The sequence below is a fragment of the Onychomys torridus genome, chromosome 17 (genome assembly GCF_903995425.1).
Source record: "Onychomys torridus chromosome 17, mOncTor1.1, whole genome shotgun sequence".
Classification (NCBI taxonomy): Eukaryota; Metazoa; Chordata; class Mammalia; order Rodentia; family Cricetidae; genus Onychomys; species Onychomys torridus.
The window spans coordinates 28661158-28733246 of NC_050459.1; the positions used below are offsets into that span (position 1 = coordinate 28661158).

Genomic DNA, 72089 nt, shown 5'->3' on the forward strand with positions numbered 1-72089 from the left:
TTAAAATTAAATGTTAGAAGTGACTAAGAACTCAATAGAAATATGAGTGGATGGTTTTGTGAGAAATTATTGAAATGGATATTAAACACTTAAGTTTAAGAAAAGATACTCAATTTGAGAATAAATATATATATATATTTAAAGAAATGCATCAGTAGTCCTGATCAATTTCATATCACTGGTGAACATTTCAGCAGTCATGAGTTAATCATTTCCATTAATAGTTAGACCATCTTGAATTGCTTTTTCAGTTACTTGCAAATAATGCCATCATAACTGGTGTGTTATTGTTTCTCATGGGTCAGTGGTGTTATGTGACACTATTCCTGTGAAGGTGTGAATAAATGTCTATACAACTTCCCTGACAACAAACCAAATTAATATCACCAAAGTCCAGCTTGGTAAACCAATGAGTCTAGTGGGGTGATTTACTATAGTATGAGTGAGGGGTTACTCACCCGAACATAGATGACTAAAAGGCAGCTGAATCATGAAAAGCCCACCCTAGCATGGGTGATATCTCATGAAAGCTGGAACTCTAGAGCTCCCTATATGACTTGCAGGCAGCTGGACAGGTCCCGGAGTCTCTTCTCCTTGGTAGTCTTTATTATTCTCTTTGAGGATGGAGAGGCCTTGAGACTCTTGTAAGTTTCAGGGACTTCCTGAGATGTGTGTGTTTACTTCCCAGTCTTACTTAATGAGTCTCCCTTTAGAATTTCCTTAGTGTTAACAGGCTTCCCTCTTGGATGTAATATTTTAATTTGGAGTAACTTGCTTCATAGCAGGTGGAAAACTGTAACTCTGATTATTTGCCAGAAATATCAGCTAGTAAATACATCAATATTTTAGGCTCACATCCAATGTTAGTTCTATCATGAAAATTGCCATTCTTACCCCATCTTTGCCTCATCTTACTAGTAGAATGTGCCTTGTTTCCTTAGGGGGAAAAATGCACTCTTGTTTTAGGGAGACCTCCCCTTTACCAGCCCCTCAATGCTAGCAAGGGACCCTCAGCATCACAATTTATATTTCCCGCACATCAGCATCTAGTACCATCCTATGTTATAACTGAAATTCAACACAATCTGCATCTATTGAAAATAACTTTCCCTTTCTACAGCTCTCCCCCAAAGGTCACAGTGCAACCAGCCATTTCCACTTAGGAAGAACATGAGGGTAAGCAGGCGCAGCAAGCCAGTCTCCAGCCTTGAGAGAAACCGTGGGGTCAGATACTGAGTCAACAAAAGGAAAAGCACAGAGATAAATGAGAAGGAGCCTGGAGTTAAGCAAGAAAATGTCCCATCCATCAGTGTCAAGACACCCCACCCCTGCTGGGCTGGTGTCTGAGACAAAATCAAGTAATCAAGTACAAGTTCCTTCCTGACCTGGGAAGGCAATATTATTAGTAAATTAACAAACACATCCATCAACCGGCAAAGAAAGTCAATGGATTTGAGAGTTCTACAAAACCGGGGGAGGGCTAGAACTAACTGCCACGTGTCTCTTGCCTGTCAAGAGTTTGGTGTCTCTTCCAGATAGATTACAGCACAGTGTGGCTTTGCCCTGCCCCCATCTTCCTCCAACTTCTTCCCTAGGGGAAGGGGCCTCACCCTTTGTCCACACCTGGCAGTCTTTCTGCCCTCCTGTCCCGAGAGAGCCGAGCTGAGAGCTATTTCACAATTGCACAACCTCTACCAGAACACCAGACCCCACACACTGGAAAAGGGGTCCTTTGGGGACAACCCTTTGAAGTCCTTCTGGGATCTGCGTGTGGTTTAAGAAGGGAAAGTGTTGACTGAAGGCCCTCAGTGATTTCTTCTTACTTCATTCTTTCCCCAGCAATGAAGAGACACGGAGCCAAGAAATGGCCTACAAGGGACTGGAGCATCCGGAGGGGGTTATACTGTTTCCGGCTACTGAAGAAGTGGATAGGACATGTGGGTTGTACAGAGAATGGTGACAGAGGGCACGCTGAGCAAGGAGTGTCCTCACCCAGTGCCAGAGTATAGATCAGCTGCTAGGGTGTGGGTAATGTCATATTATCCTATTTCTCATCTTTTCTGTTTCTTTCCTTAAGGAATCTGGTAAAATCAATCAATCAATCAATCAACAAAAAAATTATAGGCTTGATCCAAAAAGAAAAAAAGGAGAGGGTTGTTTTCTGGGGATTTACACACACACACACACACATACACACACACACACACACACACACACACACACACACACACACACACATTGGGGCTCACAAATTCCCAAAGAACCCCTTAAGGAGAAATCACCAAATCACTATGTTCTGAAGACAGAGTCACCTGGCATTCTCCACCCATATGTGGCTAAAGGCATGAACCTGGCACTTTTTATCATATGGCAGCCATCACTTTGAACTACCACAGGGGACTTAAATCACAGGCTGGAGGATAGCTGCCTTCTGACATCTGGAATTTTAATGAGCTGAGATCAGCAATGGAGGACCACATGGTGCTTTAAGACCCATAGGGAAAGGTCTTTACAAATAAATACACTATTTTTTATGGGTGCAGTTGGCACTCAATACAAACGGTTACCTTGTTGGCCAGAGTATATACTAGTAATGGCCTTTGAGAAAGTGCTCTACCTCTGGGGACCTGATCACCTGCCAACACCAACTTGCCCTCCACACTGCTCATCATATTATCTCTGTTGATCTAGGCCTGGATTAAGCCTTGGGTGACTCTCAGAGGCCGAAAGCACTTTCATTTCCTGAGATTGCTCATGCAGCTAGATAGGCAGATGGATCAAAGAATTTACAGTCACCCACTCACCTCCATCTAATCCACCTTCAGGGATCTCATTCTGACAGCAGGATGTTTCCTCTGGGCCTTTGTACATGCTCTGTTCTGAAATCTCAGTTGGGAACATTCTTTTTCATACGTCTTGATAGTTTTGGTAACTTAGGACCCTTATAGGCCCTGCCCTGTGATGGGGACCCCACTACAAACTGTGCCCCGTTCCAATGGCAGGTACTGTTTGTAACAAAACCAAACTTTGAGCCTGAAATTAACTCTGGAGGTTTTATCCCTTGGTGTCCTTATTTGATAGAGGAGGAAACAGAGCAGAAGTCTTAGGGGAAGATAATTTGTTTGCAAAGTGTGCTGTTACCATTCACTTGGCACTCAAACGTTTTTCAACTCAGTTGCTGCACGTGGGCTTTGCAAACAGTTTAGAACCATTTGTGATGAGGTGTTCTAGGACAGCAGTATCAGGTCTACAGAACAGTGGGGAAAAAATCACCAAGCACAGATGAGAGACTGGCCAGGAAGGAGGCAAGATTCCTTTCTACACTCTAGATAGAACACAGTGGACAAAGGCAGGTCTCCGCTGGGAGCCCGTTTGTAGTCCAGCTAATTCCTGCTCAGACACTGTCTGTCCCTGGAGTTCATCATACTGTAAATATAGATATTTTTCAAATGAAAATGGTGACTCCATTCACGTGAACAAGAAGCAAGTGAGCAGAGAAACTGGTCCATCCCAAGAAAGATCACGCAGCTTGCTGTGGCTTTGGGGGAAAATTCATAAATGTTTAGAATAATAAATGGTTTGTATCTCTAATGTACCAGCTAAGAATTCAACATAAACTCTATGGAAATACACACTAAATAGTCAAGGGATAAAGCAATCTAAGCAAAATCACTGAAGTCTCCTAATGTACCATCTCTTCCCAAAGATCCATCCTTCCTTCTACAGGCTACCCAACATCTCAGGCACAGTGCATTCTCCCTGTTCCCCAATCTTTTTCTTTCTAGCCACAGATGTTTGTGTGGCTCCAGACATGCCTCATAACTTCTCATTTAGATCTGCAGCTCTTCTCAGGGTGAAGATTTTCACCCAAGATAAATGGTTGGAACCACAAGGAAAGTTGGTTCTCGTTGTTCATCTATCCCTTGAGAACGCAACTTGGTACGAGGGTGGGGTACTTTTACCTGTAAGAAGGATGCTAGCACTAAGATTTGCTGAGTGCAAGACTTTGGATCCCCATCCTTCATCAGGTTGAGAATGAAGGGAAGCACACCTGGGATGGTCCAGAACTTATGGATGGAAGTCCCATGCCCACACTGCTTAGGACCATCCATGCCCCTGACTAGTTTTATTTCCTCAGTCTCTAGAAAGTAACTGTAGAGTTTTCCACTACATTGTTCTGTTCTTGGGACCTTTAGGAACCACTACCAGGTGATAGGCCCAATGAGCAGGCTCTCACTCAAGATACATTCTCTCAGTCTTAATTTTGTTCAAGTGATCCAGACATATTTAAACAAAACAAATAAACAAGATACTGTGAGTTGACTTCTCAGTCTCCTCCTACTTACTGAGGACATTGGAGTCACATGTTTGAAGGCTAGAGAAGTGACCTCGTTTGCAATAGAACCTTCTGCTGTATTAGTTTGTAAACCAAGTCATGGGTTGAAGAGATAGTCAGTAAATGGCTTTCCTAATTGCATGAAGACCAAAATTCAATGCCCAGAATGCATGAAAAAAAAATGCTAAGCATAGTAATGCATGTCTGTAATCCCTGTGCTGGGGAGGCAGAGGAGAAAGCCTACTCGGGGATTTCCAGGCCAGGATGAGTCCCTGTCAAAGAAACAAGATAGGCAGTACCCAAGGAATGATATCCAAGGTTGACCTCTGGTCTCCATAGGCACATTCACACAAATGTACATTCACACAACACTGGCAAATAGACAAAAAGCACTTGTTGAGTGAAAAGCATGTGCAGATTTCATGAAATTAAGGTGCCAGTTCTGTTTGTAAATGGAGAAATGCAAAGGGATGCTTCCAGAATATGGGATAAAGGTTAGAGTATGATGTCACTAGGACTCAAGACTAGCAAGAATCCAGGTAAATTTAGATGACATTTGATATCTTCTTCCCCTTAAAATTACAGACCCATGACTCATGTAAGCATACTGTCAATAAAAGCAGAGCATTCCTTAAGTAGTAGCACAGGACTTAGACTATCTCTATAAAGGGAGGTTTGTTTCATGCCAAATGAAAGATAACATAATCTCATAGACAGATACACATCTATCTGTAGGGAAATGGCTCCCTGATAGAGCTTTCAATGACTGGCTGAGAACACTGGGAACAAGGGGGAACTGTGAGAAATTGTCAGTATGTCCACAGAGTGGGTAAGGACAGAGCACCTCATGCTTTCTAGGGAACAACTCCCACCCGGTTACAACAGGTAAGACTCTCAACCTTATCCTGAGCATGTGACTTCTTTATTGGACCCCACATTCATTATTAATTAATAGCATTCTGATACAGATTGGGTGTACCCAATCAACTTCCATATCGGAAAGAGAAGCTGCCCACCTCCCAAAAAGTAATTTTTATGTATCTTCTTCAGAAACCTCTTTCTCAATGAAAATTCATGATTTGCCTTTTTTGTTTAGTATAATATCTTACACATTGGCCATGAACGAGTCAGGCCTCCATGAGCAAATGAACTATCCCTTGGTAAGCTGACAAAGCTTTCTAAATCCCATGTCTATCTCTCAAGGTATCCTGGGAAGCTGATCTTGACCGGCTCTCTTACTACAATCCAAGCTCTCAGCATCCAGAGGATAAATACACCTTGGCAGGTACACACTGAATTTTCTCTGAGAGGAGATACATCATCTAGAGCATTGTCCAAAGGTATGATTGAGGAAAGAGCCAATTCCTTATGGATAGGGAAGACAATACACACTCTGAGTCATGGTCTGAACACTAGCAATGGAGGCCTGAACCACAAGAATGACTGTGGAAATTATTCAACAGTTATTTCTGCAATACCTACTTTGCCTGAAGTAGGGCAGGGGACACAATGCTAAACATCCACAGAGACTTTCACTCTAAGAAAGAAGAGGTGACCATTTGTGTAATAGAAAGTAGAAAATAATATGCATGATAGGAGACTGGGTTATGTGGCTTTAATAGTTTAGACAAGGATATGTTTCTTCTGAACAAATTATTATGTGCTAGCTTAGTTAGTAACATTAGTAACTAGAAAGTATATACTGTTATCATCCATTTTATGGATAATGACTAGTAGAAAATGAGAAAATTGTCCATAGTTCTAGTAGCTAAGTGTCTGAACTGTGGCAGTTCCAGAATCCTTGCTGTCTGTCACAACCTTGCCATCTTGTGATTGGCAGGTAGAAGCCACACAAGCTTTCAGGGAGGTGGGGATGTTTACACAGAGCCTGGAGGAGGGTGAGTGGCATTTGGATCCATAAACATAGAAAAAAGCACATTGTTGGCTAAGTCAACAGTGTGAGGTGAAGCAGGGAGCCTGGCGCGCTTAGGCCAGGTGTTTCCATAGGAGCCAACAACAGTCCTGCAACTTTGGCAGAAGGGCAAGTTCAGAAAGGATAACTTAGCTACACAAAGAGCCAGAAGGAAAGGTCAAGTATGAGGGCCAATGGTTGACTCCAGCCTTTGGAACTGTAATTTCCACAATATGTAGGATGCCTCTCTATCCCAATCTTTAGGTGAATAGTTGACCTTAAAAGGAGCCATAAATTGTATCAAGGCAAATCTCTTTCTGGGTAGTTCAAACCATACCCCAAAGCTAAGACTGTAGCTTTAGGTAGAGTGCTTGCTTAGTGTGTGTAAGACCCTGAGATAATGTCTGTCTATCTATCTGCCTATCTATCTGCCTATCTATCTATCTATCTATCTATCTATCTATCTATCATCTATCTTCTAGCTAACTAGCTATCACATGTATGTATACCGATCATCTATATCTACATCTATCATCTAGCTATCTATCATATATACCTATCATATCTATCTATCTACCTACCTACCTACCTACCTACCTACCTACCTACCTATCTGTCTATCATATATCTCCTTTGTGTGGTGCTAGGGATCAAAGCCAGGGTCTAATACATGCCAGCCAAGCACACGTCCACCAAGTTCCAGCTCAAGCCCTTGTCTATAGCATGAATCTTAAAAGGTCTTATTAACAAAAACAAACCTGAGAGTCAGGTATTGGGGTGAACACTGGAAGATCAGAAAAGCAGAACAAGCCACAATTTCCTCACCTTGCTAATTCCTCAGCTGATCCTGTTTTGTCAGACTGGAAGCCTCTGAGTCCTCATCCAAATGGATCTCAGCTGAACTGCTTCTCAAAAGCCTGAAAGCTTAACCATCCTATAGTTCCTCATCCTCACACCTTAAGTACCTTTCTGCCTCCTGCCATTACTTCCTGGGATTAAAGGCGTGAGTCATCATGCTTGGTTGTTTCCAGTGTGGCCTTGAACTCACAGAGATCCAGGCAGATCTCTGCCTCTGGAATGCTAGAATTAAAGGTGTGTGCTACCACTGCCTAACATCTATGTTTAATATTGTAGCTGTTCTGTTCTCTGACCCCAGATAAATTTATTAGAGTGTACAATATTTTGGGGAACACAATACCATCACACTTATCTCATTAGGAGATCTCTGTAAATTATTCAGGCTGACCTTGGACTCCTCCGTACTCCAGGCAGGCCTTGAATATGAGATTCTTCAGCTTCAGTGTCCAGAGTGGCTAAGATGGTGGTCATGTACCTCTAGATCTGGCCAAAGAATAAGATGTTTTCTATCACTACAAACTTATCTCCCAAGATTTTAAGAGAGCAACCTGATCGCAATGGTAGCAATCTTTACGAGCTATCTCATTGCTCATGAGTAATGGCACTGAGAATTAAGCTTTAAAGAAATATTACAAGTAAACGCATGCTGTTTCCTTTCACTGGTTACTGATTTGCTTCATATCTCACTCCTGAATTAGAACCATGACTAAAAAACCAGGAGAACTAAAGAACCAAGTATGTGATCCATCAAAGCTGAGGTGGGAGAGGTAAATAAGGATGCAGGTGCTCTGAAGCCTTCTATTCCAGGGTGATATGGGCGGGGACTGTAGCTTCTCCAGATAATAAGAACCATCCTGGACTCATGTCCCCAGAATCTAGAAGAAGGTGAGAAGTTAGTGTGGAGGTGATACAAGAAGTTCACATTCAAAGCAAATGTGATCCAGATGTTAGATGGGCTGCCATCCCATCCCTAGGGCCTACTAGATAAAGAAGGCGGATCTAAGAACTTGGCTCCATAGAGACTTTTGGTACAGATTCTCACAATGCTGTCTCCTATCTGTGCAGTCTGCAGGAAGTTACTCACTTCAGTGAATAGCCTAATTGTTTACCCAGTAAGTCAAGATTATAATACATTGCTGAAAGGTCATTGGCAATGACCAAGGGGGATGGTGTGAGCACTTAGCGTGGTGCCTGTACATCATAGCAGCCCAAGAAGACTCTCCACTCCCTTCCCTTGCCTTGCCCCTCTTCCTTCTGAAGTCAACCACACCCTCACCACACACATCCTGAACATGTGCTGCTATTACCTTAACCTAGTTGATCATGGAGACCACTCTGAAAACCAGAGACTCAACCCTTCCCAAGGAAAAATCAACTAGATTAAGTTTTAAAAGTAGAATTGCCTTTGTGGCCCCTTAGAGGCTTTAATGAGAAATGATGCTAAGAAAAGGGAAATAAAACTGAAGGGCATCATGATGTCAAAAGAGAAAAGCCTTCAGGCCTCCTGAAATAATATTTTGAGTAACAGTTATCTGTTGAAGTAGCTACTTCGGCCTCTGACCAACACAGACTCAACAAAGTCTTCAGATAAAGATTCTTTACTAGATCTTCTTCATCTAGAGTGTTTAGTTACTGTCTATTGCTATGATAAAACATCATGGCTCAAACAACTTATAAAGAAAAGCATTTATGTTAGGACTGCCTTGGAGGGTTAGAGTCCAACTTGTATTTACTCTTCATTAGTTATTGAAGTAATCTAGAAATGATTTGCACTGAATAGGAAGATATGTATAGTTTATATATAAATATTGTATTATCGTGTGAGGGATTTACACACCTGAAGATTTGGTTATGACAAGGGTCCTGGAACTATTTCTTGTTGGCTACCAAGGGATGACAACATCACACTTAGGGAAAAGGATATGATTGGAATTAGCAGACAATTTGAGCAATTGTCTCTGCATTTGGTAATTTTTATGTTAATTTTTTTTACATCATACCATAAATAGAAATAAGTAGTGTCTATATTAAATATAAATGCACTAAAGGTAAAAAGAAAAACTGTAGGAATAATTAGAAAAAATTCTAGGGATTTCTTTTTCTTAAAAATTCAAGAAAGAATCAATAATCAGAATACATATTATTATAAATCATTACCTGAAAGATAAACAATCTAAGAACAAAATGTACAAAGGATATGAACACAAGTTTCCTAGAAGAAGTGTCTAATAAATACAGGTAGAAGTATGTAGTATTATCTGTTATCAGAGGCATGAAAGTTAAACTACATAAAGATGTAGTTGTCTCTCTGTCAAACCAGTCAAACATCAGGTTGATAATATGATTCTGTCTTGACAAGAGGATAGAAAATGAAATTTCTGCTCAGTATGAGTTGGGAAGTAAGTGAGTGTCATCTTTATGACAGACAGTTTGGTAGAAGTCATCAATATTTAATATGAATGCATTCTTTCAGAGATCAAATTCGCTTGAAAACATTTATGCAGAGATAGGCACAATATTTATAAAGAACCAAGCAGAATGTTCACTGCAGCATTACAACAGCTGATGGCTGAAGACTAGACCCAGATTAAACTCCTATCATCTGGGGAAGATAAAATAAGCCAGAATACATCCATCCTTGGATACAAACATGTTATAGACTATAGTGCAGTAGGTAGAGGGGGTGAAATGAGCATCTGCTCTGGTGCAGAAGGGGCTTGAACATGCATTGTTTAGTGAAAAATAAGAATTGCAGACTAGGCTGGGTGGTGGCAGTACACACCTTTAATCCAGGCACTTGGGAGGCAGAGGCAGGTGGAACTCTGTGAATTCGAGGCCAGCCTGGGCTACAGAGTGAGTTCCAGGAAAGGTGCCAAAGCTGGACAGAGAAATTCTGTCTCGGGGGTGGGGGTGGGGGGGTGAGGGGGGTGGGGGTTGAGGGGGGTGGGGGGGTGGAAATTGCAGACTAACAGACATGGACTAGTTCTAGTTTGGTTTTATTTGAAGAACACATGCGAATACAATTGTGTCTCTGTGTGGTAGTACTCTTAAAGATGTAGAAAAATACAAGCAAAACTAAAAATAAGGACTGTGTCTGGGAAGAAAGGTCAAAGTAATGATGAGTAGGGGAGAGACTGTCTCCTGCATCTAAACAACTGGCCGGTGATGGAGGTTTGAGTTCTTCACCTCGCTGTATTTTTATACACTTGTTAGTATTTTTCAGATAAATGCTTGAGGTGAAATTGTTGTATGTTTCAGTGGTAAGAAGAGAATTTCTTAATTCCAAAAATATAACCAACAACAGATTCATTCTCTCTCTCTCTCTCTCTCTCTCTCTCTCTCTCTCTCTCTCTCTCTCTCTTCAGTACCTTGGGCTCTCACCTAGGCTCCCAAGGAGTCTTGCATTTGTCTCCTTTGGAAGGGAAGTAGCAATTTTATTAGTCACTGTAAGAGCAGTGGCAGGAATGATGACATGGCCCAGCATATGGGGTTGCCCTTTAGCGGGATTTCAATGCCAAGATACAAATAAACCGTCATTCCACTAGATCTCTAGCAAGTTAATGAAATTCAAACATCTCTTTGCACCTGCATCAAATTATTAAATGACTGTATCATGTCTTTTCTCCTACTGTTTTCTTTTTATTTCACGTTATTTTAATTGACAATGCTATATATTATGATGCTATATGGCAGTATTTACCTATGATTTTGGAGCTACAGGTTTGACTGATTTAGAAAAATCTCTTAGTGGTGAAAAGAAGAAACAAACTTCCTGGCAAGCTGATTTTTGCTTGGCTGGACCATGCTTTCAAAGAACAACTTTGTAAGGACCGACACATGAACATCAAAACATTGATGCAGACCCACCATGTGTCATTCACCATCTTAACTGCTCATTAAATATCAATTGATTAAATCCCCAATGACAACCCAAAGAGATCTATGTAGTCCATTGATACAAAGTGAGACAGAGAGATAGATGAACTGCCCCGCGTCACTCAGCAGGCATACAATGGAACAAAATTAGAAACTGAAGTCTGGCATGAAATCCTTTGCACTGACCACCACTATCCTGTTTTTTGACATTAAAAAATCAAGGATGAGGATGCAATATTTTAAAATTTTTACACAATGTTACCAACAAACCCACTGGAACGACTCGGTTTGAAGACAAAGGAAGCCTGCATAGAAACGCCCATTTTCTCATTCCGTAGAGTGCTGCTGCAATCCATCTTCACCCTTGCCAATCTGATACGCTGAAAAGGAAGGCATCTCATGCTTATCAGCATCTGTTTGGTTTAAACAAGCAAATTTTAAAAGGCTTGCTTACTTCCTTTTTGTCTCTAAGACCATCTTTTCATATATCCTGTCAAAATTTAAATTAAATGAGTCATTGGGAGGAGGGATTTTTGTTTTGTTTTGTTTTCTGAGACAGGGTCTCTCTGGGTCTGTCCCAGAACTCGCTCCATAGCCCAGGCTGGCCTCAAACTCAGAGATCTGCCTGCCTCTGCCTCCCAAGTGCTGAGATTAAAGGTGTGTGGCACCACTGTCCGCTGGCTTTTTCTTCCTAACATTTAAAATCCATTATTACAGATATAAATTTCACAGAAGCGGCCACACCTTTCTCACATTGTCACTGAAGTGCAGTCCTGTCTAAAGCCTTACATCACTTCCTGTGAAGTTGCTGGGTAGCAGTTTTGATCCTACTGTGTTCATTTTCTTCTCTATTATTATGACTTCATGTTTTCCTACTTACAACTTGAGCTACCTAAAATTCATCTTGATGTGTGAAATAAAGCAGAGAAGCCCCTTTATTCTAAAATGGCAAGCTAGTTAATGTATACATACATGTATATACGCAAATAAGCTCATATGCAGCTATATAAGAGATAATTATAAAGAGGGGAATTTGTTGTGGAATTTCAGCTTAACTATGTAAATGTGAGCTGCATTTGTTTAATTATGTAAAGATGTATTACTGTTTTACCTTGTCTGCCTAAGGCACCTGATTGAGCTAATAAAAAACTAAACAGCCAATAGTGAGGGAGGAGGTATAGGCAGGACTTCTGGGCAGACAGAGTAAGTAAGAGGAAGAATTTAGGCTTGAGAAGAAAGAGAGGGAGACACCAGAGAGACAAGGGCCAGCCAGTCAGATACAGAGAAAGCAAGAAAGTAGGACATACAGAATGAAGGAAAGGAAAAAGCCCCAAGGCAAAACATAGATGAGTAGAAACAGGTTAGATTAAGTTATAAGAGTTAGTGGGACATGCCTAAGCTAAGGTCAAGCACTCATAATTAATAAGAAGTCTCCATGTCATTGTTTAGAAGATGACGGCCCAAAGAAAATTCTAACTATAGGAATTTACATAGTACAGAAAGTAATAAGGAATCACAGATGACTTCTTATTCTTATTTGAAACTATGTGACTAAACAGAAGGTGGTGGCCCACACCTTCAATCCCAGGAAGGCAGAGGCAGGCTGATCTCCAGGTTTGAGGCCATACAGTAAGTTCCAGGATAGCCAGGTCTACGGAGAGAAACCCTGTCTCAAAAAAACAAAAGAAGAAGGAGAAGGAGGAGGAGGAGGAGGGAGAGGAGGAGGAGGAGGAGGAGGAGGAGGAGGAGGAGTATTGGTTTAAATATTAAGGCAACTCCACGTAGTTAAAAGGGAGGTTTGTTTTGTGGGGTAACTTAAAAGTGAAGGGATAGGTTACAGGTCTGGGAAAGGTGTAGCACAGTCCAAAGGTGTTCTCTGGAGAACTCTGCTCAGTCTACCTCCAGCATCCAGGGTCCAGGAACCAAGAGAGCCGGTGCATCCAGATCTCGGGTCTTTAGGGTCCTCTCTCAGCCCCGCATTGTAGGTGAGACAGTTACCAAAGCCTCAATAGGGGTTGGAACTTCCAGATCAAAGCAGGAATGGCTACCCACTACAAAGAAGAACTATGTGATTCCAAAGGCAATAGAAGACATGTTCAAATACTGAAAGAGAAAAAAATATATAGTTATCTGGAATATTATAGTTAGCAAAACCCATTCTGAAAAAAAATGGAGGTTGAACTTACTTTTCTACTGTTGTGAAGAGACACCCTGACCAAGGCAAATTATATATATATATATATATATATATATATATATATATATATATATATGGCAGTTAATTGGCAGCTTGCTTACTATTTCAGAGAATGAGTTCATGACCATCATAGCCAGGAATATGGTGGCAGCAGGCAGATGTGACATAGAGAAGCAGCTGAGAACTGATATCTTGATCCACAAGTTGGAGGCAGAGAGAGAGCCTGAGACTAGGCCTGGCTTTGACATTTTGAGACCGCAGAGCCCACCCTGAGTGGCACACTCCTCCCACAAGACCACACCTCTCAATCCTTCCTAAACAGTTCCACCAACTGGAAACCAAGCATTCAAATACATGAGTCTATGGGGGCCATTCTCATTCAAACTTCCACACTGAACAATTGCTCACTGCTAACAGGTGCACATTGCAAGAAATGTTAAAGGAAGGTATTTGGGCAGAAAAAGTAATACCATGTAGTAAGTCAGATGTGCACAAAGAAATAGGATTCTAGAGATGGTCAGAATGAAAGCAAATATAAAGTACATTTTCCTTATTTTTAATTCCTCTGGAAGAGAATTCGTTTTGATTTTAGCCAAAACAGAAGTAATACGTCGTGGAGCTTTTAGAATACATGCTACATATTTATGACAATGCATTGGAAGTGGACACTTTCAGATTCTCCCACAATGAAAGAAACCTTAGAATGTTATTGAAAGTTAGGCAGATAACAGATGAGTCCTTAAGGCAATAAGAAAGACAATCATAACACACACAAAAATTAAAGAAATATAACCAATAAGCCATGAGGGATAAAATGTAATAATAAAAAATTCCCATTTAATGAAAAAGGAAAAAACCAAACAGGCATAAAGGAACAAAAAAAAAAAAAAAAAAAAACAAAAAAACAAAAACAAAACCCAGAGGAACAAATATCACTATTGTAAATTTAAATTCAGTCCTGCCAATGATTAAATTATTTTCAAAGACACTAAACATACAAATTAAAAAAGATCAATCAGAAAAACAAGATCTAAACAGAATATTTCCAAGGAAATGAATCTTAGGATGAAAGAGGAAGGTTACAAGAAAAAGGTTACACTGAGCATTGAACAAAAACATCTGGAATGATGGTATCAATCCCACACAAGCTTCATAAAATAAAAGATATAACTGGAGATAAAATAGGCCATTGCCTAAAGGTAAGGCTCCTAGTTAGTGAGGAAAATACAACTCTAGCCAGTGATCTACTCATCAGGCAGACAGAACAGTCCTCAAGCAATCCCGTGGATGTATGTGCTGACGGTGGAACTTCAAAACGTGTGGTACATGCATATATAGAAGTATGGTAGCTCTGACGGGAGAAAGAAACACCTCCACAGTTCTCTCTCTGAAAACAACATTCCTTTCTCAATGACCACTAGAGAATACACAGAAAGTCAGCAAAGATACCAAAGACTTGAGCCCTTTTGTCTAGGTAATGTCTATAGACTATTTTATCCAGCAAGAGCAGTGAGCGTGGAATTTTCAGATGCGTAGAGAGCATTCAGATTGATCATCTTCCGGACTATGAAATAAGCCTGAATAATAAACTGAAAATAAGTGAAGTCATACGAATTATGCTTTTGACTACAATGGAATTTCTCAAAATCAGAAAGATATCTGGGAAATGACCCCAAATCTGGAAATTATTAATGTTAATTCTGAGAACAAAATATCATATCATTTACTTGGGCATTCTTCTGTGTCCCTAGGATAGGCTTTGACTAGTCTCTTTGTCGATCAAACACATACTTTTAAAGTTTATGGCAAGTGCTTATTTACTTACCTTGCTGTGCTTGCTGTTGTAAAGGGGATACTATAGTTTGCCTGAGCCATGTCCCCCATGGACTCAAGTATTTGTATACTTGGCCCTCAGTTGGTGGTGCTAATGGGGAGGTTACAGAACTTTTAGGATGCTCAGCCTTGCTGGAGGAAGGACATCGCTGGGGACAGGCTTTGAGAGTTCCGATCCTCTCCCTATGTCCTGTTTGCTCTTTCTGCTTCCTGTGTGTGCAGTTGGAGATCCAATCTGTCAGCTTCCCACCCCTGTCCCCAAGCTTGATGCCGGAGGCCACGCCTCCCTGCCATGACTGACGCTTATCCCTCAGGAACCTTAAGGCAAAACACTTGTACCTGTAAGTTGCTTTTGGCCATGGTATCTCATCACAGAAACAGGAAAGGAACTGATACAGATACTTAAATTGTTTTACATTTTATTTACATATTCATTCATATTATTTATTTATTGTGTGTGTATGTGTGTGTTTATGTGTGTATGTTTATGTGTGTGTATGTGTGTGTTAGGCATGTACTACAGCGTGCATGTAGAGGTCAGAGGGCAACTTACAAGAGGGAGCCACCTCTGTCTCATCAATGGGACATTTTAATACATGCCATTTTATAATTGATTCGTATTTGCATGTAAGGATTTGTCACTTTGAAGATATGACCAGCTTATTAAATCCAATTTTTCTGAACACTGTTTTGAATGTTTTAAGTATTAAGGTCAGGTCACAAGTTAAAAGAAGTTTCCTCATTTTAAAAATTGTTTTTAGCTGGGCGGTGGTGACGCACGCCTTTAATCCCAGCACTCGGGAGGCAGAGGCAGGTGGATCTTTATGAGTTCTAGGCCAGCCTGGTCTATTGAGTGAGATCCAGGAAAGGCGCAAAGCTACACAGAGAAACCCTGTCTCGAGAAACCCTGTCTCGAAAAACAAAAACAAAAACAAAAACAAAACAAAACAAAAAATTTATTATGTGCAACACTTTGGGAATAATTTGTGTGTGTGTGTGTGTGGCGCTGAGGATCGAACCCAGGGCCTTGTGCTTGCTAGGCAAGCACTCTACCACTTAGCTAAATCCCCAACCTAAATAAACTTTTAAAAATGATGTCTGGAGCATCGTTTTTCATTTGTGTTTTGGTTTATTCGTGTTTTGGTTCCTTTTGTGCAATTTTGAGGGGGAAGTTGGTGGGCTTTTTTGTTGTCCTGTTTTCTTTTATCCTTTTCATTTTTTTTTTTCAAGATAATTTCCCTGTGCAGCCCTAGCTGTCCTGGAACTCACTCTGCAGACCAGGCTGGCCTCGAACTCAGAGATCTGCCTGACTCTGCCTCCTGAGTGCTGGGATTAAAGACGTGCGCCACCACCACCAAGTCTGTGCTTCTTTCTTTAGTTGATCAGTTAGTTTCTCTTTGTGAAGTGCTGGGAATTAAACACAGGAGAGTATGAAGTACTCTGTCATTTGGCACATCTCCAGCCCACAGGCATTGTTTTGTTCCTTACATGAACTGACAGACTTCTGCGGCTTCATCAGGCCTCAGGAATGATTTCCATTATATATATATATAATCAGTGGGTTATTGAAACAAAAAATAGCTCATGAAGTTGGGAAGGAGCGAGGAGGTGGGAATGGATCTGAGAGGAATAAGGATGAATGGGCGTGAGCATGATCAATATATTGTATATATGTGTGTGTGTGATATAATATATACAAATATACATATAATAAAATATGTACATAGAAATATATATGTATACATACAATACTTTGATCAACCATCAACAGCTCTTCAGCAATGGGGGCGCCTGAGCCTCTTCCTGCTCCATGCTGGGATGTTGAATGGCTTGATCTTATGCAGACCTTGCACAGGCAACCACTGGTGCCATGAATCCATGAGTATAGCTGTCCCATCTTGTCCAGGAGATGCTATCTCGTTCTAGTCCTCCCCGATCTCTGCCTCTTATTCTTTCCACACCCTCTTCCTGATGGTCCCTAGGCATTGGAGAGGGGATGTGATAGAGGTCTACTATTTGTGACTGAGCATCCCATAGTCATGTAGTCTCTACACTTTGACCAGTTGCGAGTTTCTTCATTTATCACCATCCACTGCACAACGAAACTTGTCTGATGAGGTCTGAAAGCTGTGTTGTAGAACATGATTTCTTTTTTTTCGTTTTTACTTTTGTTTGTTTGGGGGTTTTGTTTTCTTTTGTTTTGGTTTTTTGTTTGTTTGTTTGTTTGTTTGTTTGTTTTGAGACAGGGTTTCTCTATTTAGCTCTGGCTATCCTGGAACTTGCTCTGTAGAGTGAGCTGGCCTCAAAGTCACAGAGATCCTGCTGCCTCTGCCTCCCCAGGGCTGGGATTAAAGGCGTGCGCCACCACCACCTGGCTTAGAGTGTGATTTCTCAAGGCTGGAATGTCAGGGTCAGTAGATCTAACATGGCTGCCCTTTGCTAAGGGAAGTAGAGAGCCTCACCCCATGCAACAGCACAGCCTGTGGGGGAACTGCTTAAACTGGGCACCTCAGGCTTCTTCAGAGAACCAGGTGTGATCAGTCACACAAGTAACCCCCATAGCTGCAGTGCACAGAAAGTCTTTTGTGGCCTTTTGAAGACACGGGATTGAGGATGTAACTCCAGGGGCATGTGGACACTGCCTCTCTTGGAACCTGAGATCCTTCACTTTGGGATCTGAGCATTCTCCTTTGGATGTCCTGCAGACAAGTTAACATGGAGTCGATCTGGCTTTCAAGGAGAATTGACTCTGGGCATCAGAGGAGTAACCACACTTGCTGGTGTCAGGAGTTGAGAAGAATCATGCACAAAGCTCTGTCTTTCCCAGCTCCACCCAGGGACCTCAGACACTGTCCAAGCAGGGTGAAGAAAGTTCACGCCTCTGACCATCTGCTGAGCAGCTTGATAAAGGAGCCCCAAAATCTATGTCAGAAAGTCCTGATCAGTTCTTCTGGGTGTGAATTTGGAGAGACACAGCTCTCCATGGAGACCGTAGCATCCCACTCACAAGGAAGGGGTGAACATGGGCTGTGACGTAGCTCAGCTGGTACAGCGCTTCCCTAACGAACACAAAGCCTTGGATCTGATCAACAGAACAACATAAACTTAGGAGTTGAAGGTCATTTGAGACTAGCCTGTGAAACCTGTCTCAGAAAGAGGTTGGGGGACGGGGTAGATTCCTAGCCCCAGACTAGGCAGGGAGAGGCCTGTGGCCTTGCCTTCCCTGGGTGTATTGCGTTTTGTCATACAGAATTCTTTGATGACTGAGGGTCACTGTGGGTTTTGTGGACATGTACAATTTTTCCCTTGGAGTTTCTAACATTTTGAACTGTAGTGGTTAGGCTGGCACAAGTCTAGGGTAATTTCTACAATAATGAAGAATTTTTAAAAAATCTCATTTTTGTCCTGTTCCATTGTTACCTAATATAATAATAATGGGCCATTCGTAGTGAACAGGACACTGTGGGCCACTCACGTGTCTGAGGAGGTGGTAAGATACTAAATCCTCCCTCTTGCTTCCTTCTGAGTGCACCATCCTGCCTATCAGACATTTTTGTCTCTTCCATTCTAACACTAGAACTCAGTGGCTGATTGTTAAGAAAACCTCTCAGGCAGGCTTTTCTGTGCCACACCTTAGCCTAACCACCTTGATGATGGTGGCACTGAGTGTTCTCAGATTCGACAGTCGTCATACCACCCTGGATGGGATGACACAAAGTGGCGAAGAACCACCGACGTCACCACCTTCTTTCTAAGTGACATTTTTACTCCTAGGGAAGCTTTTAACTCAAAGCCTGGGGTCAAAGGACAACAGCACCTGGGGTACTGAATACAATTGGAGATATAACTGTCCTATTTTGGGGTTCCAGTCATGTAATTCCAGTCCCCGAAGTCAGAGGTCCCTTTAGTGACCTTCTTGTCCTGTGATTAATGCAGCAGAGAAGGGGCCTTGAAGGAAGGATGACCTCCATGAAGAGGAGGGGACATCAATGAGTGACAGCCAGAGGCAAGGCTGTCCTGATCAATATCACTGGGAACTGAAGGACAGAGATGGTGTGGTCACAGAGATACTTCCGGAGGAGAGATGAGGAAGGACTACAAGGTCCTTCATTTTGAAGGAGACATCTCAGGGACCTGGGGCTCTGTATCCCTGTATCCCTGATATGGCCTGAGCCAAAGCCAGACCTTGGCATCCCTTTAGGCCTCCTGTTTTCTTGGTGTGACCCACCCTCTTCAACCTGTTGATGATCAGGTTTCTCTAACTGAGCAACCTCTGTATGACCCAGGAAAGCCTCCTAATTCCCCCCCCCCCTCTCTCTCTCTCTCTCTCTCTCTCTCTCTCTCTCTCTCTCTCTCTCTCGCTCTCTTTCTGCTGCCTCTTCTCATGGCTAATGGCTATGCAGAGGGGAGAGAGGGAGGTATTTAAGATCATCAAAGTGTTTTTCCTACAGGCAAGACCATGGTAGAGATGAACCCAGAACTCTCTCCTGCCACAGTGTTTTATGAGCCTCCTGTATCCCGTTCCTGTTAGCGTCCTGGCCCAACAGAACAAAAGTGTCCTTGTCGAGGGAAGTCTCATGACCTGAGATGTCAGTGGGAAGACATTCTCCCTCTGGTGGAACCGGTTCAGTGGACAGGGTGATGGAGCTGAAACAGGAGATCGTTGAGTCAGGAACCCTGGATATCAGAGCTCTCCTTCATCATTTGTTGTATGGTTTGGATCAAATCTGCCAAACTGGTTGGCTTAATTTCTAAATCTGGAGAAATTATTTTCCCTCTGTTGCACTGTTGAGAGGAGGCTGGGGGACAGTTTTCAATGTGCTTTTGGAAGTCAAAACTCCCTGCGTGCACAGTGTTGCCCTTGCAGGTTATGCTATCAGTTCTTATTCACACTGCGCTGAGATGTGCAAAATAAATACAGCGTTTTATTTTTGATAACTGACCCAGTCCTCCCTGGGGATTCTCATTCCTCTGGAAGTGACACCAACAACAGCCCCAGCAACACTGATGACAACACACTGGTTGAGATTCAAAATGTTTTGTTACTTACTCACGCCTCATCTTATGACGTGGGCGGCAACAGAACCTCCCATTTATAAGAGTAAAAGCAGACTTGAAATATGCTAGCTAGCAATTTCCCGGTCTCTGACTACTCCAACCGTTTCACTTCAGTTTAAAGCAGGTTTCCCCACCCCTCTAGAAAAGCTTTAGATTTTTCTCCCTCCAGATGTCCAAGATGAGCTATGGATATATGGGGGGAGGACACTCAGATAATCCATGTCTGTGACCTTGCAGAGGTAGTCTTCCCAGAGGACCATTAGGATGTGGTGGCCCCTGTCTATTGAACCTTGCAGGTGTGTATCAGAGAGGCTGTTGGGGCTCATAGCCGGGTACTCTCAGTCCCCCTGGACTGACTCAGCCTCACCAGCTTCTCACTGGTACTCCATGGCCCCCTGCGACTGCAGCCTTCACTGTGGTGATATCTAACACAAGATCACCATCCAGCTCCACTCTTGGATACCTTCCAAACGATGTGAGAGGACTCTGCCCAAAGCTGGCATCCCATCCAGTCTGGCCCTGTACTCCTATTGTATACATATAACGAGTCTCTGTCCTGCCAGCCAGCTCCCGAATAATCCCATGGAGACTTACTACTAATTATGAATGCTCAGCTGTTAGCTTAGGCTTGTTTCTAACTTAAATTAGCCCATTTCTATTAATCTAGGTGCTGCCACATGGATCATGGCTTGTTACCCTATCTCCTACATGCCATGCTTCCTCTGCATCTCCTCAAAACTTCACCTTCTTCTTCTTTTCTTCTTCTTCTTCTTCTTGGCATTCTCTCCTTCCCAAAAATCCTGCCTAGCTATTGGTCATTTAGCTTTTTATTAAGCCAGTCACAGTGACAGGTCTTCATACAGTGTAAAGGAATATTCCACAACATACACAAGTTATAGTTTAGGATGTTTGGGATCAGAAAATAAAGCACAGACCCTGCTGGAATGGAGTTGACATTCCAAAAACTCTGTGACAATGGAGGGGTACCCTTTAAGGGGGTCCCCTCCCAAGGTCCTCTTGTCATATCTGTCATCTCTCTCTCTCTCTCTCTCTCTCTCTCTCTCTCTCTCTCTCTCTCTCTCTCTCTCAATCTGGTGTGTATCCTCCCCTGGAGAAGGACATCCACGGGAGTTATTTGTGATGGAAAATGTCCTCTCTTGTCACCAAGCCTGTCCTGTAAGCTACTGTTCTGATAAAGAGGTAAAGAAAGAAAACTTTGAGACTCCAAATCAAACAGGAAAGCAGCGATTGACCTTTTGTTCTTGAGGTCCTGCCCTGGCTCCATTTAGTCCCAGAGTTCTGTGCTGGAGTTATAACATTAACAGAGACGAAAAGATTTAAGAAAACAGTGGAATTATCCCTTAACTCTGTGCAACTAATCAGGACAGAAACCAATCAGACGATGGAGCTCCCTCCTCCAGCATATCCGAAAGGACCATCACAGTTAATGTGTTCTGGTAGCTTTCACTGTGCTTGTTCATAGTAAGGATGCTGTTACAGCTTGAAATGTCTTCCACAGGCTCATATATCAGGGACTTGACTGCAAGCTGATGCACTCTGGGGTGGCAATTAGATCATGAGGAATTGGACCTAATGGATGGATTAACTACTACACCAGTGGATCCATAATATGATGGGATTATTGAGAGGTGGTGGACAGTAGGAAGTGGGATCTGGTCAGAGAAAGTAGGCCACTAGGGCCACATCCTTGGAAGCTATGTCTTGTCCTACCCCCTTCCTGTACTCCCTAGCTCTGTTTCCTGCCACACACCCCTGCTGATCTGTTTGGAGCCAAAATGAACAGAAGGACTGTAGAGTGAACTGTCTACAACTATGAGCTAAAATAAGTAACCCTCCCTTCACATTGTTCTCGCTGGTGATTTGCTTACGGGAATGGAAATCTCACTAACACAGACACCCTGTGAGCCTTTTATTTAATAAGCAAATTTTCTCTTAGCGAATGCACCCCACATGACTCATACCAAAGAATACAGTCTGCAGGCCCCAGATAACAACCTACCCACACATCCACAAAACTGTCTTCAGCCTGTATTTTGTACCCAGCACAGAGGAGTATGCCTAGGGGATCCTCTTGCTTTGGAGGGCAGCGAGGAGTGCCTCAAATCAAGTCTTGTGGGAGCCCGTTTTCGGGTTCCTTGTGGCTTTACCCAGCAGGTCAGCATAGAGGATGATTAGGACCACGGGCCTGAGTGCAGGTGTCTGAGCTGGTCTGCACTTGGCTGTGCTGGGGGAGGAGGTCTTTTGCTCCACCCCTTGGCCTCTCTATAGGCAGAGACAGTCAGGGCCAATGGAATAGGTTCCAGGTCTTCTCCAGGCTATCCTGTGTTTTCTATCTGTATGTCTCCACACTATAAATCCTTCTATCTAACATTTCCTGCTGCTCTCACTCAAGAAAACTCGGGGGAGCTGTGGGGTTGGTGGGTAAACACCCTGCAAAGACTGACCTGTCAGTTCCTGCGCTGCAGAGAGGAGCGTGAAGTCAAACTCTCTGGGGTTCTTCCTGGAAGAGCTGCAGATTGAGGTATGCAGAGCCAAAGAAGGCAGAGGGCAGGAGAAGCAGCGGGCATGGGCAGGAAGGCAGGAATGGGCATGCTCAGGGCTCACAGAGAGGCCAGGATAACCCAGGTAGAACCACAGGACACGAAGCCAAGTAGGAAAGAGGCATACAAGAAAGAAAGGCCTGAGGAGCCAAACGCAAGAGCTCGGCTTTGAACTGAGTTTCGTTCTGTTCAAGTTAGAGTCAAATATTGTCAAATACAAGTTCATTTCCTCCCTTTGTTGGTAGACGGCTAACTTCACTGGTGGGCAGCTTTCCTCCTCACGGTAATTCAAGAACCCAGGAACGTTTAGCTCCAAGGCTGACACCTCAGTTTTGTTGTCTGCCTGTAGCTGCTGATCTTCTTTACACCCTACTGCCTGGAACTCAAGTGATCTGCTACAGCTCAATGCACAGACAACGAGAAAATGTTGGTCGGCCACGTGACAAGGGAGGAGAGAGAAAATCTCAGAGCACCAGGAGCATGTCCGCTCCCATGAAAACCTCTGCCGAGCTGCTGTGGCAGGCCCTCAGCACTCACCCTGAAACCTCAGAAAAGTGTGGGCAGGATGAATACCAGCTGCAGATAGACAGTGTGGACGGAGATCACGTGGCACGCTGTTGACCACCAACAGCAGCTGACGCAGCAGAATGTAGAAGAAAAATGTTGCGAAAAGAATGGTAGAGTTGGAGGAAAGGACCAGTCTTAGGAAAAGAACAGAAAAGATGCTCAGGCCATTTCCCAGATGCAAGGGCATTGCAGGGTCTGTGAAGGAGGCATTGACAGCCAGCACTAGACTGAGGGAGCCAGTCTCACAGAAGGAAGAAAGCAGGGTACCACCTTTGTCTTGCGAAACAGAAAGGATGCATCTCTTTGAAAGAGACTCACTCACTCTAAGTGATGCCAACTCTCTTAGAGCGACTGTGACTCAATCTGTAGGACCATGCCCCACTGTGCTCGGATGATAAATTGAGAAGTCATCAGTCCACAGCTCTTGGAGGTCTACACAAAATAAACTAGTGCCATCCTAACCTCAGATTGGCCTTGACCATTTCGGATACCAGGGAACCAATGCTATATTTCTATGAAACTTTCAGAGACTCCACTCCTTCTTTGACCATGAAATCTAATGCAGCTTCTTCCACCTGCATTTAGCACAGAGTCTCCACTTGGTAGGTATCCGCAGCAAATGTCGATGGTCTTTCGTGAATCTAAATGCTCCATGTTTCACTCTTGAACGTCATAAATGGCCCCACTGAGTGAGTGGTAGGTCTTGGTGCTCCCGGGTCTCTTGTCCCTAAGAGGATGGCTGCCCATAGCCCTGCGCACACACAACCCCTCCCAGAGAGGGTATTTCTCTCCCCTGGGTTCAGTGACTAATGTTTGATTCAGATGTACTCTTCTGTTTGTCATTTTTTCCTAACAGCACATGCACTCATTCTTATTTTTCTCCCCACGTCAACCTGGGGAGATGATGACTCATCTGCTGTTAGCTATGGCCCAGCTCTCTCACCTCCTCATCCCAGCAACACCCTCCCCCCCAAGATTGTCTGATCTGGAATGAGCAATAGAGAGCCCATCTCAAGAATGATGAAGCTCCAAGCCAAATATCTAGGGAAGAGAGACTCGGTCTTGAGGCAGGATGAGGGGAGGGGAGGTGGGGGTCTGTGAGGAGGAAAGGTCAATGAGGAGGGAAGTATGAGAAATGCCAAACCCAAGAAAGCTACCGCAACCTGGCTAAACCCGAGTCCATGATGTACTCTGGACCTCCCTGAATCCTCGCTAGGGCCTCTCCATGATACCCGCAACTCTCTAGTAGGCTCAGCTCCGTGATTCATCAAGTGTATTCCCACGGTGGCTCTGAGAACTAGAACAAAGGGCAAGCCAAAGGGAGACTGAGTGCAGTCCTGTAGGATGACTTGGCTGCAGAAATCACACAAAGGTGACTTAGGAGCCACAGTTACAGGAGAGATTTACAGGCTGCCAGGGATCTGGTATGACCTGCCCTACAGAAGCGCTCACTGCCTGAGGGTACATCAGCTCACCAAGCTAAAAGGTGGAAGTGCAGCTCACCAGCCTGGCCCTTGCCAGGCTTCTTCATGGAACAAATCTTGTACTTTGAAATGGAGGGACCAAAGATTTTCTTCAGCAGAGGAAATAATTGAGCAAGTTTGAGCTGAATGACACATCAGACCAGTGTTAGGAGAACACACACACACACACACACACACACACACACACACACACACACACACACACAACCATACACTCCAGAGCTGGAAGGAATGTTAGAGATAAGAGAACAGGCTTAAGACTAATTGGAAGTGACGGGTCTGTAAACACAGCTTCTACTTCCAGTTTCTCTTCCTGATCCCCTGGACCCCACCTTCTGCCAGAGAATTAAAAAAGGGACATATTGGCCAGGGAACTTCTAACCTGAGAATAGGAAAAAGAAATGGTAAATACTGTCTTGTGGATCCCAGGCCTGTGCAGGTGACCACTGGCTGGCAGGAAGGTGGGCTGTCCTTCTTTCTCATTGGACACAAGCAAACCTACCCGAGTCCATATTTTCTCTCAAGCACACCTCCTATTCAGATTCCTTCACATCCCCAGCACCAAGCAGCCTGCCTTCGTGGTGTCACCTAAACACGAACAACCACTGAGATGTCCACAGAGGGAGGAAACCCAGTGGAACCCTTCCCCCGTGACTAACTTCCTCCCGGCTACTCCTTGGAAGTGCCTCATCTGTTCCTCGGCGACTTTCACTGTTAGTGGAAATGCTGTGAATGAACTACTGGTATCACACAGACATCATTTGAATCTAACACATGTCACCACTGGCTGCTCCACGTGATCAAGTTAGTTAATCTCTGACTCAGTATCTCCCTTTACAAATTGAAAGGGATAGTGTCGATCTTCCCTCCGGCCGGCCGGCATCTCTCACCGTGAAGGTCGAGCTGTGCAGTTTCAGTGGGTACAAGATCTACCCAGGACACGGGCGGCGCTACGCCAGGACCGACGGGAAGGTTTTCCAGTTTCTTAATGCAAAATGCGAGTCCGCATTCCTTTCCAAAAGGAATCCTCGGCAGATAAACTGGACTGTCCTCTACAGAAGAAAACACAAAATGGGACAGTCGGAAGAAATTCAAAAGAAAAGAACCCGCTGTGCAGTCAAATTCCAGTGAGCTATCACTGGTGCATCTCTTGCTGATATAATGGCCAAGAGGAATCAGAAACCAGAAGTTAGGAAAGCCCATCGAGAACAGGCTATCAGGGCTGCCAAGGAAGCAAAAAAAGGCTAAGCAGGCATCCAAGAAGACAGCAATGGCTGCTGCCAAGGCCCCCACCAAAGCAGCACCTAAACAAAAGATTGTGAAGCCTGTGAAGGTCTCTGTGCCCCGAGTTGGTGGAAAACGCTAACTTGGTAGATCAGAGTTTTGAATAAAGATCAATCTCTTAAAAAAAAAAAAAAAAAGAAAGAAAGAAAGGGATAGTGTCCATCTCTCGGAACCTTTATGAAAATGACATGAAATAGCACATAAATGGTACAGAAACTGTAAACATAGAAAGAAGCTCAATAGATACCCATTCTTCTGTCTGACTGCTTACACTACATCTATTCTGGGTTTTTGTTTTGTTTTGTTTTCGAGACAGGGTTTCTCTGTGTAGCTTTTCTTGGAACTCCCTCTGCAGCCCAGGCTGACCTCAAACTCACAGAGATCAGCCTGTCTCTGCCTCCTGAGTGCTGGGATTAAAGGCGTGCGCCACCACCGCCTGGCCTATTCTGGTTTTTAACCACAGTGTCAGAATTGATTGTGACTTTCCAAGTCTCACTGTTTTAGCTCCCAGACATCACACCACAGACATTCACCATATGGATCTGTGCACCCTATGTATCAACCCCTGGCCAGCCTCATTTCAAAAGTCCCAGGGACTCACAGCTTTCACGTTTCTCTCCAAAATGGCAAGGACCCAAACAAGATCACCCTAAATCACCATTTCTACCTCTGGATTCCTTTATTTACAAGGCCTAATGGAGAAAGGGTAGGGGAGGTGGCCTTGCCTGAATCCTACACTCAGTCTCAAATAGCAGCAATGTCCCTAAGAACAGTCAGAAAGACTCTGGACTTACCTGGGGACCCAAGGGAACAGGTTAGTCTCTCTAATAATGTACTAATATGATTTCTAAGGATGGCTGCAACAAGGTCTCCCATCCTACCCACTCTTCCTATGAAGTAAATCCTTCATCCAGAGATGACCTGTTCTCTGTGGGGAATGAGCAAGACAAGTTGATACCAAGATAAGAGCGGTAAGAAAGACATTAGTCGGAGGCGAACAGATCCCTGGGATCTTGCTCCTCTGTTTCTTGGTGGTCTTTCACATTTAAGAGGCCAGCAAGAAGGATAAAGTGCTTGACCCTGGGGATATAATGGAGTTAGAGTAGGCAGCAGTCTAATCAAGAAAAATGGGGACATGGGCAGACTTGCTTGTGTTCTACAGTAGGCTTGTGACGACGGCAGCCATGATGCTCTGTGACTTCCAAGGTGAAGTCAGCAAAGGTGCCACAGGTTCTACCCAGTTGTCTTTTATAACTGTCACCTTTACTGTCCCAGCACGAGAAGCTCTGGATCTCACAGTCCAAGAAAGCTGGAGGTACCATGGCAGTGTCCCTGAGAGAAGAGGTTGGGCCTCCCCTTGCTCACTCTCACCTTATGCAGTCTAGCCCCTTCCCTACTAGCAGTGTGGTCAACCTCCAGGTCACTTGACCACAGTCTCCATGAGAAACAATACTGAATGAGTGAGAAGTGAACCACACACTTGGACAATGCTCCTGTCTTTGCTAACCTTAGTGACAGTTGCCTGCAGCAGGGAGAATGTTGTCCTGACGCCAGGAACTCCCACCTATACTCCCAAGAATCCGGCTTGCCTGGGAGCTGGTAAGGAAGCTCTACCCTTGATCTGACCTATATTCACACCATAGACATCTGTCCCCGAGGAAAGGGGTGAGAGAGTATGGCTCTTCATGGTGGACTAGCTTTTATGTCTCAGCAGAACCCTGTGGCATTCCAATCCAGAGAGGCAGAGGCTGAGATGTGACAGAGGCAGAAATGAGCTCACTAGACCAGCATCTGCTGCTGGGCTATTCTGAGCTCTGCACTGAGAAGACCAGGGGACCCTAGCCTACCCATGGGACACACACAATAAAGTCAAAACTACATGGTGGGTATACTCCTTCCATCTAAACCACCACTGAGAAAAACAAGGTAGAAAGAGATGTGGCTTACTGAGGACCCACTACTAGAAAAATTCAAAACCAAGATTTGTACTGGGCCTCCTCTTGGTCCTGTTGACCTAGAGACCTTCTGGACAATGTCACAGGAGTGAGGGTCAGAGGATGCCTGAGATACCATCTGCATCTGTTCTCATGATGGCTGAACTCTTTAGAGCCTACAAGTACTTACTGAAGTTGGGGATACCAGATTGGAGAGTCTGATTTCCAAGGTCGAACACTGAGGAAGCAGCTGGACTTTTCTTATTTTGAGACTGGAGGGCTTCTGTGGCTACACACCACCTTCATCTGATTCACACAATATTCCAGATGAAAGCAGCTAAGAAGAGTTAAGTGATAGGCTAGAATTGCATGGATGGCTCGTGTCCTACATATCCCACATGGTCGGAATCAGAGGGGACTCTGATCCTGTCAACTCTTCCCAAGAGGGATCCTTCAAGAGGATCTCTATGAACATTTGTTTCCCAATACTGACTTTGGGGTAAAGCGGAAACCCATTGTCTAAATACATCCCTTTACTGTCTGTGTGGTCCGAGGTCTACTGAGTCCACAGGTGTAGATTGTGGACACACACATCACCATCACATCTATCAAAGACACTAGGAGACACTTTTCCACCATCTTGCTTCACCACAAGTCTGAAGTTCCCAGGGTATGATTTACTCTTGGGGCATCCAAGAAGGGACTATATTTTAGAAATCTTACTTGGATATACTAGCATGCTAAAACAGCAGGTAGGGCCTTCATTCTTCAACAAATCCAAACTTTAAAGCACTGGGGTAAGAGTGCTTTAATTAGCTGTGCTTGGATGGAGATGATGGGCAAGAAGAGGAAAGTGTGAAGTCTAAGTGTCCTGGAGAAGTGGAAGTGGATGGAAACGGGGTTTCTGTGGTAGGGAGGTAGCAAGAGGCTACCAAAGACAAACTCTATCTCTCACACCTGGGCCTTGCCCTAGTTGGAATCACCTCTCCTCACCCCAGCTGCAGAGCCAGAGGGGGCATGTGCACACTGCTGTAGCTTGGATCTTCAGCATCCCCCCCCCCCACCCCGACATCCATGTGTTATAGGCTTAGCCATTGGCTTAACCCTATTGGAAGCTGGTAGAGTCCAGTGGGGGAGGGGGGCATCTTTAAGTCACTAGAGGAAAGCCCTAGATGAGGATATTGGGGTCTCAGATCCTTTTCCTTCTCTCTTTTGTGTCCCAGGCATGAGGTGAACTGTCTTGTCACCCCCTCCCAACATTGTGCTCTGTCACAGGGGTCCATGGATTATGGATTGAAACTTACAAAATTAAGAACAAAAAGAACCTTTTCTCTCTATAAGCTGGTTGCCTCAGGAATTCATTACAGTCACAAAACACTGACCATCACACACACACACACACACACACACACACACACACACACACACACACTTAGGCCACCGCTGGCCCCTCTGCCCCTAGTCAGAGAAGTAGGGAAACACTGAACAATGGAGCCCAGCACACCAGCCAGTACTAGGAAATGGAATCTGGAGGCTTCTGCCCAGGAGACAGGAAATGCTTGGGATCTTATTAGGAACAGCAGCAGCAGAATACACATGGTTAACTGGGTGCTTATTGGTTCTCTAGAAATGAATCCCCTTGGACAGAGAGAGTGCTGATGCATTTCACATAGAATTCTCTGTGACAGTAGCTAGTACTGGGGACTTCCTTTAAGAACATGCAGCCTTGGAGACAGGCCAAGTTCAGAGGTTGTTCTGTTTTGGTCCTGGTGCAAAACTTGAAGGCAGTTCCATACCGCCATACATGCCTTACTTGTAGATGGTGGTGACCCAATGATACGGCATCCCCACTGCACAGCCTTGGTTATTGGGCTCTTTGCGGGGAGGAGCCTTCTTCCTCACCAGCATTCAACGTTAATTTTCCAGAGTCATATCCTCCCACCCTCTATGAAGAATGAGGAAAGGAAATCCAGCCAGCATGCCATTATTTTCATGTCTCTGTTTAAGGAAGAAAACCACAAAACAACAAAACACTGGAGTGCACAGCTCTGAAGATGTGTAGTTAGAGTTTTCCTGCCTGGCCCAGTCAGGACAAATCTCTCTTACCCGCCAGTCACACAGTCACTCAGACCCAACCAAGAAAGCACACAGAAACTTACATTATTTAGAAACTGTATGGCCGTGGCAGGCTTCTTGTTATCTGCTTCTTCTATCTTAAATTAACCCATTTCTGTTAGTCTATACTTTGCCACATGGCTTGTGACTTACCAGTGTCTTTACATGTTGCTTTTCATGGCGGCGGCTGGCGGTGTCTCTCTCCAGTCTTCTACTTCCCACAATTCTCTACTCTCTTGTCCCGCCTATACTTCCTGCCTGGCCACTGGCCAATCAGAACTTTATTTACACAGAGCGACATCCACAGCAAAGATGGCATCATGCTGCAGCTCAGGATGAAATTTTCTCCATCCTTCATGGTAAATGTTTAAAGGATACCTGTTTAAAGGATTGCAGATTGCATCATCTCCAAAGATGCCCCCAAAGATTTGGACTAACAGCCTACCAACCTCATCTTTATCAGAACGCAAGGATGGCAAAGATTGAGGTAACTTAGAGAATCATCTCACCCAGAGGACCAAACCATGATGCTCATGGAAGGCAGATAAAGTAATAAATGATTCAAGCCAGATGGGGACTCTTGTGACTCAGAGTTTGTAATTCATCCAAGAAATAATATTCAAACAGCTTAAGATTTTGTGCAGTTGAACTCCAAATCCCTTGGCCTTTCTCCTAAGTCAAGTGTGCTCATTTCTTCGAGCTTCCATAACAAATGGCCTCAAATTTGGTGGCTGAAAGCAATGAAAATTTATTCTTTCCTAGTTCTAGAGGTCAAAAGTCCAAGCTCAAAAAAGGCAATGGGGCCATGGCTTCCCTGAAGGTTCAAAGGAAGACGCCTTCCTTGTCTCCTCTGATTTCTGATGGTCTGTATTCTCTATAGACTGTGGCCATGTAACTACAGTCTCTGCTGCTGCCCCCATGTTACCTTCTGTTTGTCTTAGATGGATGATTGTCATTCTATGTAGGGTTCACCTGAATAATCTGGAATGATCTCATCTGGTATTACTCTTGACTCCATTTGCAATGACCCCTCATTCTGATTAAGGCCACATTAACTGATTAGGACATAAGCAAACTACTTGAGGGTCAGCAGACAAACCAGTCCACTAGAATAGAGTGACAGGTGAACACTGGGACATGCACGTGGATCTCAGCAACGTGATTTCCCTTTGTCTGATTTCTTAGGCTGATTCACATCACTACTTGTTCTTTGCCTTTGCTGGATAAGACGCTCCCTAAGTCTTGAGGATAGGCAGGTGCTATCGGGAATTCTAGCTGCTTTGACCTGTTATAATCCTGACTCATATTCTGGCTTTGTATGGGCTTTGTGTAGAGCATAAACTCATCCTTTTTTTCTGATATTTAGTTCCTCCCCCGCCCACCCCGGCACGACTGTGTTCCCAAAGTCATCTCTTCCCTCACAGCGTTCTGAGTTGGTACCTCCTTCAAGGATTCTCTGACTCATGTTTCTCAAATTTCTGTCTTCATCTGCATCATCCATCGGTAGGCCTTGCTCAAGTAGAAATCGTTGGGCTCCCTGTTAAGTTTGTGATACAGTAGAATTGCAGGCAGGGCTAAAAGCTTACATTTTTATCTGAGGAAATGATGACACGTGGTCCAGAGACCTAGTGAAAGTCACCATTCTAGCCCCATCCTTCATGCTGTCCAAGTGGGTTTGCCTTATTCATTTTACCATTCTCCTATCACATCCAGTTCACTTTCCATCTTCTTCTAGCCCTTCTGGGGCCCTCATAATAAATATCCTGTGTATCAGATATTTACACTGCAATTTGCAACAGTAGAAAAATTACAGTTTATGTAGTAGCAATGAAATAACTTTATGGTTGGGGGTCACCACAAGATGAGGAACTGTATTAAAGGGTAGCAGCATCAAGAAGGTTGAGAACCACTGTTCTAGGTGCTGAGCCTCATCTCAAAACAGCTGGAACCATGCTGACTTAGTTCAATTTTACACCTAAAGAGTCCCACCTTCCCATTGCATCCCTTGATGTACATCTCAAAACCTTTCCTCCCTTTCTCCACCCTCCTACTTCCCTAACTCAAAGCCAAGGACACCCAAATCACCAGGCTTACTCCGACACTCTTGGGAAACAGGAAAATCCAGTCCCAAGCTGGGGAATTGGTGGGCACAGTGACAAGCTGGCTTTTAGTTGGATAGTCTCACTAGATTCCTAAAGTGGGTTGTCTGGGGAAATTACTCCAGTGTGGCCAGGGAAATTACAGGGGGAACATCCAACTCCATCTCCACCTACCCAACTGCCCAAGCTCCTGTCCTCACCAGCCCCACGTGCCCCAGTGTACAGCAACTCCCCTCAAGGGTGAGCCTCCAGATGCCAGCAGACTGTCTTCCCAGGACATTGAGCAACACTTGGTGAAGGATTTCCAGCATTCATGTGCTCCCCAACAGCCTGCAAGACATTTTCTCTAAGGAATTTCAACACACATAACCAGAGCTTTGTTCCACTGTGAATGAGGGCTTGTCTGGTGCCAGGGTTGCACCACACGGGAGATTAACTAACATGAGCTGAACCTCTTAGCAAGCACAGCACAGTCTCTATGATCTTTCTTAATACTATGCACAAATGTCAAACCACTCTAGAAAAAAACAAAACAAAACAAAACCATGGGAGGGGGGTGCTGGGCCCATTCACAGACCTAATTAATGGAGATGATCTGACCTCAGAGATCCTCTTAATGTCAAGTGCCCATTGTCAATTTTGCTGAAGAGGATCTGAGCGAAGGGTGGCAAAGGGCTGTCGTCACCGCTCTGCTAATGGTGTGTTGATACTCAGGAGTTCCTCACACATTTCCCTGATGCCCTCAGACGTGGAAACTGTTTAAACAAGATGTCAAGTATCTGCGGTAATAGCTCACATAAAGCTCATGTGTCCCGAGAGAACAATTGACTTCTATATGAATGACTTGGGAAGCCAACTGGCAAGGAAGGGCTAAGCTAGTTCTGAGGTCATTGCCCACAAGGACCCAGTTGAGGTTGAGACAGAGGGCTTCCTCGTGCCACAGGGTTGCCCCACACGTTGCCCTGTGGTCCTAGACAGTTTTAATAAGATGTCTGTATTTGTTTTCTAGGGCTGCCCTAAGAAAGAAGTGTGGACCTTAGTGGTATAAACAACAACAAGAGTATTCCTTCATAGTTCTAGAAATGAAAAGTCAAAAATGAAGATGCAGCCAGGACTGATCTTTCCCGAGGCCTCTCTCCATGGCCTAACAATGGCTTCCTTCCCTTCATCTTCCCATGGTCTTCCTCGTGGATATCTGTGCTCTGTTCCTTTTTTTTCCTAGGGGTATGGCTTACACTGGATCAACCCTATAAACTTATTTCAGTGAGATTGCCTTTAGAAAGATACTAGATCCAAAGACAACTGCATCGTGAGTACTGAGAGTTAGGGCTTCAGCATGCAAAGTGGGGATCCAATTCCACACATAGCAATATTCATGTAATCCATTTACCACTTTTCTCTGATTAGAAGACATACGTTAATTCAGATTTTTCTTTCTTTCTTTCTTTCTTTCTTTCTTTTTTTTTTTTTTGTTTTGTTTTGTTTTTTTTCAAGACAGGGTTTCTCTGTGTAGCTTTGTGCCTTTCCTGGATCTTGGTCTGTAGACCAGGCTGGCCTCAAACTCACAAAGATCCACCTGTCTCTACCTCTGCCTCCCAAGTTCTGGGATTACAGGCGTGCACCACCGCCTGGCCAGATTTTTCTTTTAATGTTTGTGGAATCAGATCCCATCTGACAAAAATCTATAGTGTTCAAAATTTGATCTTCAGACATTTTTGCTATCATTCCATAAATTAACAAATAACATTTGAGATTTAATAAATTATAATAATCCTCATACTTCCTTTATACTATGTTAGATAATAATATCCCAATTCCCATTTTATAAATTAGAAAGCTGAGAAAGATAGTCTGGGAAGTTAGAGAATCACGTTTGACCACTATGCTGCTATAAATGTTATCCATTACTATTGCTTATTGGGTGAACTTACAAGGGACATGTATGTGCCTGAAGAACACTGGGCTCTAAGCATGTACCCTGCAGTTGTGTGTGACCCTAATGCTTCCCCCATTATGGGCACATATTTTCAGTCTAATAAAACATAATAAAAGCTTACCCATTTCTCCTCTCACTGCAAGTATGATTCCCAACTGTCTACCAAATATAAGCTTGGAAGGGTAAAGTCTTCCCATTTGAATGACTTTTTGCCAAAGACAGGAAGAATACAGGTAGCAGATAAGTACATGCGAAGGTATGGAACATTTGTGGGACATGTGTTACTAGGGTGATGTGAGGGAGGAGATGAGATTTGAAAAGGCAGACATTGTTTCTGGCTGGGTGATGTGGAAGTTAGTATCTAAGAGGTGGAGGCATTAAGCTGGACTTGAATGTGAGTGTCTTCGTCCATTTTCTGTTGCTGTGACTGTATACCCAAGACTAGTCCATTTACAAAAGGTAGTTATTTACCTAACTATGCTGACTGTAAACCCCACCTGGAGGGGCCACCTCCTTTTCTCTCTGGCTCCTGCAGCCCTGAATACACCTCATATCCCTCCTCCCATTCACAAACGATTTACAGCAGCATCAATTTTTACTTCATGAACAACCTCCTTCCTTCCATCCAGTCTCTAAGTTACTGAAATCCTTTCTCAGCCCCACTCCCCCCAGCACCAACCCTGTGTATGTCCTGGGGTTTAGCCTGGAATTTATTGTAACCTAAGCTAAGGAATTCTGGGACTTTATATAGCCGGGTCACTGTCGGAGTGAATCACTTCCGTCCATCACCACAGCCGAAAAGAAAGAAGTAGTTGAAGGACCCACAAGTACACGGGGGAATCTTTTCCTCAGCAGTTTCCAACCTAAGTGTTCAGATCAAAACAGGGTTATAGCTGGGCGGTGGTGGCGCACACCTGTAATCCCAGCACTCGGGAGGCAGAGGCAGGCGGATCTCTGTGAGTTCAAAGCCAGCCTGGTCTACAAAGCGAGTTCCAGGACAGCCTCAAAAACTACAGAGAAACCCTGTCTCGAAAAACAAAAAAAAAAACAAAAAAAACCCTGGGTTATTTGCCAGCTCAGAGCTGCCACCTGGAAGGGGTCAGAAACACGTGCACAGGAAGGGGCAACGTGGCTCCACCCTGTTGAGCCTTCACTAGCCCACAAAAGCCAGCCAATCTGTAGCTGCTGTGCAGACACTATCATGATATCTATTACTCTACTGCATAAGAGGACAGCGTGGAGGGTGTGAGCATCAGAGGTTGCTCACACGCAGACCCCAAATCCTACCGATGATAGCATGGTGCTCTGCACCCTACTGGGCACACAGCAACAATCATGTGAGTGCCTACAGCATTGTAAGGCTCAGTGATAACACGGCTTGGTGTTAGCAATGAAAATAAAGGGAGAGAGTGAAGCCTGCCCCTTACTATTAATCTTGCAATTAAATTCATCCCACTTCAGGAGTCACATAAGCTTTTCTGCTTGCAGACATTACATTAATACTCTTGTGTTCAGGACATCGTTCCTCACAATGTCATGCCACTCTGTTCACCTCCAACAGATGACAGTGATGACCTCATAAGGTTGTTCTGTTCCCTGCAACTGGCCCAGGCCACTGTGACTCGGTCTGCTGCTTTCATTCCTTGAACAGTGATGCACTAAGCACTCACTTTATGCCAAACCCTATTCTAGGAGCATGGGCAACAATAATCCAAATAGAATCCCTGCCATTGTGGGGGTTCTCGACTATCTAGGCAAGGCTGAAAGTGGAAACAGGAAGACAAAGAGTAACTGATCTGGTAAATAACTATATAAAATATTCAAAGGAGATAAAGACTATGGAAAAATAGACAAGAAGGGAGTTGGTGTGGATTGGAGTGCATATAATTTTAAGTAGTGTGGTAGAAGCAGAAGCAGGCATCATGGGAGGTTATTTGAATAAAGACTGGACATTCTGTGGCCCGAGCCAGTGAAGTTGAAGTTGCAGCCAACAGAAGTCAGGCTACCTAAAGAGCACTGGCTTAGAGGGAAGGGTTGAGGGCTCCAGCTGGGAACATGCTTGGAGTCTGGAGTCCTAGGGTGAGATCTGGGATAGAATTAAACATTTGGGAGCCTTCGATGTAGAGACGGTACTTAAAGCTTTGGTATCAGTGATGTCACCAAGGGAGGAAAGAAAAAAAAAAAACGTTTTTAAAGCAACCAGAAGGAAGCCAGTAGAGTGAGAAGGAATACCTGCAAGAGAGAGGAGGCTGGAAAGAAATGTCTGGAACAGAGCCAGAAAGACAAGAAGAGCTAGTGTGTCTGGAGCCAACGGAGGAGATTGTTCTGGGGCAGGGAGTGGCTTGTCTACGTGATGTTGCCAAGTTCAACTAAGATGAGAAGTAGCGGTGTCCCCTTATCAGATGTAGTGATGTGGTCTCAGCAAGGTCCCTGTGCAGTGGGTACTGGGCACGGAAGCCTATTTGTCAAGTTCCAGAGAATTGAATGGGTGTGGGGAATATAATCAATGCTTTCAAGAAATTCTCTTGCTAACAGCCAGAGCAATAGCAGCCGGGGAAATTTTTAAAATGGAAAATGTCGATATGAAAGGGGTAAGTTCTGGAACGATGGCCTCTAAAAAGAAAGAGGGGGCGAGGGGCATTTGATCAATAAGGGCGGGGAGCATTCGGGGAATACAAGGGCAGATGCAGGAAGGGGGCAGAGACGAAAGGGTAGGCATACGACTGCAACCATGCTCTTCTACCTCCTCAGGGAGCCTCTGGTGGTAAGAAACAAGTTCCTCTGCCAAGAGGAAAGAGACAGGAACATCAGAAGAAATAAGAAGCGGGCAACTGATTGGTTAGGATAGTGGGCGTGCCTGGGAGTGTGGGCGTGCCTAGGGCATGCTGTATCCTGTTTTGGTGACAACAGCGAAGATCCAGATGAGGATTTTTAGGAGACTTTAAAGGGAACCTAGTAAATGTCTCTGGGTGCTTGTGGGGAAAGCAGGCAGCTCTACGCAGGGCATGGCTTTATTAAACCAAGACTATGCCCAGGAGATCCCAGGGGAGCCAAAGGCTTTTTATAAAAAAGCAATCATCCCCGGGCGGTGGTGGCACACGCTTTTAATCACAACATTCAGGAGGCAGAGGCAGGTGGATCTCTATGAGTTCGAGTCCAGCCTGGGCTACCAAGTGAGTTCCAGGAAAGGTGCAAAGCTACACAGAGAAACCCTGTCTCGAAAAACCAAAGAAGCCAAAACAAAAACAAAAAACAAAACAAAACAAAAAGCAATCATAAAGATCAGTCATGGGGTATCATTTTTATTGTTTTTACTATTTATTTAGTGGTGGGAGGCACACTTGTAGAAGCCAGAGGACAACTTGCAGGAGTCAGTTCTCTGCTTCCACTGTGTGGGTTCTGGGGGTCCACTCAGATGGCCAGGCGTATTGACAAGTGCCTTGGCTCATGAAACCATCTGGCCCACCCAACATGGAGGGAAACGGGACAAAGAGAGGTGGGAACAGTGAATAACTGTCAGAATAAAGTGACGGGGAGGGGGGGAGGTTCTGGAAGGCCATGAACTCCTGGATTCAGGGTCCTAGAGTAATGGAAGGGGAAAAAATGAAAGTGGCCATCTGAAGTTTTGAAACTCAAAATGTAGAGGAATCCTGATGTGGTGTCATCACACACCTGTAACGCCAGCATTAGAGAAGCTGAGGCAGAATGTAGCAGGAATCTTAAAAGGTCTTATTAATAAAAACAAATCTGGAGCCAGGTATTGGGGTGAACACTGGAAGATCAGAGAAGCAGAACAAGCCACAGCTTCCTCACCTTGCCAGTTCCTCAGCTGATCCTGTTTCCTCAGACTGGAAGCCTCTGAGTCCTCATCCAAATGGATCTCAGCTATACTGCTGCTCAAAAGCCTAAAAGCTTAACCAGCCTAGTTCCTAGTCCTCACGCCTTATATACCTTTCTGCTTTCTGACATCACTTCCTGGGATGAAAGGCGTGAGTCACCATGCCTGGCTGTTCCCAGTGTGGCTTTAAACTCACAGAGATCCGCATGGATCTCTGCCTCCCAAGTGATAGGATTAAAGGTGTGTGTTCCACCATTTTCTGGCCTCTATATCTAGTGGCTGTTCTGTTCTCTGAGTCCAGATAAGTTTATTAGGGTGCACAATATTTGGGGGAACACAATATCACCACAGCAGAAGAACGGATTTGAAGCTAGCCTGACCTGCAGTCAGAACCTCTCTCAGAATAAAAAGGAGAAAGGAAAGTAAAAGAAAGGAGGGGAAGATAGAAATGCCCAAGTGTTGTAGTTATCAGTGTCTGGTTTGAGCGGGAACATGACGTGGAAGGGAGTGGCTGAATACAGAGTACAGCAGCATCAGGAACCCAGAGCTTTAGAGTGAATATCTATCGGAATCCTAAAAATTCCCAAATCTTAAAACAGGAGAAAAACTAATGAGACTAATAACAAACTAATTTTAATGGAGTTTAAAATTTTAATAATAATAATTTTTATAATGAAACAGAGAAGAAGGAGAGAGAGTGCAATCACACTTTAATATATGGACGTGACAATGAAGGTTAATGTTTAGTTATCAGCTTGACTGAATGTGCAATCAACTGGAAGACAAGCCGCTAGCCGTACTGTGAGAAATGGTCTCAACTGGGTTAGTAAGGTAGGAAGACCCAGCCTAGAAGTAGGCAGCACCATTCCCTAAGCTTGGAGTCCTGGACTGGACAAAAAGGAGGAATGGAAAGCATTTGTTCCTTACCCCCTGCTTTCTGCTGTGGAGGAAATATGACCAGCCGCTTCAAGCAGCTGCTGCCTCAACTTCCCTGACTCCTAGAACTGGGAATTGACATGGGCCCTTTGCCCTTTACATCTGTTTTTCTCAGAGTATTTTATCATGGCATCAGGAAATGAAATTAATCAGAAAGATGCTGACTGAGACAAGGGAGTAAGCTGGTATTTGATTCCAAGTCGGCAGTGTGTGTGGAGAGACACTCTTTCACTTCAGAGAGACCTCCCTGTCCACCAGGCAGGCTTCACTGGGTACAAAGAGCAAACTGGGATCCTCTGAGGGGTGGACGGGAAAGCATTGTCCTTGGAGGAGACTTGATACCAAGAAGAGACTAAGGAGCTGTGAGCACATACATGCTGCCGTTGGCTGGGGATGACAGAGCCCAGCAGAAGGTCAGGATTCAGGAGGGAAGATGTGTGAGCATACTAGCATGTGAGCACAGGACAGCGTGGAGATGAGAGGGTAAGAGACCAGGATGACAAATGACTGTGGGCTTCTCATGGCGGCCAAAATAAACAGAGTGGCTAATGAAACCAGTCCTGCTGGCCCCTGGAAAAGTGTTGGTGGTGAGGCTATAAGTACAGAAACAAAGTTGAGTTAACTCCTGAACTCAGGGACAGTTCCCAAAGCCGTGGTGGGCTGCTCCATTCCAAGTCACCCCTTGAGCTTTGTATATAGTTGGAAAAACAAAACCCCCAGCGAGTTGTTAGAGTTAAATTCCCATTGCTGTGAGAAAATGCCCAAGAAAATCAGCTTAGGAAGGGGAAAAACTCATTTGGGCTCATGGTTTCAGAGCCTCCCCATTGGCCTATGGTAAGGCATCAAGTCTTCTTACCTTGTGTCAGTCGGGAAGAGGAGGAAGAAAAGGGGGCCACAGTTTCTCATCTCTTCAAGGTCATGACCCCCCAATAATTTAACTTCTTTCCATTCGGCCCTACTTCCGAAGGTCCCAGTCTCCCAACAGTGCTACAGGCTGCCAACCATTTAGTTCTTCGAAGAACACTAACATTAAAAATCCTGCACAAGAGTTGCTCAAAGGCCTTCATGGAAGGTGGAAGGTTTGTTTTAAGCTTTGTTTTGACTAACATAATAAAAAATATTAAGAGTGTGGAAGATGGTGAGGAGAATGAACCACTATGAAAGCAGGCACAGAAATTACAAAGAAGGCTAGTGATACAGCTTGGTGGTGGAGTATTGATTTCCAAAAGCATCTTCCAAAATTAAATTAATTTAAAACAAGGGTAGTGGTAAGAAGGTGCCAAATGAACTTTCAAATGCTAAGATTTAGGAACAACCTTAAGAGACTAATGTTTTAAAAGTAAAGGAGTGGCAACATGCCCCACAAATGTGCCAGTCAATATCCTGAATGATAAGTGTGTATAGGCTGCAGCATGTGCCAGTCAATATCCTGAATGATATGTGCATATAGGCTGTAGAATGTGCCTGTCAACATCTGGAATGTTAAGTGTGTAGAGGCTGCAGAACTGGCAGTCAATATCTAGGCTGCAGAATGTGCCAGTCAATATCCTGAATGGTAAGTATGTATAGGCTACAGAATTGGCAATCATTATCCTAAATGGTAAGTGTGCACAGACTGCAGAATATCCCAGTCAATATCCTGAATGATATGTTCACATAGGCTGCAGAATGTGCCAGTCAATATCCTGAATGGCGTGTGTAGGCTACAGAATGTGCCAGTCAATATCCTGAATGGTAAGTGTTATAGGCTGCAGAATTGCCAGTCAATATCCTGCATGGTGTATGTGAATAAGCCGCATAATAGCACATGTTATTGTACAAAACTGATCTTTAACAGAACTCTGCTCTTTGCAGTTGGTTCCCGATGTTATGTAATCAGGGGAAGAAAAGAAAATCTATTCAGATGACAAAATTCTTCCCTCATCATACTTGTTGTCAGAGTCACAGAACTCTGTGACAGGGGCCTGGGAAATGGTATGGCCCAAATGACCCCTTCTCCATTTTACAGGTGATCTAACTGCTCTTATCACAGTGTCATACAATGAGTGCCCCCTCAAACCGCTAATTCCTTTCAAGTATATTTACACCTTACTTTTAGACTGCTTCATCAGTTCCTGGGGAAAGGTTTGTACAACTCATGGTACATGTGAACACTTGGGATCAATAACACCCCATGTCTGACCGCAGTCTGTGAAAGCGCAGCAATGCCCAGGTTTCCTTATGCTAAGGGTCTTCCAGATTTCTCTGGCGAATCCACGTTACCACTTGTGTAGCCTGCTTTCCTTGACAGTTTCCCCCATGGTCTCTGCTTACCATTTGGAGCCTTTTGTCTTTTGAACATGGCAGAGACGATCATCTCTGGATTCCTAGAAACTAGAAGGAGCTGAGACAGTCGAGAGTCTGGGGCAGTTTCTCGAAGCCTAGGGTGATTCAGGAGACACACTGGCTGCAATGACTTGACTTTGCTGTCGACATAGTGAAAAGGACAGAGAACGGGTGAGGGAGTAAAGAGTTGGGGGACACAGGACTCTGGGCATCCTGTATTCTTTGACTTCTGAAGTCTCACTGTCTTTAATGTCCCACCCAAAGAGCACTTGTGTGCATTATGATGTGTTTCCTGCTTCTCCCAGTCTCAGGCCACCCCCACCCACGTACCATCATGCTAGGAAAAAGGTATTCTACTTCCTGTGCTTCGAGGCACCCCCTTGTGATTTCTGGCCTCTGCTTTTTGATGGCAGGTGAAACACCCCTAGTCAGGGGTCGTTTTCTGTTTTTCAAAATGAAAAATCTGCATGCACGCTATTCTTCATTATCAATGTTGGGATGTTTGTTGTTGTCTTTGAATAGCTCCCCTCGTTGTTAGCTGTAAAAACATCCATTGCCTAAAGGTCACTTCCTGTGTCTTCTAATAAAACCCAGACACCCCAAGACAGACTAGCTACTGTCCTGCCCTCATGGCTCTCTGAGTCTTCTTAGGCTCTTGACTTTATGTCTCCTCTCCAGGTGCTTCTTTCGTTAGGAAACCAAACCTGTCATTAGTCACATAGCATCATTCCTGTATGTTACTCTGTAATATAAATGTAACTAATCTTATCAATAAAAACCAGGAGTCAGATATTTGGGGTAAAACCTGAATGATCAAAGAAGCAGAGGAGCAGCCACAGTCACTTCCTTCCTCTTCCCTTCCTCCAGTCCAAAAGGGCTAAGATCCTGTCTCCACCCCGCCTTATCACTTCCTGTTCCCCTCTGTACAGACCTCCAGACCTCTATGGTTAACTAGCGGCTATCTCCACCTTCTGACTCCAAGCAGGCTTTATTTGTCAGAACACAAACAAAATATCACACAACACTACTCTAGAATCCCACCTTTTGCCTGGAGTTTCGTGTCTTCTGGCCATTTCCAAGGAGACAAGTGCTATGATTTCATTAGATGTGAATCTCTTCCCATAGGAAGGCTGGGACATTGATACTGCCCATCTTTACATCTCTAGCTCCTTGTCTGGTGTCTAGGACTAAAAGAAAATGCATTTGACCCAAACTGAAGAAAGCTCACAGGTCCAAGTAAGCAAGGTCCAAACTAGGTAGTGTGAGTCTAGGATTCTTCCCCTCTCCCACCAAAATTTGTCTTCATTTTCAACCAAAGCAGGGCATTGTACCAGAAGGACTTTGTCTCTCTAGTCTTTAAAGCTCTTGTTGTATCATTTGGTATCGTATAACGGGGCTCCATCTAGAACTGCACCATCCCAGGAAACACAAAGGGCGTTGTTTCTCGTTTTCTCCTCTTCCTTTAGCAAGTCTCTAATCCCAGCCATCCCTCAGTTCTAACAGCAATTCTAATTATTTGTGAGATGATATATTTCAGTGAAAATGGGAAGAGAGAGTAGCGAGGATTGCCATGGTCGGCACAGTCATTTGGTCGGCTCTACAAAGGTCTCATCTGTTGAGGTCCCTCAGTGTGTCCATCACCCAATTAGGTGTTGAAGCTATTGCAAATCCTGCAAGTGCTTGGTCTCTGCTCTCAAAGAGCTATATACACACAAGTAATTGAGCACTTCTGTGCACAAAACAATCACAGTGTCTGATCAATACCAATTGCCCTATCTACTGGCCCGGCCCATCTCAGCTTCCTCAGCAAACAGAGCTTGACATGACAAGTTTTGGTGTTTCTACCATCCATTGCAAATGGGCCCCTGAGATATTGATGTCTGTGCGTTCATGTAAGTGCCAAGCTTCTCCTTCTTGGCATTAGTATCAACCCCTAAAAGTCCACACCTTACTCTGCCCAGTGACTCACAGAAAAATCCTTCAGTTCAGTGAGCCCACAAACACTGCTCTGAGAACGAAGCCATGATCATTTCAGCTCCACATTCTCAGCCACAGCCCAGGCCTCACTCTCTGTGCCCCTTGCCTCTTGTGGCCCCTGTGTTTCTCATGTTGTGTCTTAGAGCTGATGTAATTGCAGTGCTGGGAGGAGGCACAGAAGGGGCTGAGAAGCTTGCTATTTAGCCATTAGCCACTTTTGTCTGTCAGTGACAGGTTCAATAAGAACTCCAGTCTCAAAAACTTGGGTGGTGAATTTTAAAAGAAAAAGATACCTGATGTTGATTTCTGGCCTCTGTACATACATGCATGGGCACATGCACACACACTGTATGCACATGTGCAGACGCACCTGTACAACACACATGCATACACACATACACACACACACACACACACACACACACACACACACACACACACGTAAGGGGAAAGAGATGACTAGGGAGTTTGAGGAAAGCAATAATGATTTGAAAAAGAAGTGAATGAGAGGATTTGCACAAGGCCTCCTAGAACAGAGACATGACCACCAACCAGTAACAGAGCAACCTAGGAGACAATACTGTGCAGGGATATAGGATGAAGGAAGCTTCAAATGAGCAACAAATAAACTGTGATGTCTGTCCCATAGCCAGAATGCCAAACCACAGGACCAAGCAGCACATTTCTGGCCCACTCCTTCATCTGATGACCTATTTGAAAAATATGTGCTTCCTGTTCCTGGGACCTTAAGCTCCAAAGCTATGGAAGTCAGGATTGCCCAGTAGACAAAATAATGGTCCCATTGATTTAGATGTTGAGCTGGCCATCTAACTGCTTTAGACTCTTTGTGGTTATGAAACAATAGACACATAAAGAGGTGATTGCTACACATTGAAGGCAGAGAGGAATAGATCCAGAATGCTGGGGGCCCTGTGGGGCATCTCTTAAAATGGATACCTCTGTGGTGACAATGTCTGTATGACTTTGCACAAACAAAACCATCAAGAGCTAAGTCTGCAGCTTAGCTCATCCACTGCATTAGTGGTTTTTCTTGTCGTTGCAACCAAATACCTCACAAAGTCAACTGAAGGGAGAAAGGGTTTATTCTGGCTAACAGTTGGAGGGAATACAGTCCATCATTGTGGGGAAATCATGGTGGCAAGAGGGTGAGGTAGGGAGTCACCTTGTATCCATAGTCAGGAAGGAGAGAGAGAGAGAGAGAGAGAGAGAGAGAGAGAGAGAGATGGTGCTCATGTGCTCATGCTTTGTCTTTTCCCCCTTTTACTCTATTGAGGACCCAAGGCCATGAATCAGTGTCACTCACATTCAGAGTGGTCTCTGTGGTAATACAGATGTGCCCAGAAGTATGTTGCCTAGGTGACTCTACACCCAGCTAACAACAAAGATTAACTATTATATTTACCAAGCAAGAACTTCATCCAACACAAAGTAGTAGCCGAGAACAGAGTAATTGGAAGTAGGAGGAACATGCTAGACTTTGCAGCTTGCTCACAAATGCCTGAAAGACAGAACTTAAGGAAGAGCGATTTATTCTGTCTTGCCATTCCAGAAGTTTTAGCCCGTCATGACCAGGAGAATGTGTTGGGGCAGAGCTGCCTGGTGTTATGAATTCATAAAATAGATCAATTCATTCATGTGTCAGTGACATCATGAGCCAGTCACTTCCAGAACCCCACCTTTGACCACTGCTGTCAACCCAGCTTTTGGTGTGGTGGCATTGAAGATGCATTATTCAGTATCTATCATTCAACTGTATTTGTACCAGAATTTAGCTATGAATTGAGTTGTGTGGGAGAGAAGCAGAGCGTAAGGCAACCATTTTTGTGACGTGAACCGGGGAGAGAGAGGAATGGTTCTCACCCACTGGTACAGTGATGGCATTCTGATTGGCTTCATATCTGGAAGGTCTAGTTCCCCTAGTAATTGGGGACAAATGTAATTGTGTAGCAGCCACAGATTCACCATGAAGGAGAAGGAGTACTGCTGGATGGCTTTAGAAGTCCTTTTTAGGAGCTCCGTCTAGTCTAAAGCATGTTCATCAGGCTTCCCAGTGACCCTACTAGCTATACACACTGTTGTGGAGTATTTGTTTAACTGTGTAAAGATGTGTTACATTTATTTTGGTTGTGGAATATTACTTTAACTGTGTAAAGGTGTGTTACATGTGTCAATGCTGCATTTGTTTAATGATGTAAAGATGTGTTGCTATTTCACCTTGCCTGCCTAAGGCACCTGATTGGTCTAATAAAAAGCTGGACAGCCAATAGCTAGTCAGTAATGGGATAGGTGAGACTGGCCGGCAGAGAGAATACGGAGGAGAAGGAAGCTAGGCTCAAAGGAAGAAAGAGAACGGGAGAGAAAGAAAGGGAAATGCCTGGGGCCAGAAGCCAGACAGCTGCCAGCAAACCAGACATGAAAAGTAGGAAAGTAGGGCATACAGAAATAAAGAGAGAGGTAAAAAGCCCCAAGGCAAAAAGTACATAAAGAGAAACAGATTAAAATAAGAGCTAAAATAAGGCCGAGCATTCATGACTAATAAGAAGTCTCCATGTTGTGATTTGAGAGCTGGTTGGTGGTCTGAAAGAAAGCCTGCTACAACACACTCTCCATAGCTTTAAGTGTTTAGCTAGAGCGGGTTCTGCTTCAGGGATCTAAGAATCCAACCCCGAGCGCTGGCCCGGTGTCCCCTACTCTTTTCATGCCCATGACTCTATTCTTCCTGTCCCTGTTCTTTTTCTCATCCGCTCTCACTCAGCATACAGTTAGGGAATAAGCAATCCTCTGGTCACTTTAGTGGTTTCACAAGTGAACTTCATGTGTACCTTGGGCAACAGAGCAACAGAGAAGGCGGCGGCGGGGGGGGGGGGGGGGGGATATGACATTACATCAGCTGCTGATGGCATGAACTGCCTGCTGTGCCAGTTGCTCAAAATCACTTGGCATAGCAGATTGTACCTAAGACTCTCTGTGACAGTCTTTGACAAAGAGCTTTTAAACTATTCTGATTCCTCATTCCTAACAGCTACACAAAAGGAATGGAGAGGGAGAGGGGAGAAGGAGGAGGAAAAAGAGGAGGAGGAAGAGCCATGAAGAATGACTCTGAAGAGCAAGAAAGAGCAAGCAAAGAGTTGAGTGGGTGGGGGTTAGGGGGAGATCTGGGAGGAGTTGGGGGAGGGGAAACCATGATCAGAATACATTGTATACATTGTGTAAAATACTCTATTTTCAATTGAAAAATGACTCTGGAGCCAGGGCAGTGGGGCTCACTGATTCTTATGCAAACCCCAAATACCAACACACATTGGTCCAAAGATGCAAAGTATCTCTGCAATGAGCCACATGATGTGCTCAACATGGGACATGCAAATGTAAATCAACCCTGTAGCATTGCTTCCAGCAAATGTTTTAGACAATGTTTAATAAAAATGCTATTTTCTCTGATAAACACAGAACAGAGGTCTGGAATAGCCATGGGATGCTCTAAGTTCTAGACCAGGCTTTGTCTCTTCATAATGATGTTTCTCATTAGCAAGGTGTTGATAATCACTCAACACGTTTGAGTCAGAGACAAATGGAAGAAGCAGTGGAAAGTTAGTCTGCAAATGGTTGAATGGTTCTCAAAGGTAAGGAAGGCATCCTGTGATCTCCATGACTCAGACCATTCCCCTGAAGACTTCACAGCCAGGAATCCCAGAGGGCCTGACTCATCCTCATATCTGCCTGAGCCCAAGTGGCTGATCTGCTTTGGATGATGTGGGCTGTGGGGACTTTATGTAACTTCTAACTCTGGCTCTACCATCTGCTGGCTATGGTAGAAGCAGGTGACCTCAATGTCCTCATTGTTGAGGTGAGACAGCATCTCTTCCTTATGGGCCTGTCACGCAGGTAAAATAAAATAGTCTGTATTAAGTATAATAGTCAGAGCCAGGCGGTGGTGGTGCATGCCTTTAATCCCAGCAATAGGGAGGCAGAGGCAGGCAGATCTCTGTGAGTTCAAGGTCAGCCTGGTCTACAGAGTGAGTTGCAGAACAGCTAGGGCTACACAGAGAAACCCTGTCTTGAAAAAATAAAAAACAAACAAACCAAAAATGGTATAATAGTCACATACAGTTCAACACTGGTATGCAGCAGCCATTAAAAAGAACTGAGCTGGAGAGATGGCTCAGAGGGTAAGAACACTGGCTGCTCTTCTAGAGGACCTGGCTTCAATCCCTAGCACCCACATGGCAGCTCACAATCGTCAGTAACTCTAGTTTCAGGGTACCCAACACCCTCATACAAATATGCATGCAGGTGAAACATCAATGCACATAAATAAAAATTTTAAAAAGCTAGCAACTTAACAATGTCTCTAAACTCTTCCCCACTGGCCAGTGCTCTGCAAGGCTCTGTCCCATCCAACCTTCAAACAATCATCTCTAGGACCCAACAACAAATAAAGGAAGACTTCTGGTCTTTGTCTTACACTTTCAATGCAAATTTAGTATGACCCACCAACACAGACCGCTCATTGTTTATTTATTGAGTGCATCTCTGGGAATTGAGTTCAGGTCCTCACATATGGAGGGAATTCCATCCTGGAGCCTCAGCATTCTCCCATTGGGTCTGTAAAGTATCTGGATGCTGCTGCCCTTGTCCCTACACTGGATCTGTGTTTGTCAACGATGCCTTCCCACCCTGTGAGCTCCACATGGACCCTACTAGAGTGAGGACAGCTTCAGAAAAGGGACATCACTATGACTTCTCTGGCTAGAGAGAGTTGACATGAGAACACATCATGCGTGATAAGTCTGCCAAAGGACAACAGTTTTCAGGGCCGAGCACTGAGGACCAACAGGGCATCTTGAGCCACAGCCAGGGATATTGGCTGCCTTTGTAGCTATGGAGGGATTCTGCCAAAAATGTAAGAGCCACCTCAGCCCAGCAGATCACAGTGAGGTTCTCAGTGTGCCAGGAATATGGGGCATGGAGTGAAATCCAGCCAGGTGCCCTCAGGTCATGGTGATAGTGTGAGAAGCAAGGGACAATGTCCAGGGCCCTAGCTTTCTCCTGCCCTTTGCATTTAAAAGGTTAGGAGAAGAGTGAACCACCGGGCTGTAATTCCTTTGGGAGAAAAAACGAAGCACTTTGCATCAAGGACAGTGCTGGACATTTGCTTTAGAATGGGGTGGACATGTATCAAGCAGCCGACCATCCTGGGAGCAGCAATGGCTACGTGCTGATAGACACTACCCAGAGGACCCTGACAGGCTTCAGAGCCAGTTCTGTGGCAAGCAAGGATTCTGAGAAGACGGCTGGACAACCTCGGAGTCATGTGGCTTTTCTGGAAATTCGGCAGCAGCACTTGAACGTCCAGAAAGGAAACAAACAGGGAGTGGGGAGAAAAGAAGAAATCAAAAGACATTCTCAGCATTTTTCAAATGTCTCCGAAATCCTCGTCCATTATCTCTGATGTCAGTGTGACGGGGCTAAATACCTCAAAGAGGTGTGGATTCCTCTTAAAAAGCCACATGCAAACATGGCTGGGCTGACTAATCTGTGCACATAGCTATCATCTTAGTTTTATCATTTAGTTTTAGTTAGGTGCTTGCAGTTAAAACTCTCTTCAGACACTCAGAGGCCATTTGTTATCGTTATTAGTGTTTCTCAAAACAACCCAACTCAACCTCTTCCTATACTTCCTATCAATAGAAATCCATCCTTGGGGTTGGGGATTTAGCTCAGTGGTAGAGCGCTTGCCTAGCAAGTGCAAGGCCCAATCCATCCTTGATCATAAATAGGGCAAGGGGGTAGGAGCATTACCTTGACCATGAGGAACAGAATATGACAGTATCGACAGTTTTAATAAATATTAAATTCTCTTCCCTCCTTTTCTTTCCTTTTTCTTTTTTTCTTTCTTTTCTCCTTTCTTTTTTTAAAACGTTTTTTTTGTTGTTGTTGTTCTTGATCCAGCTGGGATCTCCTGCTCCCCTAAGCTTTCTTTCCCTCAAATCTTGCCCTTCATTACTCCCACTGTCATCCAGGTTGTTCATGTAGATCTCATCCATTTCTCTGTCATTGGGTGATCCTTGGGTCTTTCCTAGGGTCCCGTTTTCTAGGTAGCATCCCTGGAGTTGTGTAGCAGTCTAGTCATCTTTGTTTTACATCTAGTATCCTCCTATGAGTGAGTACATACCATGTTTGTCCTTCTGAGTATGGGTTACCTCACTCAGGATGATTTTTTTCTAGATCCATCCATTTGCCTGCAAACCTCATGATGTCATTGTTTTTCTCTGCTGAGTAGTACTCCATTGTGTATATGTACCATATTATCTTTATCCAGTCTTCAGTTGAAGGGCATCTAGGTTGTTTCCAGGTTCTGGCTATTACAAACAATGCTGATATGAACATAGCTGAGCAAATACCCCTGTGGTATGATTGAGCATTCCTTGGGTATATGCCCAAGAGTGCTACAGCTGGGTCTTGGGGGAGATGGATTCCCAATTTTCTAAGGAAGCGCCATATTGATTTTCAAAGTGGCTGTACAAGCTTGCATTCCCACCAGCAGTGGAGGAGAGTTCCCCTTGCTCCACATCCTCTCCAGCATAAGCTGTCTCCTGTGTTTTTGATCTTAGCCATTCTGACAGGTGTAAGGTGGTATCTCAGAGTTGTTTTGATTTGCATTTCCCGGATAATTAGGGATGTTGAGGAATTCCTTAAATGTCTTTCAGCCATTTGAGCTTCCTCTGTGGAGAATTCTCTGTTTAGTTCTATAGCCCATTTCTTAATTGGACTGTTGGGCATTTTGATGTCTAATTTCTTGAGTTCTTTATATATTCTGGATATCAGCCCTCTGTCAGATGTGGGGTTGGTGAAGACCTTTTCCCATTCTGTAGGCTGTTGCTTTGTCTTGTTGACCGTGTCCTTTGCTCTACAAAAGCTTCTCAGTTTCAACAGGTTCCATTGATTGTTTCTCTCAGTGTCTGTGCTACTGGTGTTATATTTAGAAAGTGATCTCTGGTGCTAATGCGTTCAAGACTACTTCCTACTTTCTCTTCTATCAGGTTCTGAGTAACTGGATTTATGTTGAGGTCTTTGATCCACTTGGACTTAGAACAGAAAGGGAGAACAAGGAATAACAGACCATGATAAATGATGACCACATGAGAACAGGAGTAGGCAGAGTGCTGGAGAGGTCCCCAGAAATCCACAATGATACATCCTCTGTAGACTGCTGGCAATGGTCGAGAGAAAGCCTGATCTGACCTAGTCTGGTGATCAGATGGCCAAACACCCTAACGGTCGTTTCTGGAACTCTTGTCCAATAACTGATGGAAGTGGATGCAGAGATCCTCGGCCAGGCCCCAGGTGGAGCTCCAGGAGTCCAACTGTCGAGAAAGAGAAGGGACTGTAAGAGCATGAATTGTTGAGACCAAGATTGGAAAAGCACATGGACAAATAGCCAAACAAATGGAAGCACATGAATTATGAACCAAAGGCTGTGGATCCCCCAGCTGGATCAGGCCCTCTGAATAAGTGAGACAATTGAATAGCTTGAACTGTTTGGGAGGCATCCAGGCTGTGGGACCGGGACCTGTCCTTAGTGCATGAGCTGGCTGTTTGGAACCTTGGGCTTACACGGGGACACTTTGCTCAGCCTGGAAGGAGGGGACTGGACCTGCCTGTTCTGAATCCACCAGGTTTAAATAATCCCCAAGGGAGTCTTGGCCCTGGAGGAGATGGGAATGGAGGGGAGGGGATTGGGGGAAGGTGGAGGTGGGGGCGGGAAAGGGGAGGACATGGGAACCCATGGCTGATGTGTAAAATTAAAACACAAATATAATAATTAAAAAAATAATTGTTTTTAAATTTTTTGTTTGTTTCGGTTTTCAAGACAAGGTTTCTTTGCATAGCTCTAGGTGTCCCGGAACGAGCTCTGCAGACCAGGCCCATTTCCTTTTCAACATCCAGCAACTGCAGCCCAAGCGCCATCAGGCAACAGTGCTGGAGCTCCCCAGTGCTGCTCACAGTCGGCCACCTGCACTGAACAGGAAGTACCCACAGGCACTGTAGGGCCTAGCCAGCAGCAGCAGCAGCAGCAGCAGCGAGTGGGCATGCGCTGTGGGACTATAGTGCTGTTCTGCAGCTAACACGCTGGTGAGTGTGAGGAGCTGAGGAAATCTGCTGTTTATTCACCCCCTCCCCTGTGCAAGTCTTCCATGACGGTGAGTGATTCTTGGCTTGCTGTTCTCCCAAGGGACTCTAAATACCTCCCTGTCTCACTGGCCAGAGGCTGGTCCCTCTAAAATCTGTCTTCCTGTATCCCCAAATCTAGCATCCTAGTGCTGAGTATAAGCACTGTATCCCCTCAGCTCACACTGCCAGAACTAGGCTGATTCTCTACAGAAATACAACTGTGCCTTGGTATTGGTGGAGAGGGTGGAAGTGGGGGGTGGAGGATTGGTTCCAGGACATCCCACAGATACTCAAATCCCAGATGTTCAAGTCCTTTATATATAATGCATGCATTTGCATAGCTACACACTTCCTTTATATATTTAAATCATCTCCAGATTACTTACAATACCTAATACAAAGTAATGCTATGTAAACAGTTATTATACCGTATTATGCAGGGGATGATAACAAGAAAAGAAAGTGTGTAGCTGTCTGCACAGATCCAACCGTCACACTAACTACATAGTACCTGACCCATGCATGGTATGGTTGAATCTGCAGGTGCTGAATCCACAGACACCAAGAGCCAACTCTGGCCCTTGCGAAGGGGTTGGACTGGACACTCCTTTCTGGCCTCCATCACTTACTTCTCCCTCCCACCACCAACACCGAGCATATTCATTCTTCTACTTTGTACTCAAGGATCCCCTTCTGAGTCTTCCTCCTGTGTAAAGTAACTTGCCTGGAGTCCCATGTGGGGCCGAGGCATGCCCAGGCCCAGGTCCAGGACTACCAGGATGACTGACTGAGATCACCCAAAAGCGCATAAGGTAGACATTCAGAGAAGATTCAGAGAGGCAGTAGGACTCCAGCGAGGAGTTGAAGCTAGTCAAACAGGTCGAAAAGAGGACGAAAAGCATGACGGGAACTCCACGTTTGTTGTGTGACAATCAAGGACAATCAAGGGAGCGAAGGAATGACAGGTTCCAAAGCCCGGCTCTGGCAGGTCCTCTAATGTGTACTGTTCCCCGGGTTACTAAAAACAGCCTTCTGGTGCCTACTGTTGATCTGTCACAGGACGAAAAAGCCAGGGTGTTGACAAAGGAAGCCACAGCCTTTATTGCCACAGCAAACTGCATTTCTTCTCAGCTGAAGAGTCAGGACTGGGGGCTGGGCAAATGTGAATTGAAGAAATGAAGGTCCTTAGATTCCTGGTATTTCTTATCAGGCCCCTGGCTCCACTCTCCAGGACTCTTTTGGGTATCATTCCATCTATAAGATGGACAAGGAAGGCATGTGATGCCAAAATCCTAAAGAGTAGGCTTGGGCTTTGAAGCAATTAACAGTCTCTTCTTTTTTTTTTGTTTTTTGTTTTTTGTTTTTTGGGGTTTTTTTTGTTTTTTTGAGAAAGGGTTTCTCTGTGTAGCTTTGCACCTTTCCTGGAACTCACTTGGTAGCCCAGGCTGGCCTCGAACTCACAGAGATCCTCCTGGCTCTGCCTCCCAAGTGCTGGGATTAAAGGCATGCACCACCACTGCTCGGCCTTCTTTTTCTTCTGAAATGATGTATTATTATTGTGGATGTGTGTATGTCGTGTAGGTGAGGGGATGCAGGTCGCAATGCACATGTGGAGGGCACAGGAACATGTTGCTGTGTCTGCCTCCACTTTTACATGCTTTCTGGAGATGGAATTCAAGTTCCAGTCTTGATCAGACAAACACCTTGACATTCTGAGCCTTCCTGCAGGCTTGAAACGCTTAACAGAATTGCCACATCTCTTTGCTGGACTGTCCTACCTAGTAGATTGCTAATTTCTATTTCTTTTAAGGAGACAAGCAGAATTACATCTAGACAACTTGAATTTTTCAAATATGCCTCTTTTTTTAAACTCTTTAATGAGCAGAAGATCCTTGAAGAAAATAAAACTGTTACTAATTCTGTTTCTAAATAAAAGAATGTTTATCTTTCCCCTGGGTTTGATTCAGAACAGTAAAGACCTCAGCCCTGGCTGTCTTTGGACTGGCTGGAGTGTCTAAGTTAAACTAAGAATTGTTTTGTTTGTTTTTTTTAAAGTTCTAAACCACTAATAAGGATGCAGCTTAGCAGAAACCAGGCAGTCAAGCCTCTGGGTTTCTTAGTCATTGATGCAAACAACATCTTCACTGAGTCTATGAATCAACCTCGTTCAGGTTGTTGGACTGGGAATGAGAGCAAGATGCAAAGAGAAATAGCTAAGGCCCTCCTTTTAAGTTATAGTGAATTCGATAGATAGATAGATGACAGGTAGATAGATAGGTAGGTAGGTAGGTAGGTAGGTAGGTAGATAGATAGATACAGAGCTTTGTTCCAGGTAGGTAGATGATAGATAGATAGATAGATAGATAGATAGATAGATAGATAGACAGACATAGCTTTGTTCCATTCTAATAGCACTGACCAGCTATTAGAAATGTCCTGCCCTGTTTATACCTTCAGTTTTCTCAGACTCATAGTTCCAACCCCCTATCCAAGTTTTACAACCTGGTATACCATGGGTTAAATAAATATACGTGATGAAACAAGGAAGCAGTTCAACTGGGCTTCGAAAACCCCTGAACACAGTTTTCTCTGTATGTAAATGAGCCCGGAAGCGTGGACTGGAACAAAGATGACCCTGTAATACAATCCCTTCTGTGCAAATAAGAATGTGTGTGTGGGGTGGCATGCTCCTTGACTGAGACTCCCATTCAGGGGAACAGAGTCAGGCCTTGACCTTAGACTACAGTCTGCCCAGAGGTCAGCTGCCTCTCAAGACCCAAGGACACTGAATGAACTTCTGATAGAAAACCAAAGTTGTAGCTGTTTGGGTTTTTGCTTGTTTGTGTATGTTTTATATGGCATAACATTTAGAAGGCCAGACTGGGGTTCAATAACACTGATCATAAGTTTACATCAGAATCACCGTATCTCAGCTCTGAACTTCTTACCCACTCATTCCTAGGCAATCATGTAAGCTCTTAGCACCTGCATCTTCCTGTCTCTAAAAGGGATAGAGAATGTGACAGTGTCAGCTCTGATGGCCTTTGAACAGTACTGTGAGATTAAAAACATATGTCAAAAAACCATACCATAAACTGCCAATGTATCACAAATGTAAGAAATTGTCCACCATTGGTACGTTGGTCTCCAGATTGGCATATTTGAAAAATTCAAGTTGTCTGGATGTAATTCTGCTTGTCTCCTTAAAAGAAATAGAAATTAGCAATCTGCTAGGTAGGACAGTCCAGCAAAGAGATGTGGCAATTCTGTTAAGAGTTTCATTGACTCTGACGACCACATGAACTTGCTCAGATTCGAAACAAAGTGTTTAGACATCATCACGCTTGTACTCTCTGTGTAGGCAGGAAGAGTGCCTGGCAGTCTTATCTTCTTCCGGAGGTATTATGTCTTGTTTAGAAAAGTTGGGCTTTCAACTGCTTTTTTAGATTACTCTGATTTGCAAAACTCTCTACTCACTTCAATAATTCCCAGTAAAATAATTTTTAATTTTTTTTTGTATTATCCCTGCCTAGGTTAGATGTTCTCCTTCTGCCTTTGATTTATCGCAGTTCCGATGAATTCACTTCCACATTCAAGGGGGCGAACAGCTACCAAATCCCCTTGGAGATGCCCAGCTCATACACTTTCCTGGGGCAGACACAGTGTGCTTTTGCATCCACTCTAGGCACTGTCAATAGTGTCTATTTCCATCTTCTCAGTCTTGGAGAATGTACTCAAATGCTTGCTGACCAAATTTTTCTATAAATAATACCTCAGCTAGTCAGTCACCTTCCTCATTTGTATTTATCTGAAAGCTGAGATCTGAACAGTGCTGCCTTCCATTCCATTAGAGCAGTTCCCTGCAGGTGGTGCAGAGAGCCTTGCATCCCCTGGACTCTGCCTTTGGAGTGGGTATGACTTTCCACCTGTGATTTATTCCCTTGCTGTCAGAATCCTACCCTTTCAAAATGTTGGGTAATTTCCTCTTCCCCTGAGAAGCTCTCATGGCCAGACCTGATCCAGTGTAAGCAAACATGGTACGTTTATCTTTGTCCTTGTATGGAACTTAATATACCACTACCCATATGTCCGCATTCTTCCTCCCAGATAAGAGCACCTGAATGGCAAGGGTTGCCTCTCTGGCCATGACATTCAACTCCTGGTAAGTTCCCTACTGCTTTTTTCTTTTCTTTCTGGGTGAGGTGACAGGACCCCTTCAAGGCTGAGAAACTGGAATACTACAGAGCGACCCAGAGGCCCTACCTTGCAAGGACTAGCTCTCTGATTCCTTCTCTTATGATGATGTTAGTCCAGGACCCCAAAGTGCTTTTTCCATAGAAACTTTGGCTGTACATGACTCCCTAGAAAATGTGTTATGAAACCACTCTGCTTTGGCCAAGCCATGATACTAGTACAACAATAAGAGCTATGGGTTCACATTCATATGGGTACTCTAGCTGAATGGACTAGGGTGAAAAGCAGTGATACCTGGCTGATTTCCTTACAGAGCATTTGGAGAATCAAAGAATACCTTAATATTGACTACCATGGTCGTTAACATTGGCCTCACATTAACATTAACAATACACTGCAGAGGCAGCCAGGCGGTGGTGGCACATACCTTTGATCCCAGCACTCAGGAGGCAGAGCCAGTCAGATCTCTGTGAGTTCAAGGCCAGCCTGGTCTACAGAGTGAGATCCAGGAAAGGCACCAAAACTACACAGAGAAACCCTGTTTCAATAATAATAATAATAATAATAATAATAATAATAATACACTGCAGAGACAAGGTAATAAAAGGAAGAGAAGTTGATCAAGCAAGTATACACCAAATTCAATAAGACTGTGAAGGGGTAGACACGGTACATGAACCCAGCATCATATGACCAGTGGGCTGGATAATGAGATTGTCACTTAGGACCCACCCTAAACCTGCTGGGCCACCTTCAACATGTAAGTCCTTTGGCCACTGTGAACTTTAGCTTTGCCATCTGCGAGTTAACTCTGTCCTCTGGTCTTGCACAATCTGAGTCTGTTCTCACGTATTGACGCGCACTTATGCATGATGGGACCTCAAACTTTTTCTTCTCCAATGGAAATGAAATGCCTGCTGGAACCATGTCGGTGCCTATGTGTGGCTGGTGCTCACTTTAAAGCCCACCTACCCATGTTTTCCTTCTTATTCCACATGTTAGCCTGGGTTTCTTTGCTCTGGCCTTGTTTCTGCTCTTTCCCTTACCTTTTGCAAGAGAAGACTGCATTGATTATATTTCCCAGGTCACCCCTGTTACATTGCCGTTAGTCTCATCTAAGCCCCCTCTGTTTTATGCAATCCTTTGTTATCATCTAATTTTACCTCCCACTCCTATTCCACCCCACAAGAGAATCCATCCAACCTGCTGAAAACACATCATTTGGGTTGAATGTGCTTTTGTAAAACATGCGTTTTTGCTTTGTGTGTATCTGTTCTTAAGTCGATGCTGTAGGTCTCTGGTTATATCTGTTTACTTTCCTGGGGAAGCTGGCAGGGATGCCCCACCATCACGTTCTCCCTTCTACCTCTGAAGATGACTGAACACCTCGGAGATCTGCTGGTCCCGTGCTCTGCCCAGATGAAAAAGCCCAGAGTAGCCACCCTGGCGGCAAACGGAAGGGAACCAGGGCGGAAAGATTGGGAGCGCAAGCTTTCCAGTAGAACCCACAACATCCGAATCCTGTCTTTCCACATTTGTGTGGCTGCAGGCAAATTACCCGGCCTCTCAAAAACCCCCACTTCTCAGTCTGTAAAGTAAGGGGAAGAGTAAATCATGAGGGGTTTGGGACGACTGTATAAGGTAGGCTCGGAACAATGCAGGCTAGCCCTGAGTAAATTCTACGGAAGCGGCAGCTGAGCTTAGCGAGAAATACTTAGCAAGACACCCATAGAAGCCAAGCTCCCCCAGGTCTCATGTGGGAGAGAAAACCAAGACTGAAAAACAAATGAGAAGCTAAGACCTTTAAAGAGGCGTTTGAGAGCATAGACATCACAGCTAAAAATCTTCTCATCATTAACCCTTCAAGTCCCTAGGGTAAAAGATCCAGCGTGAAAACACACAGGGGTCAAACCCAGGCCTTTCCACACAGAAGAACAGTCTTCCTTGTCCAAGACCTCTCTCTCTCCCCTCTTTCCTTCCCCTTCCCTTTGTGAAACTATGTACTTTGAGGAATATGTCTCAGCCTAGCTTTCCTCACTTCCAAATAAGTCTCATGCATCTGTAAATCTGCCAGCGATCTGACGTCGACTTCAGCAGAGTGTTGTATCCAGGCCAATCGCTAGTCCATGTTTGCTCTTCAAGGAAAGTTAGAGCTACAGAAAGTTAATTAGTGCCTAAGAGGTCCAAAGGCCAAACGCCCCACCGTTCTTTTACATGTGAGGAAGCTGGGTAGGTGAAGGAGCTGTCCCCATCATTTATTTTGAGCACGCGTGCTCCAACAAGCATGCAGGGATCACCCACGGAACTCCGTGACCGACACCTGCATGCTCTGATGTTGTCTCCAAGTTCACAGGTGTCTGCGTGGAGACAGAAGGGGAAGTCAGGCTTGACATTTCCATAGGGCCAAGAAATACTCCATAATCACATCTAGAATCACTGTCCTGGAGAGGAATAAACTCAGTCACATGTCACTGAGCCCCAAAGCCTCTCCCATCTCCCCGCCAGTAACCTTTAAAGGGCATATCCTGGGGAAACAATGATCCGCCGTCAGTGCCCTTCAGCAATGTGAACTCTGGACTGTGTGTCTAAGCAGCCGGAGCCAGGTGAGTCACAAAAGTGACGCCCAAAGCCACAGTGATCAGAGATCAGGATTGTGAAAACCCAGCCCCACCCAGAGCATTAGCTCAGGGACCCAAACTGTTCTTCCTCAAAGAGAAGGCTTTCAACAAGACTAATGATTCATATGAGATCAGAAAATCCGGTATGCTTCTATTTATACCCTCCAAACTGGCTCAACTGCCCGTATGAAGTGTTCACACATGAGATGGTATCTGCTGACTTTCAACAGTAGGAAAATTGAATGCTGCTTTTGTTTCTTCATATAATATTTGTACAGTTGCGTTTTCTGTTTAGTTCATTATGTGGGGGGGGGGGGAGAATAAACAATTTGACTTTGCATTTTTCACATTAAAGTGACCAAAAATAATAAATATATGGAATTGTGATTCCAGAAGAATCCTGAAATAGATATATTTGAAACTTTTCCTTTACCATTCTGCCTATTCAAGATGTATACAGGAATTTCTGAAATTTTGTCATAATTTGTTGCCTAATTTCAGGTTTTATAAGTTTCTTTCTATCAAACCAACTGCATTTATTAAGACGTAATTAACCTATTTCCCCCTTTAATCATCTAAGATATATAAAACTCTAATCACAGCTTTAGATCAGCTTGTAATCAATGTTATCAAACTGAATTAATTTGACTCTAATCAAAAGCAAAAATACCATGACATTCTAGTTAATGAAGGTAGTTTTATTTTCAGAAATGCACGATGCCTGTGGAGCTTTCTAAAAATAAATAAATAAATAAATAAAAGTAATTTAAAAATCCTTCTAGCCACCTTTAAAGACCCCCGGGGCTTAGGTTCCCTAAAGGGTAAACCATACTGGGTTTAGAGTCTTGTCTCATAAGGCGCCAAACTGTAGAAGTTAAAAGGCCTTCAATAGGAAAGGGAGCCTTTAATTTGTATCCATTTCCCACCCCACCCCCAAAAACAATGTTTAAAGCTTAGACATGAGTGCAATACTTTTCTTCTAATGTTTTTAATTCCCCTCTGAAATAAAAAAAAGAGAGAGAGAGAGAGAGAACATTTAAATAAAGAAAGGTAGCCATCCACAGTTCCTCTGCCCAGAGCTGAAGAATAACTCCGTCAGAGGAAAACAACCTGTTTATTTTTCCTTCAAAGAAAACCTTGTGGTATTAATAGTTCGCCATTCCTTCTGAGCCCCAGATAAACACAAGCTGTTTGAGGATTTTAAAAAGGCCCAAATTTCATCCGGACCAGATTAGTGCTAATTCATGTGATTTGGATTTAATAATCCTGGAGTGAGGCTGGGGTGGGAGAAGAATTCAAGACCGGAGGAAGAAATTTCTTCTTATGGATCAGTGAACAAAGTCAAAAGTTTTGACTCAAGCCCTAAAGAGAATTAATGTCCATTCCAATTGAAAACAGAAACAATTGGTATCAATTTGTGGTCAGTTCCACCCACATATTTTTTTGTTTCTAGTTTCAGTTGGGTGTTTGGTGTGGCCTTTCTTAAAAACAGAATATAATTTGATAACTGAGACCTAAGTTGATTTGACCAGTGGTTCTCAACCTTCCTAATACTGCAACACTTTCATACAGTCCCTCATGTTGTGGTGACCCCAACCATAAAAGTATTTCATTGCTACTTCATAACTGTCATTTTGCTGCTGTTATGAATCATAATGCAGATCTCCAAGATGCTGGTATCTGAGACACCCACCCCCTCAGGGGGGTCACGACCTACAGGTTGAGAATCACTGGACTAGACTATCCAGACTCAAGGATACCAATTCCTGATTAAACTGACTTAACAGACCAGTTACACATCTTCTACGCTTGCATTTATAGCAAAATTGAATTCGCACAAATTAATGGGATAACGGTCACAATGCTTCCCTGACTGTTCTTGGGGCATTAATGTAGCTGGCTCTGTGAGATTATGATCACACAGAACAATTAATATCACTAAACCAAACACAAGCAACAGGAAACCAGAGGCAACAGGGATGGGCTGTATGTGCAAAAATCAACAGTCTGTACACATGAGCACTAAGGAGATCTCTCTATTTCAGCATTGATGTTTTATGCTAATACCACAGTTCAAACTGATCCCAGAATAAGCAAGTGGGGAGAATGCTTCCAAATTATTCCTGTCTGCCATCCTAAAGCGTGTTTGCTGACTTGAAGGCAGGTGCCGTGTCTAACTGACAATACCACTTCCATTTGTAATAACAGCCAGGTACTCGGGAAGCCAAGTGAAGATCAGGAGGTGATTTATTAATTAAGCAGCCTCTGATGGAAGGAATGATGAACACATAGAGAATTTGGTAACTGTAAATGCAATTATTTTTATCTTCGTTATTATCATTATATATATACACATATGTTATATATATATATATATATATGTATTGTATGCGTGAGAGTAGAGTATATGTGTGTAATGTGATGTTTGTGTAAAATGTGTACTTGAGTGAGTGTGCGTGTGTGTGTGTGTGTGTGTGTGTGTGTGTGTGTGTGTGCATATGTGGTCATAGTTTCCTTTTACCCACAGTAAATGTTTTCACCCACTGGACCACCTCACGGTCCCTGCTGTCTGCAAATTCATACAATATACCTTTATAGTCTAATCCAGAGAGATTAGCTGGAGGCTCAGAGATCTCCATTCTCAACTGATACCCCCAATCATGCTAGCAGTTCTTAGTGACATTTTTAAAAATACCAACTGAAGGGCACGCTCTTACATCTACACAAGCAGAAGGAACTTCATCTCTGCTATTCTGAAGCTGAACAGCAGAGCCACAGACCGTTCCATGACACCATCTTCCATTGCCTCCCACTTAGTGACATGTTATTTATGCTACTGAAAATTCTTAGGTATGAACGCTGTAGCAGCGACAACAGTCCGGTCCGTTGTACCGCATAACCTCAAAGGGGCTCAGAAGCTGTGGGCACTGTGGTGCTTTAGATATGCAGTCAAAGACTGAAAAGGATGATTGAACTGTTGGCAAGGTCATTAGGAACAGCCCCAGTCCGGTGGGAGGGAGCCCCCACTGGGCTTGCCCCTCCCACACACAGCCGTCGGAATCTTTTTAACATTATTTTTTAAGTAAGCTACTGGCAAGTTAACAGAAGTGGATTTTTCTGGGGCGTCGGGGTTCCTTAGAAGAAGGTTGGCAGAGTATATACCCGCTTTTGCCTGTTCTGTTCCTTAAACCCGAGGGAATGGCCAGGGTGGTGTGCCTGAAACTCCTGGAGAAAAACCAGAAATAAAATCTTTTGGACTTTGAGAACCACCCACTGGAAAAATAAATGGTGTATTGCGAAGGAAAGAGACAGAGAAGGGGAACTGCAAATTATAGACCCTGCCCCAAAAGCTACATGTATGTGCATAGAATAAGTGCAAACAGCCAAGCCTAGTGAGCGAGAGCTAAAAGAAAATTTGAGCTGAGTCCCCAAATCAGAATTTTCAGCTTGACTTCATCAGTGACTGTTGTCTACAATAAACGGGGGCAGAGACTCATGCCTGTGATCTGAGCACTGATGCAGGGAGATTGCCACAAGCTCAAGGCCAGCTTCTACTACACCATGAATTCCAGACGAGACTATGTAAATAAAAAAATAATAAAATAAAAAATTTTGCAAAAACAAACAATGAACAGTACTTCCATACTTCCTAGTCCTGTACGACAGAACATTACCAATATCCAGAACACAAGTGAAATTTGTTCAAGATCACCAGATCAGGAAAAGGTGACTCATTCCCAAGAGAAAGGTGACTGGCAGAAACTGACCCTCCTGAGATGATACAAACATTTGAAGTAGCAATAGTTTTGAAACAGCGGTTATAACGATGATCACTGATATATAAGAAAATAGACTCACGATGAATAAAAATGTAGGGAGCCCTGGGATAGACATGGAAACTGGAAAACAATTCTACAAGTGAGGATCATACTACTAAATTAAACAGTAACTAAAGAGACGTGTGGAAATATGGTTGGGAACAATGCTGGCATGTAAAGAAAAACCCAGATTAACCAAAAGTATGAAGCCAAAAGAGCAGAGAAGACAGAGGTACCCTAGCCTTAGCTCAGCTGGATGACTTTCATCCCTCTATCCCAGCAGAAGAATAAAGGCGTGACATTTTCTAGAGATGGTAAAACAAATGTCCCTGGACTGAGACACCAAGCATAGTTGAGAGTAACTGAAAACAGAGAAATAAAATAAAAACGTAGGAGATAATCCCTAGCTCTTAAAATGTTAGCAGCTGGGTTTATATCCAAACAGGAAATTAGGATGTTCCCACTCTGGAGACTCTTACTCCGAAAAGCCAAGGCCTGATGACCAGTGTTCTGTTCCCTGTCAAAGAACTCAGCCAGATCCTCCCTGGAATATCTGCCTAGATGGGCACAGGCTGAAGGAGAGCTGGCACTTCTGTTATCCAATATCCAATATGCAAACATTCACAAAATTCCCCTGCTTTTCAGCCCAAGTCTTACCTCTGTGGAACCAATCCTTCCAACCATGGAGGGGAACAGATGTTCAGTCGCCTTTTGAATGAGTCACTGGAAACTTCCACCTACAGTCTCTCTTGTAATTTGAAGGTTAGAATATAATCATGCATTTTCGTTGAAAAAAAAAAAACAACTCCAAGTTCTCAGAAAGGGATTGACAGACAAATTGGAGGAAATAAATTAGAGCTGAGCACGTGGTTCAGTGGTAGATCACCTGCCATGCATGATGTGCAAGACCCTGGGTCTGTCCGGTCCTCAACACTTTGGAAGGAGAACGAAGTCAGTGAGAAGAAAAGTCCAGGAATAGATGCCAGAACCTAGAGAATCGGTTCAGGAACTCTGGCATCAACTAGCTGTCCTTTTGCAAAAAGAAAAACAAAACAAAACAAAACAAAACAAAACAAAGGCAACAAGAGACGTAACAGAGACTTAGAACACTAACATGAGCCTCTAGACCAGCTGTTCTCAACCTGTGGGTCACGACCCCTTTGTGGTCAAATGACCATTTCACAGGGGTCATCTAAGACCATCAGAAAACATAGATATTTACATTCATAACTAAAAAAAATTACAGTTATGAAGTAGCCATGAAATAATTTTACAGTTGGGGGTCACCACAACGTGAATAACTGTATTAAAGGGTCACAGCATTAGGAAGGTTGACAACCACTGCTTTCAACTGAAATGAACTACAAAATCCTCAGCCTAAAGGATAAACAGGCTGGCAAGATGGCTCAGCAGGTAAAGGCGCTTGATGCCAAGTCTGACAACCTGAGTTCAATTCCCAGGGTCCGCATAATGGAAAGAGAATCCCTTCTCTCCCAAGTTGTCCTCTGACTTCCACGTGTACGATAAGTAAACAAACCAATAAATAAATGTAATATTGTTTTAAAGGCTGAACAATGATCCACACTAAAATCTATTAAGCATTTGTAAACACAGAGAAGATAAAAAGCATTTGCAAAGAGCCAAAGAGTCACGGGTAAAAGCAACGAAGCCAGAGCACCTCAGAAAGCTCAACACCACGTTGAAACAGAAGGAACTGAACCACCGCCAACTTCAGAGTTCTGAGGGAAGTGATACTCGAACTTGATATCGAATGTATTATCAGCCAAATCATTAATCAAATATGAGAATAAAGACTTTTTCAAATACACAAAAAGCCTAGAATTTTATCATGTGTTTTTTTTTTCTCTAGTTTCTAGAGGATATGACACAGGAAAAAAAAAAAAAAACAAAACAAAACAAAAAAAAAACAAAAAAACAACCAAAAACAAAAAACAGTAAAATAAGATAAAGAGACAGGAGGATCAGGAGTTGTGGGCCAGCCTCAGCTGCAGAGTGAGTCAGAGGTCATCCCAGGCTACATGAGATCCTGTCTCAAACATGCAAACAAAGAGAAGGATGTAAAACACAGGAAAAGTATAAGGAAATCCAGGATGCAGCAGGTAGATTAAAGGAAGATAAGAAATGAAGGGCTCAGGGAGAGAGAGGGGCTTTCTGGAGCTTAAAGCCTGACCGATTATCAAAATATTTCACCAGCTGAGGGGACTGGGAAATATATTAAGTGTGGTACCTGAGACCCAGAAGACAAGCACCCCATGATCTCCTTCATGTGGATTCCAGCTTTGAATGTTGAGGTTTCTATATGGAATTTGGAGTAGCTGGAGAGCCCAGGAAGCTAGAAGGGGCCTGTGAAAGGGAGAAAATAAGTCTTAAGGGGAGAGGGGAGAGGGGAGATGATGTGAGGCTGGCTGGATGAGGAGCTCCGGAAGTTAAAGGTTTAAGCAGGGATGGGCCAGGGAAGGAGAGGAAGGATTGGGTAGATTAACCAAAACGAGGATATATGAAAAACCCCTACGGAAACCAGCTACTTTCTAAGTTGAGTAACAAATATAACTTAAAATTGGAAGGAGCTTAAACACAGATGCCCTGCGTGGGCAGACAATGCTTTCCCCAGAAGACACGAGCTATTAGATTAAAATCTCAGTAGTAGGCATGTTCCGTAGGAAGGAGTTTCAGGCCTGGCACTGTAAACCTGGTCATAAGTCCGTGGCTCCGGAAGTCACAGGCCCTAGGGAGGAACCTATTACTCTTCTTTTGCTAACATACATCAAAATATCAAACACCCTTCTAAATGTCCATCATTATACCCAAGTTTAGTGCTGCCCTCAACCTTGGCCAAAGACTATTCTCTCTGTGGTGGACATCAGTAAATGCCCAGACTCACAACTGTTCAAAGATGCTGAGAATAAGTCTCTATTGTGTGATCAGCACTAAATGGGACATCTGTATGCTCCCATCCCCCACCAAGGCACAAGGGACATCTTAGAAGGTGGGCAAAAGAAATGTAAGAACCAGAGGATGAGGAGTGCTGGGAAGGGCTATGTTGGGGACATGACATAGCCATTGTACCCATAAACTCACTGCAGCCATGGTTACCTGCACAATAGGCAACCAACAAGGCCAGTCAACATCCCAACAGGCAATGCAGACTGGACTCAGTGGTTTGTTAACAAGGAAAGGAAACGATGTGAAGGAGGACTAGAGGCAGGTTGAGGGCCTCTCCGGGGAGTGGGAGGGAGGGACTGGAGGGTTCTTAGGGGAGTAGGTAGAGGAGCCCAGGGTGCTTATGATCAAGATGCATTGTTTACATATATGAAATTGTCAAAGATACAAAAGATATTCTATGAGAAATATTTCACCATTTGAGCATGAAATGGGAATGTTTGACGGACCTGAATGATTGTGAGGAAGGGGAATAAAGGAGCAATGAAATTTAAAAACAAGGTAATTATTCCCTGCAGTAAAAATGGAAATTTCTAATGCAAATAAAATGTAATTGTGGCCTACTAACCAGCTCAGATGTAAACCACAGACACGCACCTATATTAAACTAAATATAATTTAACCCTCATTTTGATAAATGACACCAGTAAAATTGTAGGAATGGACTGAAGGGTGTAGAAAAGTTCAATATGACTGCTACACAAAAACTAACCGTTCAAGTCTAAACTCGTTAGTCAAGGGAAAAACGGATATCATGTATAGCCAAGAAGGGAAACGCTGGAAAAATCAACTGAAAGAACACACTAGAAGTAAGGCCTCTCCATGGAGAGGCCACGGATTGATTGTGGAGGTGGGAACTGCTGCTTCCATTACTGGTCTTTAAGTACAGTTTGATTTTTAACCAGACCAGGGGTAATATCGACACAAACGTAGTTTTAAATAAACACATATAAAGAGGAAAAGATGAACATACACTCATCAGAAATATTTTAAAGAGCGGGGCATAGTGACAGACACCTGTAATCCTGGCCCCTGGGAAGAAGACTTATGAGGATCAAGACTTCAAGATCCTCTTCAGCTGCATAGTAAGTTTGGAGACAACCTGGGCTACATGAATTCCTGTCTCAAAAAAAAAACAAAACAAAAAAGAAAGAAAAAGGGAAGATTATAAACAATGATTCTAGGAGTAATAACGCCAGCAAAGATGAAATTCATGCTCACTATCTGCCATCGTTGTCCAAGCACTTAATATATAATCACTCCATTAATCTCATGACAGTTTTGACAATCTGATCTCCCTGCCTCCACCTCTCAATTACTAGGATTATAGGTGCATATTAACACACCTGACTGAACCCTCATAATACTCTCTCTTTTTTCTTTTAGAGACATTTTTAATTATGGATGGGTTTGTGTGTCTGCCTTTGTGCAGGTGCCTCCAGAGGCCAAAGGCATAAGATCCCCTGGAGCCTGGGGTTAAAGTTGGGAGCCACCTGACGTGGGTACTGGGAATCGAACTCAGGTCCTCTGAAATAATACCAAGTGTTGTTAACCATTAAGCCATCTGTCCAGCCCCTCATAACATTGTTAAGGGCCCATTTGCAGAAGAAACTGAGGCACAGTTAGAGTCAAGTAAATTGCTTAAAATCCATGTAATAGTAAACATGGACGCCAATATTTGAACTGAAAGAAAGCTCTAGAATGTGGGTAATATATTACTAATTGCTCTTTTAGGGAAAATTGCCCCGGCCAGTGGGGTTTCAACAGGGGCAACCCACCTGTGGGAGCAAATGAAAGAACAGAGGACATAAGAGACGACAGCAAGACAGTATTCTGATCAAGCCGCCAATCTTTATTTTCCTCCGCATGGCTTATATAGCATAAGAGGAGAAGGGGCAGGAAGGAGGGAAGGGGAAGGGATGTGGAAGGGGTGCAGGACATGGAAGGGGTGCAGAACATGGGAGACGTGCAGGTCGTGCAACTGCAAGAAGTCGGCTAAGGTCACTGGTCAGGGGCCATTTGTTCTGTTGCTAGGCTACCTGACCATGGAATGCTCTTTACATTTGGTGGCCATGGCACCTGACTGTGGAATGTCTTTTTATCTTTGGGAGCCTCTGGTTAGTAAACAGGTGTTACTGCTCTGGGGGAGGGCAGTGGGCTTATGACTTGTTCTCTGGCTTAGCTAGTACTTTCCATGGTTCATGTTTGGTTCCTGAAATCTTGGTCCTTAACAGAAAATAATTATTTCTTTTGTGGTTTTCTTTGTTGTGATTCACTTGATTTTCTTTATGGTTTTGAGACTCGGTTTCACTATATAACTCAGGGTAACTTTTAATTTGCTATATTGTCTAAGCTGGCCTTGAACTCATGGAGAACCTCTTGCCTCCATCTCCTCAGTGCTGGGATTACAGGCACATGCTATCACCCAGTTGAGGAAAAATGTCTTTTAATTCTCTTCTCTTCTTCTTCTCTTTTATGCTTTTTGTATAATCAATGACTCTAGCACACAAAAATTATATTAAAATAAACAATTATTCAATGTATTCAAGAAATAATGTTTTATTTATAAGAATTTGGGGCAAATATTTTTCTTATACCTTTTTTAAGTTAGAAAATAACTATTCATTGTGAATGAATTTATCTAAAAATCAGAAAAACACAAAGAACGGTATAGTTATCTCTCCAAATTTTAAGTTCAGCATATCTCTAGAGCTCCATAGAGAGGTTGCAAGGCTACTAAAAAAGATGGGTAATGCTTCTGTCAGCTGGAAGTCATCTATGTTTGAAGCTGGTTAAATCTCGAGCCATCTTTACCAAAGTGGGCACACAATTCCTGTGCGTAGAAGTATCATTTCCCTCTCCTTGGGGCAACAGAGACATCACACAAACCACTCAACATGGACAGGCAATTCTGGGTCACAACTGTCCTATTCTTCACAGCCCTTGAACACGTTGGTCAATTAATCCTGGGCAAACCACGGGATAATTTTAAAAATAGCAGACTCCCTCCCAGATCAACACATGCTACATCAGATTGTCAGACACCATGATTGTATCTGATTGATATATTGGGCAATATTCTGTCTCCCCAGGTCTCTGGCCAATACTATGTAATTTGGTTAACTGTAAGAAGTGTTGTGAATGGGTTACTTTGCTGTATTTTCTGTTCCAAGGATATTTAGGGGAAAGATGTTCCTTTATTGAACACCATGCTCCATGTAAATTCATTTGCTGTTTAATAAGAAGCATGTAGAGTAGTATTACTAGCCTCAGAGATGAGAGCTGTCAAGTAACTTGCTAAAATCAAACAGTGGGATCCCACACAGTATAACTGAAATCCACTTGTATTAACAGATTTCTCTAGGATCCAAAGTGGTGTTCATGGTTTCTCTTGTCCACAAGAATAAAGGTATATATTCGAGTCTGGTGATTCAGATCTATGAAATATTTTTCAAAGGTCAGATGTCTTTTCTTGGCAAGAGGTCTAAGAACCCTGATGAGAAATGACCTCCTCAAAGAATGGCTCAAGATGTGTCTTGTCTTTCATTAAAAATCACATATCCTAAAGGTCAGGCTAATATTTTGAGGATTGTCTTGGGGATTTGGGGAGAGTGTGGTGTTTAAATCATTTAAATGGTCCTTTAAGTTTTCCTTAGTTTCAATATAATTCCTTTACAGGTTGATGGCACTTCCAGCTTTGAAGACTTTTGCATGCATTTGATGGCCTACAGCTTCCTCTGCCTTTGCAAGAACATTACTTATGTTCCAGTGAGCCCTGACAGCATCGCACAGTCTACATGTCTTTGGGAGGAAATGGTTTCTGGCATAAAATATTGTGTAAGCATTTAAGGCTGGCTTTGTTAATCTTTCATTTCTTAAAATTTAGGACACCACGGTGGCATTATAGGATAGCAGTTGTCTATAATTTGCACAGCTAAATTTGGCTTCGAGGTTGTCCAATATGCAAGTATATTGTTTAGAATAATAGTTAATAATAAGTTTCCAAGCAAGTCGGAAATAGAGCCACTATCATTTAAAAGCAGGAGCCAAAATGCAACTGCCTCTCCAGCAAGATAATGAGTTAATGAGGAAGACCTCTTTCAAAGCAATAAACAACACCATCATTCAGAGTCAGCTGGGCGCCCACTACCTCGAACGTCAAACTGCTCACCCATCACAATGTGATCTCTAAGAATAGACCCATTACCACCTCTCCAGCAAGGGCTTGAACTAAACAGCTGGTACTTGGGTCTGATTTCTTCAGGGGATGATGACTACAATAGAAACAGGCTCTGGCTTCGGTTGAAAACCAGAGCGAGCTTTTGGATTTACAGCAAGCAGTGGCTTTAAGTCCCTGAAATTTGAGGTCACCTGGAATAGCTTTTTGGATGCAGTGTCAAGCGAAAGCTCTCCTGGACCCCTGCAGCACTGGTTTCATACTGGACATTCTCCACCCCGCCAGGGTCCCCCTCTACCCTTTTCGTTGCTGAACTGGAGCACGTGGCCCATTTCCTCTGGCCTCCCGTTGCTTTTGGCTTGTAGGAATACTGGGCAAGTGACCAGAGGATGCAAGAAAAGAGGAGTGGGCCAACCATTGCCCTGATGTGTCAGGCTCTATTTGCCCCAGCTAAAGGTCAGCACACATTCTTGGCCACTGCTTTCAGCAGCCCTATGCCCTTGTCCACCCCACGGACCTTCACACTAATGGATGACTAGTGCTGGTCCTGATAGAGGGTCTTGGGGCTGTCCCCACTCCTGTTCTCCCTTTGCAAGCTGCCCCTTCATGGATGTTTTCCATCACCCTTGGAGTGGGTCATCACTTTGCTTCTGACTGATACTGCATTTCTCCTCCTTTTTTATACACCCTTTAAATAATACAGAGTTTTAATTGGCACATAAAGTAATGGGCTTCACTGTGATCCCCCCCCCCCTCTCTCTCTCTCTCACACACACACACACACACACACACACACACACACACACACACTGTCTGTTCAGATGAAAGAGTGGTAGCAAGTAACCCGTTGAGTAGCAAAGGAGGCCGCGTTGGTGGTGACATCATTTGCAGATTTTTCCACTGGGCTCAATGTAGTGTTCTAGGAAAGCTGTTTTTCTCCTTTGCAGAAGGCAGTTATAACCAGATTGTGAGGGCAAAGCAAGAGAAGGGGCATCTTCAGGGAGTCTGGCACCCTCTTTGCCTAAGTGTTACCTACTTGGCTGTGCGCTGCTACCCGGGCCTTGAGCACAGGCCTAGAATCATCTTGTCTGACCAGAATTCACCACGCAGAGCCATAAGCTTCCCATTTGATGTCAGCTAAGCCAGTGGGGATGGAGGGACCTTATCTCACACTGATGAGATTCAGATATTGGCCAGCTTTGTGAGATGCCTGTTGCTACTACCAAAGCTGTTCTGATTTTTCACTAAGTGAAAGCCTGTAGAATCTTTCCTGCCTAATCCCAGAAAAGGAAAAATGATATTGTTCCTGGACTTTCAAAGTAAAAAATAATGATGCTAATCCAAATTCTCTTATTTCAGAACATGTGCCTTAGTTGGGGTTTCTATTGCTGTGAAGAGACACCATGACCATGGCAACTCTTACAAAGGAAAGCAGTTAATGGAAATGGCTTTCATTTCAGAGGTTTAGTCCATTGTCATCATGGTGCGACATGGCGGCATGCAGGCAGACATGGTGGTGGAACCAAGAGTCGTACATCTTGATTGGCAGGCAACAGGAAGTGAACTGAGATACTGGGTATGGTTTGAGCATATATGAGACCTCAGAGCCCACTTCCACAGTGACACACTTCCTCCAACAAGGCCACACCTCCCAATAGTGCCACTCCCTTTGGGGGCCATTTTCTTTCAAACTGTCACAACATGACAATAAATTCCTTAGCATAGACTCAAGATGAAAACATCTTACCATCTAAGTTTAGATCGGCTATTGGTCCCAAGGGCTTTGATCAATACCAAGGCTTTTCTATTTGACGTGCTGTGGATGCCGGTGTATGCCTGTATGCTTGACGTGTGAGGGTATGGGCACACAGTATCAGCACTACCTGAGTTGGGAGAATGATATTCCTGGTTCTGTGTGAGGAGAAGGTTGGTTTTTTATTTTGTTTTGTTTGTTTAAATAAGACTAGTGTTAATTGTTCTCACAACTGGACTGCTTTTCCTCAAAATTAAAACTTTTTGGGGGAGTTGGGGATTTAGCTCAGTGGTAGAGTGCTTGTCTAGCAAGCGCAAGGCCCTAGGTTTGGTCCTCAGCTCCAGGAAAAAAAAAAAAAAAAAAAAAAAAAACTTTTCTTTAACTTTTGGATAATGAAGTATTGCTGGCTGAAGCCAGTTTGGCATGGTGAGAGACCTCAGGCTGATTCAAAGTGTGCACCCTGATTTGCAAACAAACCCTGAGCCCTTTCAAAGAACAATAAAACATTTTATAAGCCCTCAAGTGCCTATTTTATTCATGGATCTATCGATTGGGTTATTTGAACTCCAGATATGGGTCCCAGGAGAATGTATAGTTGGAAAAGGTTTTCTCTCACTTTGTGGGGTCTCTTCATGCTGCAAGCTGTTTCCTGTGCAGAAGTTTCTTAATTTCAGACCCTCCCTATCGTTTCTTATGGTTATTTTCCATGCTATTGGAATCTTGTTCAGAACATCCTTGCTTGCTATTTTCAGTATTTCCCTATAACGTTGTTAGACTTCCCATTCTTAAACTGATGTTTTCAGTCCATTTGTAACCAATTTTTGTGTAGTCCGAACAATCTGGATCCAGTTCCACTTTTCCTCACGTGGGTCTCTGTTCTTCCCAGCACCACTTCTTGAAGAGGCTACATTTTTTCCAATGTGTGTTTTAGGGCAGTGGTTCTCAACCTGCCTAATGCTGCAACCCTTTAATACAGTTCCTCGTGTTGTGGTGACCCCAACCAGGAAATTAGTTCATTGCTATTTCATAACTGTAATTTCGCTACTGTTGTGAATTGTAATGCAAATACCTGATATGCAGGGTATCTGTTATGGAACCCCTGTGAAAGGGTCCTTTGATCCTAAAGTGGTCATGATCCACAGGTTGAGAACTACTGATTTAGACCCTTTTGTCAAAGCTTAGCTGTAGTGTGGTATAGCTGTAGTTGTGTGGGTTAGTGTGTCTCTATCCTATTCCATCCATCCAC

General features: G+C 43.8%; 1 pseudogene; it reads left to right on the plus strand.

Moving 5' to 3' along the window:
- The first annotated feature begins 23123 nt into the window (after positions 1 to 23123).
- LOC118597733 lies at positions 23124 to 26085 on the plus strand (annotated as a pseudogene).
- Positions 26086 to 72089: the final 46004 nt, after the last annotated feature.